The sequence below is a fragment of the Budorcas taxicolor genome, chromosome 6 (assembly GCF_023091745.1).
Source record: "Budorcas taxicolor isolate Tak-1 chromosome 6, Takin1.1, whole genome shotgun sequence".
Lineage (NCBI taxonomy): Eukaryota > Metazoa > Chordata > Mammalia > Artiodactyla > Bovidae > Budorcas > Budorcas taxicolor.
In genome coordinates this window covers 17,733,560-17,805,648 of record NC_068915.1, presented here as the reverse complement: position 1 = coordinate 17,805,648, position 72,089 = coordinate 17,733,560, and the positions used below count along the sequence as shown (strand labels likewise).

Here is a 72,089-nt window from a genome sequence, read left to right as displayed (position 1 = left end):
ATACTAGCTTGTGTGGGTAGGGGTGATATAAGGACAAGAAATTAAATGGTCACAAAAGAAAACAGAAAATGGTTTTTAGAAACTATTATAAGCATTTACTTTCTTCTGAATCTTAAAGCATTTGATATTAAATACTGAGCACAGTCTAAGGAGCCATCATGATTTAAGAGAAGGTTTTAAAGAGATAATAAATGAGTTAATGATATGAAAGTACTCTGGATTCTTTTCAACAGCAACATTAGTATAAAAGCAAGATGTTAAGTTATGTTAAATTTATAGATTGCACATATGATATATACTCTGATGGCCACTATCTGAGAACACACCTAAGATTAGAAGGGTTCAAGAAACTGGGAGGCCAAAGATTTTTGCCCATTATTGCTCATCTTCTTCCTCTCTTTCTCCCTGATAATATTAACTACTAGGAAGTTGTAAAGATGATGACTGATATAGTATATATTACATGTCTGAATACCTTCATACAGAAAGCACAAGGTACAGTTATTACTGCCCCCCCCCCACTTCCTTAAAGAAAAGGCTTGCATAAACAGGCAGACTTTGTACCTTTCTTGTTTCCCTGATAGCTCGGTTTTTAAAGGATCTGCCTGCAATTCAGGAGACTCTAGTTCAGCTCCTGGTTCTCCGCTGGAGAAGGAATAGGCTACCCACTCTAGTATTCTTGGGCTTCCTTTGTGGCCCAGCTGGTAAAGAATCCGCCTGCAATGCGGGAGACCTGGGTACGATCCCTCGGTTGAGAAGATCCCCTGGAGAAGGGAAAGGCTACTCACTCCAGTATTCTGGCCTGGAGAATTCCATGGACTGTATAGGGGTATGGGGTCATGTATAGGGGTATGGCACCCCACTCCAGTACTCTTGCTTGGAAAATCCCGTGGACGGAGGAGCCTGGTAGGCTGCAGTCTATGGGGTCGCGAAGTCGGACACGACTGAGCAACTTCACTTTCACTTTTCACTCTCATGCATTGGAGAAGGAAATGGCAACCCACTCTGGTGTTCTTGCTTGGAGAATCCCAGGAACAGAAGAGCCTGGTAGGCTGCCATCTCTGGGGTCGCACAGAGTCGGACACGACTGAAGTGACTTAGCAGCGTAGGGGTATAGGTCTGTATGGGGTCACAGAGAGTCAGACGTGACTGAGCGACTTTCACTCTCACTTTCATTAAACATTTTAGTTTGAGCTACCAGCTGAAAAGTCAGGGCTGTGTAGAGTCACCATGTCCTTCAGCAATATCATCCTCCTTCACATTTTAAATTGGGGGAAACGTGTGTTTTAATTTGCAATGCAAGTCCCATTCATTTTAATCATTTTCAGTGCCCTAATAAACTCTATGGAGGAAGATGCGTGTGTGTGTGTGTGTGTGTGTGTGTGTGCACATTCTAACTGGGATATAACCAGGGAAACAATTGGAGATCCAGCTAATGAAGAAGTGAGTGTGGCCCAGGAGGCTAGCCAGCCTACAGAGAGTCATTTTCCTGGTATGGGCACCAGTCTGTGTAGTCCAGTCTTTAGTTTGGTAGGCTTGAAATTCAACTTTGCTAGAATAGCAAGGTGACTAGGTTTCTAGAGACAGACTGATAAGAATTATGTAGAGAATGCTCTAACCAGAATATCACTACTAAACTCATTAGTGAATTCCCTTTCTCTTGGTTTGAGTCTAGACCCATGACTGTCAAACAGGGAAGGAGGCTGGGAGTGGAGAGGTCGGGGAAGAATGAGCCTCAATGTCTCCAAGGAATCTGTTTAAGACCACTTAAACTTTCCCTGGGCTTCCCAGGTGGCACTAGCAGCAAAGAACCCACCGCCCAGTGCAGGAGAGTCTCAGAACTGTATCTGTCATTTCTCATGTGGTCCCAACACTTACCCCTTTATTGTGGAATTGAGAGTCAAACAGCAAAAGCAAGGCAGTCTCAAGATTGGCCAGTCAAGAATATACGCAGACCCCAGAGGTTAGACCAGCCCTTCTGGTTAAAGTACTGTGTTTCAACCAACCAGATTCCCCCGATTGATGGCTGTTTGGTACTTTTCTCTTTAGCCCAGTCAATTAACTGCTCCATGCACAGCCGTATACTTTCTTGATTGACTCACGGCTTCTTATCTTGGTCAGCAGAGGCTGCCCGCTCCCGTCCCTGCACCCTTCACCCCGACCGGAACACTTTCTGTCTTCCCCCAAAAGAGTTGTTTAGCACTTTAAACCAATTTTCTCCTGCCTATTCCCCAAATATGGCCATGATTTGTCATTCATTAGCAGATGCATGTGAGAGCAGGTGGTTAGGGGAAAGTTAGTGGTCTGGGGATCCTTAGAGAGGACAAGTGGAGAAGCAGGGATCCTCACAGTAGTCTGGCCTCTGGATGAAACAGCTGCCATAAAATGAAACCATTTGCACTAAGATTAATCTCTTCTCAATGCACCTCCTGAGCTTTATTATGCTAAATAAGTATGTCTCCATTGGAGCCTTGAGTTATATTACTATTTACCCACTTACTATTTACTCTGACTTTGGTAAAGAATCAGGCTATCAGCTCCCAAAAAAGGTAGGGTTAGGTTTAGGGAGAAAATTTCCCCCTTCCTACTGACATACCTATTCCATCTTCATACATTTATTTCCATAATGCTCTGTGATTTTGTTCCCCTGCTCTCCCGGACTCTTCCCATCACTCCCTAAGCTTCTCTTATATCCTCTGAAATCCCTACTTTATGATCACAAACTCTCCTATATGTTCCATCGCATCTCTGACTATTTCCTATATCTTTTGCCTTAACTGAAATCAGAGGACACACTTTGTCTGCAGCCAGTCGAGGATGTCTGATGACCTTCTCTGTGTCCTTGAAATTGAAAGGTAAAGTCTTCATCCCTTTGACTTCTAGAGCTACTTCTGGACCAAGCTTATACCAGGCTTTTGTGAAACTCCCCACTCCTTTGAGGCATTCAGGTGCTCTGTACCACCTTCTTCCTCTCCTCATTCCAACCCATCATTGTTGGTTTGGCGCCTGATTTACCATCTTCTTCCCTACGTCTAGTCTGGTCAGCATTCTGGGTAACTTCAGCATCCATGACAATTATTCCTCCGATGCCCTGAACTCTGAAGTGACTTCATTCTCTTCTCCTCCTTCCCTACATCCTCACTCATCCACTCACAGCCACAGCCTACACCCACACCCTGCCATCGCTGCCAACAGCTCAGATAAATGGCTCATCACTTGATCTCTGCACTTCCAAAGTCTTCCATCTATCAGCCCTAGTTCACCCATTCTGCAGTGTGTCCAAGATCTCTAGGCCATTGACCCAGCAGCTCTTCTCTTTGTCTCCCTGACCGTCTTTTATTCCCTAGGCCATCGTTTCATTGACACTACCCTAGGCATTGCTCTCTCTCCCCTTTGCCTGCCTGTTCCATCACTACCCCTATTCTCTGTGCCCTGCCCAGAAAAAAGTCACTCTTGGTATCACTATGGCCCCAACTTCAACTCCATCTTCAGTGCTGTCTGTCAGATTTACAGTTTTTCTAGTAAGCTCGTGTTCTTGCTCTCCAGCCTGGCCATTTCAAACTGTTCATATCCTTTCTAAAACTTCCCACCTCTTCCACTTCTTATTCTCAGTTAATGATGTCACTTTGTGCTCAGCAGACTGGGTCCCCCGAAGATATCCATGCCCTAATCCCCAGAACTTGTGGACATGTTACATCGCATGGCAAAACTGTCCCCATTTCCTTTTATCCTGTTTCCTTTTCTTTTATTTATTCTCTTTCTTTTTTCTGCTGGGCTTCAGTGATTTCCACAATTCTGTTTTCCAGCTCACTGATACATTCCTCTGCATCATTTAATCTTCTCTTCATTCCTTCTAGTTTATGTTTCATTTCAGGTATTATCGTCTTTATTTGTTGTTCTTCTTTATATTTTAATTAAGACTATGGGCCTACAATAGAGAAAGTATCCTGAATTATCCAGATAGGCCCAATTTAGTCATGTGAGTCCTTCAAAACGGAACTTTCTCCAACTGAGGCAGAGAGATGTGGCAGATAGAGACGTAAGCAAGAGTCCAATTGTGGGAAGGATTGAACAAGTTGTGACTGGCTCTGGGACAGATGCCTCTGCCGCCATAGGCATCAGACCACCCCCCACCCCCACCCCCGCCCCATCGCTCCCAGCTGACAGCCTGCAGGGAAATAGAAACCTTGTTCGGCAACCGGAAAAGAACTCGATTCTGCTAGGGACCTGAAGGAGTTTGGAAGCCTGCCACTGCTGATAAGAGCCCAGAGAGCCACACCTTGATTTCAGCCTCATGAAACTTGGAACAGAGAAACCAGCAGGTCTGTGGAACTGTTAGTTAATACAGGTGTGTTACTTCAGACTAGTGAGTTTGTGCTAATTTGTCACAGCAACAACAGAAGACTAATATACCGCATAACTCACAGACAAATGGAAGCATTGAAGGGGTGATTTCAACTTTCTACAAACAGCCTATAAGCATAACTGTGTTGCTCCCACACGCCTCTTTTTTCTTTCCCGCTTGCATTGGTCTAGCCGTTCTTTCTCATCCCTCAGCCCGTTCCTCCCCTCTGTGTTCTGGACGCCTCTTGACTCCTCCTGAACGTTGACTGTTTATCCTCCCCGTTGTATCCTTCTGCCCCGCCTTTACAGACTCCTTCCTATCAGCCCTCAGTCATATTTTCCTTACCTCAGAAAGAAACTCTATAACTTATAGTCAGTCTTCACTTTTTCACCAACCCAAGTTGTATTTTATAAATTTATTCTGGTAATGCTTTAGCATCCCTTATAGATCAGCCCTCCAGGAAGCCAACTCCCAGACCCGCTGCTGAACTCAGCTCTTTCTCATTCCCATTCAACCAGGATTCCCCTGCACCATAGCATAACCAACCCCTGTGGTTACAGCTAACAAAGACCTCTATGTTACCAAATCCAATGGACTTTTACAGCTTTATTTTACCTGCTCTCTCAGGAGAATTTGATATAGATGGCCATTCTACTTTCCTCAAAAAATCTTTCCATTGTTTACTTGGATACAGACCTGCATGTCTGTTTCCTTTTCCAGGTTAGGGAAGTATTCAGCTATTATGTCTTCAAATATGTTCTCAGTCCTTTTCTCTCTCTCTCCTCTCTCTGGGGCTCTTATAACGCAAATGTTACTAAGTTTGATGTTATCCCATGTCTGCTCAGCTGATTCAGTCATGTCTGACTCTTTGCAACCTCATGGTCCATAGCCTGTCAGGCTGCTCTGTCCACGGGACTTTCCCAGCAAGAATCCTGGAGTGGGTTGTCATGCCCTCCTCCAGGGGATCTTCCCAACCCAGGGATGAACCTGCCTCTCCTGTGTCTCCTGCATTGGCAGGTGGATTCTTTCACCTCTGAGTCATTGGGGAAAGCCTGAGAAGTCTCTTAAAGTGTCTTCATTTCTTCTTATTCAATTTCCTTTTTCTCTTCAGCTTCAGTGATTTCCACAACTCTGTCTTCCAGCTGGCTGATACTTCCTCTGTGTCATTTAATCTACTCTTGATTCCTTCTAATTTTTCATTTCAGTTATTATATTCTTTATCTCTTGTTTTTCATTCTATTTTCTCTTTGTTAAAATCTAATTTCTCATTCTGCTCAATCCATTACTTTGTACTCTTCGCTAGGTAGGTTGACTATCTCCATGTCACTTAATTCTTCTTTGGGGACTTTATCTTGTTCTTTCATTTGGAGCAATTGTCCTCTGTCAGCTCATTTTCCAAGTTGCTGGTATGTGGAGCTGGGTCCTAGGGCCTCTAGCTATAAGGCCCCGGATGCTCCAAAGCTGATTTCAAGTCTGTTGACTCCGTCTGACGGGCTAGGTTGGATCCTGGGGCTGCTGGCTGAAAGGTCCAAGGTGTCCCAGAGCTGAGGGGCATGGCCAGGGCCTGGGAGTTTCTGGGCCTTGTGTCTGGATGCTGGTGTGTTGAGTGGGTCCTGACAAGGCCAGCTGGAGGGGTGCATTGGTCCCAGGGCCAGTGACTGCCTGCTTCTGTGTGGGGTTGGGACCAAGAGACCCGGGGACAGGTCACTCAGCAGTGTGTGGGTCTTGACTATACCATGACTCTCCTCGTCCTGCTCACCTCATTGTGGCTTCTTTTTTTACATCTTTAGTTGTACAAGACCTTTTCTGATCTTTCTCATCAATAGTTGAGCTCTGAATATTTGTAATTTGGTTATGCCCATGAGAGGAGGTGAACTCAGGGTCTTCCTACTCCATCATCTTCACCAAGGGTTCCTATGACTTTCTCATCTACACGCTGACTATTCTCAAATTCATACCTGCCATTCTTGGCTCTTTTCCAAGTTCCAGAGTACTGTCATCAGCTGCCCACCTGACATCTCCAATCATGCACCTCATATCTCAAGGTCATCATGTTTAAATAAAATTCATCCTCCTCCTTTACAAACCTGTTCCCGCCTTGGCATTCTTTGTCTTGGTAAAAGGCATTACCATCCATCCACCAAGTGCTCAAGGAAACAAAAAAGGCAGGTGTCGTCTTTGGCTCTACCCTTATACACAGTTGACTTGCAAGTTTTGTTCACTGTACTTCACAGCTGCTCTTCTTTTTGCATTCCCGTCACTCCTCTCCTAAAGCAGACGACTGCCGTTTCTCACCTGGCCTGCTGCAAACTGCACATTACCGTCCCTACTCCCGCTCCATTTTCCTCCAGTTCACAAACAGCATGAATAGTAACGTTAATAAGATGTGGCAAATAGGACATTTCATTTACTTTTCTGAGTACCCAAACCATTTCCACTAATATAAAACATCTGTATAAATACATATAGTGTAGTATTACTAAGTCTAAAAAAATAGCCTAAGGTGTACAAAAATATTAGAATAAATTGCTCCCTAATCAAGAACTAGACTACCAGATTTCAGAGAGTCCAAGTTCAGTGCACATGCATAATCCACAAGTATATATATATATATGTATATACATATATATAGGCATACTCCCCAGACACTAAAACATTAATCTTGAGGAAAGAGCATATGCTATAGTGCTACATTTAAAAAAAAATCAGAATTAGAATCATTTCTATGATGTTGTTGAAATTATCTTAAGCAATGGAAATCCAAGGGAAGCAGGCTGGACTTGAAAACATTAATAGTGTTTTATTTTTTCTTCATTTTCCAATTGCTCCAAAATATGATACTAAGTAAAGTAAGTAAAATTGCTCAGTCGTGTCCAACTCTTTGTGACCCCATGGGCTGTAGCCTACCAGGCTCCTCTGTCCATGGGATTTTCCAGGCAATAGTACTGGAGTGGATTGCCATTTCCTTCTCCAGGGAAATATGATACTATTACCTCCTATTTTTAAAAATAAAGTTTAAAATACATGTTTTAAAAGCCAAAGTAAGAGCATTGTTATATCAAGACAGGTATATCCATGTGGATGCAATTTATGGAATAGTGGCCAAAAGCATGAACTTTGGGACCAGAAGACCCTGGTTTTATGCCCCAGTGATGCCACTTACTTGAATATGATTTCTGGAAAATGACAATCTCTCTTTTCTTTGGCTACCTCATATGTAGAGGAGGGCACTGTGAGTACCTATCTCAGATTGTTGCTTAAATTATTAAATGAGATATTATAGATAAAACAATTTGCATAGTCCCTGGCATGTAACAAGTATTCAATAAATGGTATGTATAATTGCTCTTTGGATGGACTTGGCACAGAGTAAGTATCTGAAACCCCAAATTCAGAGAGTGATTAGCCTTAATCTCTAGTTGTTCTGGGTGTTATTGTCTCTCCAACTAGACAGTAAGCTTCCTTATGTCTTGGATTTGTATTACTGCCTTCTTGGTTATAATACTGCTTGTGCTATGGTCTTTAATTTCAAAAGTAGTATGGGTGATTGAAAAATAGCCCAGAAATGCTAGTTTCCTCCTCACACCCTTCCCTTCTTTACAGTTGCCCTCGGTATCTGCAGAGCATTTGTTTCAGGACTGTGATGGGTATCAAAATCCATGGACGCTCAAATCCTTTATCCTAAGTGGCAAAGATGTAGCATGCAACCTATGCATACTTTCCCATATACTTTAAATCAGCTCTGCTGCTGCTGCTAAGTCACTTCAGTAGTGTCCGACTCTGTGTGACCCCATAGACGGCAGCCCACCAGGCTCCCCCGTCCCTGGGATTCTCCAGGCAAGAACACTGGAGTGGGTTGCCATTTCCTTCTCCAATGCGTGAAAGTGAAAAGTGAAAGTGAAGTCGCTCAGTCGTGCCCGACTCTTAGCGACCCCATGGACTGCAGCCCACCAGGCTCCTTCATCCGTGGGATTTTCCAGGCAAGAGTACTGGAGTGGGGTGCCATTGCCTTCTCCTTAAATCAGCTCTAGATTACTTATATTAATAGAATCTAATTCAGTGTAAATGTCCTCTAAATAATTGCTAGCACTGCAAATTAAAATTTTGCGTTTTGGAATTTCCTAGAAATTCTTTCTGAATATTTTCAATCCACAGTTGGTTGAGTTGGAGGCTACAGATACAAAGAGCTGACTATCTCATTGCAAGAGGTAATATGTTCTTTGGTTCTGGATATTCTGAGGGTAAGGTATATTTGTTTGATTCATTAGAAATAGCGTGTGTGTGTATGTGAGAGAGAGAGGGTGTATTTCTTATCATTGTATTGTTCTTGTATTTTTCACTTAACAAGGACAGTTTTCTAAGTCAGAGCCTATAAAACTATTTTTTTTTTCTGTTGCCTATACAGTATCTCATAACATGGGATTACTTCACTATTAGTTTGTTCACTAAAGCTTGTTCATTCACTTATTTCACTCATTGAATAATTATATGCCAAGCACTGGATCCTGGGAAAATTATAAACAGTACTGCTATAAACATCCTTATGTAATTAAAAAAAAATATTTACTTAATTATTTGGCTGGGCTGGGTCTTAGTTGTGGCATGTGGGTTCTAGTCTCCCGACCAGGGATTTAACTCCTGCGTTGGGAGCATGGAGTCAGCCCCTAGACCACCAGGGAAGGCCCCACCCTTATGTAATTTTTTTAAAGAACCAGGCTTTCCCATTGCTGAGTCATATATTTAGAAGCTGCACGTGGTGATTTTTAGATAAACAATGCGGGCACAAAGTGAGAACTCAATAAATATTTGTTGCTTGAGTCAATGATTTAGGCACATTCAGAGTAGGAGTTATTATAAAAGCAAATAAGCACTACAGATATGTATGTTTTCCTAACTTAATCAGTATGTCTTATCATACCAAAGAAATATCTGTAAAACTTGATTTATAGTATGTACTGGTTTAGAAAAAAAATTGACAGGAATACAAATGAGAACACTCAGCATTATTGTTTTTGTAAGGTGATTAAATCAAGGACTTAGTAAACTTTGACTTATTATATGAACAAGAAGTTCCAGTTGAAAAAAAGTCGCTATTCTTGTGAGATGGTCAAGTCAATGTTTTTCAAAACACAGAAATTAACATGAATAAATTACTTTCTCATATGCTTTTTAAATTATTTACTTATTTATTATTGTCTCCCTTTATTTATTTATTGGGACTTCCTTGCTTTGCATGGGCTTTCTCTAGTTGCAACAAGCCAAGCCTCCTCTTTCTTGCTGTGCGTCAGCTTCTCTCTGCAGTTACTTCTCTTGTTGCAGAACACCTGCTCTAGGCTCCCAGGCTTCAGTCATTGCGTCACTCAGCCTCAGTAGCTGCGGTGTGAGGGCTCTAGGGCATGGGGTCTTAGCTGCTCTGAGGCATGTGGAATCTTCCCAGACCAGGGATCAAACCCATATCCCCTGCAACGGCAGGTGGATTCTTATTCACTGTGTCACCCTGGAAGCCCTCTCATATGTTGATAATGTTGTTGTTGTCCGGTTGCTAAGTCGTATCCAACTCTTTGCAACCCCATGGACTGTAGCGCACCAGGCCTCCATGGCCCTCACCATCTCCCAGAGTTCACCCAAGTTCATGTCTACTGATCGGTGTTGCTATCCAACCATCTCATCCTCTGCCACCCTCTTCTCCTTTTGCATTCAATCTTTCCCAACATCAGGTCTTTTCCAACGAGTTAACTCTTCACATCAGGTGGCCAAAGTATTGGAGCTTCAGCTTCAGCATTGGTCCTTCCAGTGAGTATTCAGGGCTGATTTCTCTGAGGATTTACTGTTTTTATCTCCTTGCAGTCCAAAGGACTCTCAAGAGTCTTCTCCATCACCACAATTTGAAAGCATCAATTCTTCAGTGTTCAGCCTTCTTTATGGTACAACACTCACATCAGTACATGACTACTGGAAAGACCATAGCTTTGACTATACGGACCTTTATTGGCAAAGTGATGTCTGTTTCTTAATACTCTGTCTATGTCTGTCATAGCCTTCCTTCCAAGAAGAAAGTGGCTTCTAATTTCATGGCTGTAGTCACCATCTGCAGTGATTTTGGAGCCCAAGAAGAGAAAATCTATCACTGCTTCCACTTTTTCCCTTTCTATTTGCCATGAAGTGATGGGACCAAATGCAATGATATTAGTTTTTTGAATGTTGAGTTTGAAGTCAGCTTTTTCACTCTCCTCCTTCACTGTTCATCAAGAGGCTCTTTAGTTCTTCACTTTCTGCCATTAGAGTGGTGTCTGCATATTGGAGGTTGTTGATATTTTTCCCAGCAATCCTGATTATAGCTTGTGATTCATCCAGCCTGGCAGTTTGCATGATGTACTCTGCACATAAGTTAAATAAACAGGGTGACAATATATATCATACAGCCTTGCATGAAATGTTCCTTTGATTTCTCTAATTTTTCTTGAAGAGATCTCTAGTCTTTCCTATTCTATTGTTTTCCTTATTTCTTTGCATCGTTCACTGAAGAAGGCCTTCTTATCTCTTCTTGCTATTCTCTGGAACTCTGCACTCAGTTTGGCATATCTTTCCTTTTCTCCCTTGCTTTTTGTTTCTCTTCTTTTCTCAGCTATTTGTAAAGCTTCCTCAGAGAAGCACTTAGCCTTCTTGCATTTCTTTTCCTTTGGGATGGGTTTGTTCACTGGCTCATGTACAGTGTTACAAACTTCTGTACATAGTTCTTCAGGCACTCTGTCTACCGAATCTCGTCCCCTGAATATATTGGTCACCTCCACTGTATACTCATAAGGGATTTGATTTAGGTCATACCTGGATGGCCTGGTCGTTTTCCCCAATTTCTTTAGTTTAAGCCTAAATTTTATGATAAGGAGCTGATGATCTGAGCCACAGTTGGCTCCAGGTCTTGTGTTTGTTGACTGTATAGAGCTTCTTCATCTTCGCCTGCAAAGAATGTAATCAATCTGATTTTGGTAATGACCATTTAGTGATGTCCATGTGTAGAGTCCTCTCTTGTGTTATTGGAAAAGGGTGTTTGCTATGATCAGTATGTTCTCTTAGCAAAACTCTGTTAGCCTTTGCCCTGCTTCATTTTGTACTCCAAGGACAAACTTGACTGTTACTCCAGGTTATCTCTCAATACCCGGCTTCTGCATTCCAATCTCCTGTGATGAAAAAGACATCTTTTTGGGGGGAGGGGGGAAGGGTATTAGTTCTAGAAGGTCTTGTAGGTCTTCATAGAACTGCTCAACTTCTGCTTCTCCAGCATCAGTGATTGGGGCATAGACTTGGATTACTGTGACGTTGAATGGTTTGCCTTGGAAACGAATTGAGATCATTCTGTCATCCTTGAGATTGCACCCAAGTACTACATTTCAGACTCTTTTGTTGACTATGAGGGCTATCCCATTTATTCTATGGGATTCTTGCCCACAGGAGTAGATATAATGGTCATCTGAAATAAATCAGCCCATTTTGGTCCATTTTAGTTCACTGATTCCTAGAATGTTGATGTTCACTCTTGCCATTTCCTGGGTGACCATGTCCAATTTACCTTGACTTAACATTACAGATTCCTTTGCAGTATTGTTCTTTATAGCATCGGATTTTACCTTCATCACCAGACACATCCACAGCTGAGCGTCATTTCCACTTTGGCCCAGCCACTTCATGCTTTCTGGAGCTATTAGTATTTGCCCTCCACTCTTCCCCAGTAGCACATTGGACACCTTCTGACCTGTGAGGCTCCTCTTCTGTGTCATATCTTTTTGCCTTTTTATGCTGTCCATGGGGTTCTTGTGGCAAGAATACTGGAGGGGTTTGCCATTCCCTCCTCCATTGGACCATGTTTTGTCAGAACTTTCCACTCTGAGCCGTCCGTCCTGGGTGGCCCTGCATGGCATGGCTCCTAGCTTCACCGAGTTGTGCAAACACCTTCACCGCAGCAAGGCAGTGGCCCGTGAAGCCTCCCAGGTTTGACAGTTGCGTCACTTGGTAGTTGTGGTGTGAGGGCTCTAGGGCACGCGGGCTTCAGTAGTTGGGGCATGCGGGCTTCGTTGCTCTGAGGCATGTGCAATCTTCCTGGACCAGGGTGCAAACCCATATCCCTTGCATTGGCAGGTGCATTTTTATCATCTGTACCATCAGGGAAGTCCTCTCATATGTTGATAAAGAGTATAATGGAAAAACTTCATGGAACTCTGTCACAATTATATTATTACTTTTACTAGAGGATATTGACGGAGAAGGCAATGGCACCCCACTCTAGTACTCTTGCCTGGAAAATCCCATGGATGGAGGAGCCTGGTAGGCTGCAGTCCATGGGGTCGCTAAGAGTCGGACACGACTGAGCGACTTCACTTTCACTTTTCACTTTCACGCACTGGAGAAGGAAATGGCAACCCACTCCAGTGTTCTTGCCTGGAGAATCCCAGGGACGGGGGAGCCTGGTGGGCTGCCATCTATGGGCTACACAGAGTCTGACACGAATGAAGTGACTTAGCAGAGGATATTGAAATGGTATAATAAAATCACTTAATTATTTATTTCACAATATTTAAACTGAGACACAATCGTAATTACACATACAAAAGTACCCATTAACCAGTCTCCTATACATTCAGTGATCTTTGTATTACAGAGTTACAGGATTTCCATCTGCAACAAGACACATCGGATGGTAGGCCTTCTTTTGAGCGTCTTTATTTTACCCATGTACACGGACCGCAAAGCCCACAACATTAGTTTTTGAGATCTGTAGAAAATCTTATTTAAACATATTTCTATAATGACTGAACATTTGGGTCATAAAGTAGGGAATAGGTGGACTGCTACTCAAACTTTGCCTGTGGCTACATATTTCAACGGAGAAGGCAATGGCACCCCACTCCAGTCCTCTTGCCTGGAAAATCCCATGGATGGAGGAGCCTGGTAGGCTGCAGTCCATGGGGTCCCTAGGAGTCGGACACGACTGAGCGACTTCACTTTCACTTTTCACTTTCATGCATTGGAGAAGGAAATGGCAACCCACTCCAATGTTCTTGCCTGGAGAATCCCATAGACGGAGGAGCCTGGTGGGTTGCCGTCTATGGGGTCGCACAGAGTCGGACACGACTAAAGCGACTTAGCAGCAGCAGCAGCAGCACACATTTCAATCTAGTCCTGTGTTATCTGTGGACAGGACACCCAAGCCTCTGGTTACATCTGTGATTGTCTGTAAAAACTGTTGGTTTGAATTTCTATTTACTTTGCATCCTAGCAAACGAATCCATTTGCTAGTGCCTTCTGGGCAAAATGCCTGGGTTTTATAAAAAAAACAAACTGCTATTGAAAAGGAAACATAAGCCCAAGGAAAATAAATTTCGATTGTTGGTGTTCTCTTCTGGAGTTCTTACCTTTCTGTACCTTGAAATGTACATTTTCCACAACAGTGATGTTGAACTTCTGATTAATTTCAGGATCATTTTCGTTTCAGGGACACTCCACTAGTGACAACATCATACAGTTGTCTGTTTGGGGACTTTTATGCATGGTTTGTTTGTTTGGTTTTCTGTTTCTGTTCTGTTTAATGATCAGAAACAGATGATTGTTTACCTACACGATTTCTGCACTGGGCACTACGACATGCCTCTGGATTATTTCTGTTGATTATATGGAATCACCCATAAGCCACTGCAAATCCTAAACATAATTACCCTATCCTAAAGTAGAAATTAACATAAAACATAGATGTCAATTAAATTCAATAAAGATTTGGCCAAATTCCCTCTGATTTCATCCTACTTGGAATCTGAGGCAGTGATCATTTACTCTGAAAACTGCCCAGCAGGTGTATGAATAGCAACTCCAAAAAATGCAGAGCCTTGACCATTTTAAAGAAGGCAACACCCCTTCTAAAAACATTACTGCTGAATTCATCAAAGAAACCTCACCCAATGCCTTGTGCTCCAAAAACCTGCGGAAAAGGGTAGTGTTCAGCTGAGCAAAGAAATATTCTTCCACTGTTTATTTTGGTTATTGTTTTTCATCCTTAACGAGAAGCAAATCAATTAACAGGACTTATGACACTGTAGTTAGTCACCTAAGGGAAAGTATTATTAGCCTCATTAACTTGGAGAATCCTTCCAGCTCACATCTAGCGTTAATCATCGTACGGACCCACGACTAACCCTGCCGGGCAGTCCTGTGACGTTAGGAAACCCCACCTCTTTGACCTAGGCCCGGGCAATACCCCGTGAGTAACCGCTGGTGCCCCAAGTCCACTCGCGCGGACAGGAAGCAGTTCCCGAAAAAGGCGAAATGCGGGGGTGGGGGACGTCTTCCCGGCCCCACCCTTGAAAGTTGCAGGGAGTGGCACCCCAAGAAGTTTGGCAGGTCGTTCTGTGTCGCCGCTCAGGGAGGTCGGCTCCAGCTTTCCCTGCCTGAGCCAATCTGCCCTGCCTGCCAAGCCCCTCCTTCCCTGCACCTTTAAGGGCTGGAAGAAGAGAGTGTCGGCTGAGGTTCCCTTCTTAAGAAGTCGCACCGGTTTTTCGAGCTCCGCTCTGAGCCCGGGGAGCCACGGCAGCGGGGAGCGGGCGCCTCCGAGTGAGTCACTGTTTGGAAATGGAGTGGGCGGGCAAGGGTGTGAGAGAATGAATGATGTCAGGAGCGCGCAGGGCGGCGGGCGGGGAGAGCGGGCCGCGGGGCCGCGGTAAACACCGAGCGCCGCGCAGCGGGCCGAGCGGGGAGACCCCGCCCTCGGCGCGCACGGAGCCTTCCTCGGCCGCCCGAGCCCGGCCGGTGCTGCAGCGCCGCCGAGAGCGGCCCGGAGAGCGGCTTGCCTGGTGGGGCCGAGGCAGGAGAGGGCTAGACCCCCGAGCAAACTTTCCAGGGGCTTCAGCCGGGGGCGGCTGCGGCAGCCAGCTCCGGCCCCTAGCGGATCCCGGCCCGGGAGCTAGTGCCTCGGGCTGGGAAGGTCTGGAGCCCCAGCTGAGAGCGGGTAAGGCGCACCCGAGGGGCCGGGGAGGAGGATGGGCTGGAAAAGCGGCGCGGCGCGGGGAAGGGAGGGTGGACTGCGAACGCGGACGTGGCTCTAATTCGGCCCCTAGTCGCCCCGCCCCAGGGCATCCTTCTTTGATTTTTGCCTGGTAGAGGATGGACGTGTCTTCGTCTCTTTGCTCCGAGCGTTCAACTCATTCATTTGCAGTCATTGCGGGTAACTCGCTCCTGCCCGTGAAAGGACCCAGATTGAACCGTAGGTTGTCCAGAGCCACTCTGGAGGTCAGGGCTAAAGTTCCGGAGCCGGAGGAGGGACTGTCTTGAAGCTTTTTTGAGAGGCACTTACCGATGATTTGTGAACAGTAAGAGCCCAGGTCTGGGCTGCCCGCACTGAGACCTTTCAACATTTGGCTTTCCAGAGTTACTCCTTAGGAAAGGGAGGTCTGGTGTTTCAGCGCACAGAGGTAGGAGCGGACCTGCCTACTTTGAGGTACGGATAGTTAATAGCCCGCGGCAACGCCTTAAAACAACTCTAATGTCAGGTTCTGTTTTTGTTTTTTTTTTAATCAATCTTTACCATTCTGTTTCGTCTTGCTTGCTCTAATAAGACCATAACATCGTTTTGACACGTATGTTAAATTTTTGAGGAGATTCGGTTGTTTAGTGTCTCTGGGTAGGCGTGGATTTTGAACTTTTCAAATCCTTGGTTTCACTCCTGGTCTCATCTATTATCGGTGGGTTCTCAGTTACATTAAACACTCGGAACCAGCAAAACGGGACTGTAACTACTTCAGAGGCTAGTAATGAGGATTAAAGCTCAGAAGACCCGTCATGATGTCTGGCGTGAAGCCGACCTCAACAAATTTTAACTGTTTGTGTATAAATAGTGTATTAGTGACCTAGCAGCAGCAGCAGTGTGTTCCAGCTGGCATAGGTAATCATCAATTAATTTCCACAACATTTCCTACTTACAGACCTGGTGGGTTGAGGTTTAGCCTGTGAAATCCTTTGGCAGGTTCGTCAGAGTGTGGTGATGTCTTCAGGAAGTTAAATGCTTCCTTGTGGATACCCATAAAATTTGGTACGTGTGTGTGTTGGTTGCCCAGTTGTGGCCCACTCTTTGCGACCCCATGGACTATAACCCGCCAGGCTCCTCTGTCCATGGAATTCTCCAGGCAAGAATGCTGGAGTGGGTAGCCATTCCTTCCCTGCTCCAAGGGATCTTCCTGACCCAGGAATCGAACCCAAGTCTCCTGCATTGCAGGCGGTTTTCAGGAAGTTAAATGCTTCCTTGTGGATACCAGAAAGATTTGGGATTCCCACGCCATATTAGGGAAACTGCCATTCACTCTTTAAACAGAGTCAGAGCAGTGGCTGAAAGTGGCAAATGGAATTCGGAGTTAGATATGGAGAACTCTCTACCCTTAACTGGTTTTTTTTTGTCTTAAAATATATATATAATCAGTGCAAAAATGTAGTCCTTTCCTTCCTTGCTTTGCTGCTTGTCTCACTTCACCATAGTCTTCTAGTTGAAGTTTTTTTTTTTTTTAACGAGTTAATGTTTAATTTGATTTCTCTAGTTTCATTTTTAAGCAGAGCTGGTTGACTTATGAACATGGAGGGAAACAGACACCTTTGAGTTACCGCCTCTTGTCCTCGGTTTCTCTTTTCACAGAGTTTTATAAAAGCCTCTAGGAAATATTTGCAGGGATAGAAGCATTTGCTCAGGTGTTATATTAAAAACAATTGTTTTTACCATATCTACAACAACTTTTAGGGTCAAAGGTCTCAGGGAATCCTCCGCCCAGCCCCCGGTGTGATGTAAAGATCTGGTCATCAGAACCCAGAAGACCTAAGGCTATCCTGGGTGGTAACTTACTCGCTGTGTTGTTACTTTGAGCAATTTATGTAAACTCTCTGGAATTCTTGTGGGACATTTAAACAAAATACAGGGGAAAAAATAGAAATAATCTTACATCTATGCAAATTGACATTGGAATACAAATGAGAACTTTTTTTTCATGCTTAACCTTTATTCATTTCAAGAAGCTTTAAAAAGTTTGCAATTTATAACAATAGAAAACTATTACAATCGGTATTTTGACATCAGATATAGGAAGCTATGCACTTACTGTTTGTTTTGTTGCTAAGCCATGTCCGGCTTTCTGTGACCCCATGGACTGTAACCTGCCAGGCTGCTCTGTCCATGAGATTTCCCAGGCAAGAATACTGGAGTGGATCGCCATTTTCTTCTCCACAAATGAGAACTTTTTAAAGAAGTGATGCTTTGAAGTGAGATGTTGTTTTCTTTTTTAAAAAGGAAGAATTACTGAGACTTCTAGACAGTTTCAGACTAGAGTAGCCTACTCACTTTTATCCAGTACCCCTATGGGGTATTTGAAGCCTCCATCCTGAACTATAGTTATCAGGTATTTGTTCAGTTGGTGAATGTTTAGTGAGCAGCTACTATATTCCAGCCACTGTGCTGGGTACTAGCAATGCTGAGATGATGGAGGCACTGTAACTGGCTTTCAGTCTGGTAGAAATAGCCCCTAAGTTTTGATTATGGAGAGGAAGAAAGAGACAGGAGTAGGGAATTGGAAGGAAACCAGAAGTGACTAGGCCATGATAGGCTGCCTTCCACTGATAATTTGAGGTCTATTGCTATCTAAAGTATGCTGAATTGGGGCTCATAAGCTATGAGGCTGAACAATGTGAGTATGCTTTGCTTTACCCAGTAAAAATATTATAGACAAATTTTGCCCATAAATAATTTTAAATGCATCAGAGCAGACTTGTTTAAATGAAATCTGAGGGGTAAAATCGGTTCAACCAAGATTTACTTACTGTGAGGAAAGAAAGCACTGTTTTAACTTTTAAGAGAATAATCACTGTGTGTGAGTAGTATTTCAGTTTATTTTTCCTCATAAGTAGTATATAACTAAAAAAAATAAGTAGTATGTCACTTGTAGAGGTTTAAAAGTACAAGGTAATCAAATCAGCCACCACCCAGAAAATTCTTAGTGTTATATTCTTAAATCCTTTATCACCTGTAATACGCTTACTCTGAGCCAGGCAATGTGCCGGTTACTCTATATATTTAGGATCCCCTGTTATGCTCACCCCAACCCTATGAGTTAGGTGTGATTATGGAGGAAAAGGCTGATTTAGAGAAATTAACTTTCCTAAAGTTACACAGGTAGAAAATTATTCTCCATGAAATTGGTTTGTTCTTTACATACTAACTTTTTTTTAAATCCGCATCCAAATGTGGATGGCTCTATATCACTGAAATGTATGCTTAAACGACATCTTTTATAGTGTTCGGTTGAATGACTGCATCTCTAGCAGTCCCCTGTTGTTGGACAGTTAGTTTCCAGTTTTCACTATTTTAAACAGCTCTGCCGTAAATATTCTTCTGGCTGTATCTGTGTGCAATTCATGATTATTTTAGTCATTTTGCGTTTTAAAAAGTGAATTTTGATCTTTAATTTATGTGCCTTTCCCCCCCCCACCATATTCAGGATTAGAAAACTTTCTCCTTTCTCTTTAAACTTTGTTTTAATTTCTATGTTCCTTTAGTGTTTCTTATAAGATTTCAGCAATAGGATCAACATTCTCTGTGGAGCTGCACAATAGGTCCATAGCTCATCACCCAAGGGATTTATCTGCTGAAGATGGAACACTGAGGCTTTTTAAAGCACTATTTGTGTTTGTATTATTGCTATTAGACAGAAAGCTGAACTTCTTTTATGGGGAAATATAGCCGAATGGAGCAGTACTGACTTTGCCAGACAGAAAAGAATTTAAAAAAAGACTTATTGAAGTAGAGTTGGTTAACAGTGTTGTGTTAATTTCTGCTATACAGCAGAGTGACTAAGTTATACATATATATTCTTTTCCATTATGGTTTATCACAGGATATTGAATACAGGTTTCTGTGCTATATAGCAGGACCTGTCTGTCTGTCCTATATGTAATAAATTGCGCTGTTAATCCCAAACTCCCAATCCTTCCTTTCCCTACCTAGCTCCTTCTGTGGCAACCACAAATCTGTAATTTATGTCTTTGAGTCTGTTTTGTAGATATGTTCATTTGCATCTTATTTTAGATTCTACATATAAGTGGTATCATATGGTGTTTGTCTTTCTCTTTCTGACTTTTTTTGCTTAGTATGATCATCTCTAGGTTCATCTCTGTTGCTGCAAATAGTATTATTTCATTCTTTTTATCAGTTCAGTCAGTTCAGTCGCTCAGTCGTGTCCGACTCTTTGCGACCCCATGAATCGCAGCACGCCAGGCCTCCCTGTCCATCACCGTCTCCCAGAGTTCACTCAAACTCACGTCCATCAAGTCAGTGATGCCATCCAGCCATCTCATCCTCTGTCGACCCCTTTTCCTCCTGCCCCCAATCCCTCCCAGCATCAGAGTCTTTTCCAATGAGTCAACTCTTCACATGAGGTGGCCAAAGTACTGGAGTTTCAGCTTTAGCATCATTCCTTCCAGAGAAATCCCAGGACTGATCTCCTTCAGAATGGACTGGTTGGATCTCCTTGCAGTCCAAGGGACTCTCAAGAGTCTTCTCCAACACCACAGTTCAAAAGCATCAATTCTTCGGCGCTCAGCTTTCTTCATAGTCCAACTCTCACATCCATACATGACCACTGGAAAAACCATAGCCTTGACTAGACGGACCTTTGTTGGCAAAGTAATGTCTCTGCTTTTCAACATGCTGTCTAGGCTGGCTATAACTGAGTAATATTCCATTGTAAATACGTGTCACACCTTCTTTAGCCATTCTTCCGTCAATGGACATTTAGGTTGCTTCCATGTCTTGGCTATTGTAAATAGTGCTGCTGTGAGTGTGTATCTCAGAAAAGAAATTCTGTTTCTACAATTTACGTCATTGGTACTTAGCAGGATAGGCAGATTACGTTTTGCAGATATTACATTTAGCAGATTTATCACCCGGTTTAGAATAAGCTCTTTCATTTTTAAATAAGCCATCTTTAAAGAAAATCTTAGAGACTTCCCTGGTGGTCAAGTGGTTAAGACTCCCTGCTTCCAACGCAGAGGGTGCAAGTTTGGTCCCTGTTTGGGGAGTTAAGATCCTACATGCTGTGCGACCAAAAAAAGAAAATCTTAGACATTTGTTCTTTGATCTCTTAAAAAGTGTATCATTGCTAAGACATTTTCCAGTTGATTTAATGAAAGTGCCCAAAAAAAATCCATTAGCTAGCTTTCATTATAGGTATAAAGCATATGTTCATTTAAACATTTCTCAAGTTTTATTATAATATCATACTGTCTTTGCTACTCTGAGTCATACTTTTTTCTTTTGGGTTTATATTTCCATATCCAACACACATTACCTTATCCTCATGATTTTGATAAATGATATTGGAAAATGAGTCGTATTCAATTCAACCTTTTTATATAGAAACTCAGATCAGTTCAATTTATTAATTCCTAACAATAATTATTAACTCAAAGCAGAATTTAAAGAAACAGCTAATAAAATTACAGTATAAATAGGATAATCAGTTATTTGATGATTGGTTTTCCCTGCTGTAAAACCCTCTATGATCATTTGCTTGCAGTTTAAAATTCAGCCTCAGAATTTTGTGTCTTTAGCTTGACAGTGTCGCTTGAAACTTCCAAGCAAACTTGTACATGTTCTTAGTTTCTCTTTTATTTTTAATTTTTTTCTTAGTTTCTTTTTTAAAGCAACATTAGCTGGATTGAGTGTTTGTCTTATGTTTATACGTTTTCTTTCAGTGGATCCCTTGTACTCTTTAAAAAGAATAAAACCACATAATAAAAGTGTTAAAGAGGAGGGCATAAAAGGAGATGAAAGATAATTTTGAAGCCAAAGTGTCAGGAAAGACAGCTAGTTACTCAAAGTCAAATGAAGTAAACAACTGGAAAGGCCCTCCAGGTCGGTGCCATTTCTCCACCTGGTAGTGCCTGTGCTGAGCTTCGTTTTGTTGTTGTTGTTCAGCCACTAAGTAGTGTCGAATTCTTTGCGAATGAAGAATGAAGCACGCCAAGTTCCTCTGTCCTCCTCTGCCTCCCAGAGTTTGTTCAGATTCATGTCCACTGAGCTGGTGACGCTCTCTAACCATCTCATCCTCTGCCACCCCCTTCTTTTTTTTGCCTTTAATCTTTCTCAGCATCAGAGTCTTTTCCAATGAGCCAGCTTTTTGCATCAGGTGGCCGAAGTATTGAAGCTTCAGCTTCAGCAACAGTCCTTCCAGAGCTTCATTTAGGGCAGAAAGAGAGATACCCAAATGTCAGGGCTTGGCCTCAGGCAAAATTGTGAAATTGAGCTGAAATACTCACTGTAGGGTATCCTTAACTAAATTTACCTGACAGGACTTGCTCACACAAGAAAGTGCTTGATAAATACCTGTATAAGGGGAAATGCAAATTGAAACTGTGGAGCTGGAGGCGTCATATTTATGAAAAACTAGGACTAATTCAAAATTGGGAGGAGAGTATACGTCAAGGCTATATATTGTCACCCTGCTTATTTACTTTAAATGCAGAGTACATCATGTGAAATGCCAGGCTGGATGAAGCACATGCTGGAATCAAGATTTCTGGGAGAAATAATCAACAACCTCAGATATGCAGATGATAACATTCTAATGGGAGAAAGGGAAGAGGAACTAAAGAGACTCTTGATGAGGGTGAAGGAGGAGACTGAAAGCTGGCTTCAAACTCAACAATCAGAAAACTAACACCATGGCATCTGGTCCCATCAATTCATGGCAAATAGATGGAAAAACAAGTGGAAACTGACAGACTTTATTTTCTTAGGCTCTAAAATCACTGTGGATGGTGACTGAAGCCATGAAATTAAAAGACATCTGCTCCTTGGAAGAAAAGCTATGACAAACATAGACAGTGTATTAAAAAGCAGAGACATTACTTTGCCAACAAAAGTTTGCATAGTCAGAGCTATGGTTTTTCCAGTAGTCATGTACGAATATGAAAGTTGGACCATGAAGAAAGCTGAGCACTGACTAATTGATGCTTTTGAATTGTGCTGGAGAAACTCTTTGAGAATCCCTTGGACACAAAGGAGATCAAACCAATCAATCCCAATGGAAATCAACCCTGAATATTCATTGGAAGTACTGATGCTGAAGCTCCAATACTTTGGCCACCTGATATGAAGAGCCGACTCATTGGAAAAGACTCTGATGCTGGGAAAGAATGAGGGTAGGAGGAGAAGGGGGTGACAGAGGATGAGATGGTTGGATGGCATCACTGACTCAATGGACGTGAGTTTGAGCAAACTCCAGGAGATAGTGAAGGACAGGGAAGCCTGGCATACTGCAGTCCAAGGGGTTGCAAAAAGTTGGACGTGGCTTAGTGACTGAGCAACAACAGGAGCTGAGTATCAACTCTAGAATTTAATCACCTCGTTTTTGGTTTTGTTTGTTTATTTATGACTGCACTGGGTCTTTGTTGCTACGTGCAGGCTTTCTCTGGTTGCTGTAAGCGGGGACTACTCCCTAGTTACGGTGCCTGGGCCTTTCTTTGTGGTGGTTTCTCTTGTTGTGGAGTACAGGCTCTAGGCAAGTGCGCTTCAGTAGTTGCAGCTCACATGCTCTTCGAGCTCAGGCTTAGCAGTTGTGGCTCACGGACTTAGCTGCTCCTCCGCGGGTGGGACCTTCCTGGACCAGGGATTGAGCCCTTGTCCCCTGCATTGGAAGGTGGATTCTTAACCACTGGACCACTGGGGAAGTCCCTTTAAATAAGCTCTTTTCGATTAAGATGATTAGAAATGCAAAATACTCTATGAGTCAAACTTTGTGAAAAAAGCTTTTCCATAAATTGGAGGGACTCGAGGGAGGAGTTGCCCTGGAGATGGGAAAACAGATATGGAAAGAAGGATGCAGATGTGCCAAAGGCAGATTCTGTGTCCCTTGGGAAGACATACCTAATCCCAAGGCTTGCTGGGATTCAGCTCCTGCTGTTGAAACTGGGATCACATGTGATCTGGCCTCCCAGGAGTGAAAATGCACATTACGGGCCTCTCCGACCTGCTCGGCTGATGAGAACCATGCTGGGAAATACCTCTTAACATGAACCCCTCCCAGATGGGCTAAGGATGCTTTTCCTTACCTGGGAGTACTTTAAGTAGGTAGTCTGATCTGACTAGAGAAAGTGTGAAGGAATGAGTTTTCCTTTAGGGGTAGGAAAAAGTGTTAATGAATAAGTGGTTCTAGATCAGGCATGACTTAGCTAACTGGGTTGCGCACCTCCAGTGAGAAGCGAAGACCTTTCAGGAAAAGACTGGCAGCAGTAGCTGAAAATGAAGCTGAACCTTTAAGACAGAGAGATGCCCAATGCTGACCTAGACAGCATATTAAAAAGCAGAGATATTACTTTGCCAACAAAGGTCATCTAGTCAAGGCTGTGGTTTTTCCAGTAGTCATGTATGAATGTGAGAGTTGGACTATGAAGAAAGCTGAGTGCCAAAGAATTGATGCTTTTGAACTGTGGTGTTGGAGAAGACTCTTGAGAGTCCCTTGGACTGCAAGGAGATCCAACCAGTCCATCCTAAAGGAGACCAGTCCTGGGTGTTCATTGGAAGGACTGATGCTGAAGCTGAAACTCCAATACTTTGGCCACCTGATGCGAAGAGCTGACTCATTTGAAAAGACCCTGATGCTGGGAAAGATTGAAGGCGGGAGAAGAAGGGGATGACAGAGAATGAGATGGTTGGATGGCATCACCGACTCAATGGACATGAATTTAGGTAAACTCCAGGAGTTGGTGATGGACAGGGAGGCCTGGCTTGCCATGGTCCTTGGGGTCGCAAAGAGTCAGACACGACTGAGCGACTGAACTGAACTGAACAAGTTGGTTCTCCAAGTTTCACCAGACACAGAAGCCAGAGATAGTGCAGTGAAATAGTGATGGTTAAACAATGTTGAGTACTCTTGAGTTAGGTTCTAGAGAAGATTATATCACATTCTCTATCTTCAGGCAGCCCTGCACAATAGAAATTATATTCTCTCCACTGTGGAAGTAGGGAAACAATTTAGAAAGGTCAATGTGCTCGAGGCTGTGAAGCTGGAAGTACGAGGAGCAGGCCCCTGATTCTCATGCCCACGCTCTGCCCAGTAATCCCCCGAGGTGTTTTGTAATCTCTGCTAGCTTTGGAGATACAGCAGGTTTGAGGTTTGAGGGGATGTATTTTGATACGTGGTTGTCTACCACCCCATCTCCTGGAATGTTTCTCTGGTCTGTGCTGCCTTCAGGCCATGAAGTAATGCCAGAGAGACGAAGGCCCCAAAGGCTTACTCAGGCCAGCTTGGATTTATGACCCAGAAACAACCCTTTACCATTAGGTGACTATGAGCAACTTCCTGCGATGAATCTCCATTTCCTGGCTGTGAAATGGGACTAAGATAGTATTTACTTCCTGGGGTAACTATGATTCATACTACTTTATATAAAACACTGAGGCTGATGCTCGGTTCATTGTTAATATTTGGTGGCTCTGCCATCACTTTTTTGCACATAGACTCTATTTTTCACTTTTAAAACAAAGGATTCATTCCTGCTGTCTCAAGGATCAAATTGTTTCTCATTATTTCTCATGAAGTTAACATGTTTTTAGGTAATGGAATGACCATTTGTCACACCTCGCCTCTGTTGTAGGCTCTGGGTCCTATCTCTTACCCTCTACTCTTCCTTTCTTTCGGGGTTAAAATAAGATTTTTTTAAATTGATCATCCATTGCCATTCAATTCAACAAATTTCATAAGAAGTATATAACATCAGCTGTGAACGCTGACAAGCCTTCCAGGCTGCCATCACGATATGCCAGGCCTCTCTGCAGATGCTGGTGGCAGTGGCGAGCACAACACCACGGTCCCTCAGAGCCCAGCCTTCTGAGGAGGATTGTACCATGAGCTCCCTGTCCCAGAAAGTGCCAAGGCCATTAAGGGTCACAGACCCTACTGTCTTCCCTGGACAGTGTGCTGGGTATCTTTCTTTAGGAGGCCCTGAGACGGTTTATCTAACACAGCTGCTACTGTTTTCTGAGATTTGCATTGGATCTGTAAGTTCTTTAACCATCCAGTTATTACTGCCCCATAGTTGCTTCCAAACTTTAGTATCAGCAAAGGGCATTTTTTTTTTCTGTTAAATTAACATCTGTGTGTGTGTGTGTGTGTGTGTGTGTGTGTGTGTGTGTGTGTGTAAGTTTATAAGCAGCAAGCAGGAACATTTACAATTTTATTTTCCAAACACTTAAAGTGCCCACTATGTGCCAGGGTTTGCTCTGAACAGAACTCTTCTTCATCTGTTCCTCCTTCAACACTCTGAGACAGATGTTATTACTCCCATTTTAAGAATCCTCTTTTGAGACACAGTGGGCAAATTTTTTGTAGGCAAGTTGTTACTTGCCTACAGTCACACAGGTGATATGAGGCAAATCTGGGTCTTGAAAGCGGACAGTTTGGCTGTGGTGTCTGAGCACTGCACTGTTTGTAGAAACTTAGTGTGTATTTCTCCAATACTCTTGCCTGGAAAATCCCATGGATGGAGGAGCCTGGTGGGCTGCAGTCCGTGAGGTCACGAAGAGTCGGACACGACTGAGTGACTTCACTTTCACTTTTCACTTTTCACTTTCCTGCATTGGGGAAGGAAATGGCAACCCACTCCAGTGTTCTTGCCTGGAGAATCCCAGGGACGGGGGAGCCTGGTGGGCTGCTGTCTATGGGGTCGCACAGAGTCAGACACGACTGAAGTGACTTAGCAGCAGCAGCAGCAGCAGCGTGTATCTCACACTTCAGGCCTAATTTTGTCCTTGCACATGAAGTTTTAGCAAAGGAACATCACACCTGTCCATACATGCTATCAACTCCTTATGATTTATCATGTAGAGGACTACAGCTAGGTCATACATTTGTGTCACTATTGAAATATGTTGATGATATGGTATCATTTTTCTGTGTAAGCTTGTGAGAGCTCAGTCAGGCTGGGTGTTTTGTCTGAAAAAGGAGCAGTGAGTTCTTTCTCCCAGCCCCCTGATCAGTACACTCAACTGAACCTATTCCTGCTACTTTAATACTACTTATTTTTTAAGTTTTAGGCTTTCACTTATTATAAATTAAAATATTAAAAAATCCTCATTGTAAGAGAATAGCTTGAACATGTGAGAGGTTTCTTTAAATGTTTGCTAATTACTCTTGGACAAGGTGGCAGGCAGAATAATGGTACCGCAAAGATGTTCACATCCAAACCCCCAGAAATGATGAATCTGTTATGTTACTTGACTAGGAGGGATTAAGGTTGCTAATCAGCAGACTAAGGATACAGAGACTATCCTGGGTTATCTGGGTAGATCCAATGTAATCACAAGGGTCCGTATAAGTGGAAAAGGGAAGGAGAAGAGTCAAAGAGTTGGCACCATTAGAAAAACCCAAACAGCCTTTGCCAACTTCGAAGATGGAAGGAGGCCCTGGACCAAGGGATGCACGTGATCTCGAAGAAGCTGCGAAAGGCTGGGAAATGGATTCGGGGCCTCCAGAAAGGGGCACAGTCCTGCTGGCATTTCAGTGTTAACCCACCGAATCTCCTTTTGGATTTCTTATTTCTCAAACTGTAACAGAAGAAATTTGAGTTATTTTAAGCCAGTGAATTTATAGTAACTTACACAGCAGCAATAGGAAATGGATAATACAGACAGTTACTGGCACAATCAGTGCTTTGATTTTTTTTTTTTTTTCCCTTTATCCCAGCCCTGTGAGAGAGCTGCTTAATCTCATGACTTATTATATGGACAGGTCAGGTATAGCAGTGTTTACACTTTGGAGGTTGTTTTAGTTTGCATGTAAACTGAACCACCTTAGGGCAGAGGGACTTAGCTTTTGATAATTTTATACATTTGTATATTTGTATACAAGTAAATGGGCTTCTCAGGTGCCTCAGTGGGTAAAGAACCTGCCTGAAATGCAGGAGATGCCCGAGCTAGGGGTTTGATTCCTGGATTGGGAAGATCCCCAGGAGGAGGGCAGGGCAACCCACTCCAGTATTCTTGCATAGAGAATCCCATGGACAGCGGAGCCCGGCAGGCTACAGTCCATAGGTCTCAAAGAGTCAGACACGACTGGAGCCAACTGAGCACAGCACAGCACACAAATATATACTGCGCATTTTAAATGACTGTATCAAGGTTTTAGCAAAAAAAGAAAAGTCTTGTTGATTCCAGAGCAGATCGAGCCTCTTAGCCTTTCATCAGATTTGCCCAACAGAAATGTGGCTCTGCACCCCACGTGGCAGCCCTTATAGCCTTGCATTTGTTTGGGGTAAGATGATGGTCTGCATATGATGCTGGTGATGGCTGTGGGCATTATTGCTTGAGTTTTGACTCCAGATTCTTTTTATTTTAGTTTAGTTTTTTTATTGAGGTATGGTATATTACTTTCAGGTATACAATGTAGTGATTCAGGTTTTTTATGGATTATACTCCACTTATAGTAATTATAAGGTATTGACTGTATCCCCTGTGCTATACAACGTACCCTTGCATGTGTGAATGCTCAGTCGCTTCAGTCGTGTCTGACTCTTGGTGACCCCTGGACCTTAGCCTGCAAGGCTCCTCTGTCCATGGGATTCTCCAGGCGAGAATACTGGAGTGGATTGCCATGCCCTCCTCCAGGGGATTTCCTGAAACACGGATCAAACCCGTGTCTCCTGCAATGCAGGTAGATTCTTTACTGCTGAGCCACTGGGGAAGCCACAACATATCCTTACAGCTTATTTATTTTATACGCGGTAGTTTCTGTTTCTTAGTCCCCTATCCCTATCTTGCTCCTTCTCTCTCCCCACTGGAAACCATTAGTTTATTCTCTATATCTGTGAGTCCATTTCTTTTTGTTTTATTTGCTAGTTCGTTTTTTTAGATTGCACATATAAGTAATAACATAAAAGATTGGTCTTTTTCTGTCCAACCTGTTTCACTAAAGCATGATATATCCTCCAGGTCCATCTGTGTTGTTGTATGTAGAAAGTTTCCTTCTTTTTTATGGCTGAGTAATATTCCGTTATATGTACATTATCTCACATCTTTATCCATTTGTCTGTTCTCCTTGGAAGGACAGTTATGACCAACCTAGACAGCATATTAAAAAGCAGAGATATTACTTTGCCAACAAAGGTGCATTTAGTCAAGACTGTGGTTTTTCCAGTGGTCATACATGAATGTGAGAGGTGGACTATAAAGAAAGCTGAGCGCAGAAGAATTGATGCTTTTGAACTGTGGGGTTGGAGAAGACTCTTGCGAGTCCTTTGGACTGCAAGGTGATCCAACCAGTCCATTCCAAAGGAGATCAGTCCTGGGTGTTCATTGGAAGGACTGATGTTGAAGCTGAAACTCCAGTACTTTGGCCACATGATGCGAAGAGCTGACTTATTTGAAAAGACCCTGATGCTGGGAAAGATTGAAGGCGGGAGAAGAACGGGACGACAGAGGATGAGATGGTTGGATGGCATCACCGACTCTATGGACATGGGTTTGGGTGGACTCCAGGAGTTGGTGATGGATAGGGAGGCCTGGCGTGCTGTGGTTCATGGGGTTGCAAAAAGTCGGACACAACAGAGCGACTGAACTGAACTGAACTGAGGCAGTTAAGTTGCCTCCATATCTTGCCCATTGTAAATAATGCTGCTATGAACATTGGGCTGCCTGTATCCTTTCACATTAGTGTTTTCATTTTCAAATATATAGCCAGGACCGGGATGGCTGGATTGTATTGTAGCTTCACTTTTTTTTTTTTGAGGAACTTCCGTATTGTTTTCCACAGTGGCTGCACCAATTTACCTTCCCACCAGCAGTGTGCAAGTGATCCTTTTTCTTCGTATCCTCACCAACAGTTGTGGTCTTTTTGATAACAGTCATTCTGACAGATGTGAGGTCAGAGTCCTTTTACTTCTTTTCTTTTTAAAAAATTTTTGGCCATGCTGCTCGGCTTGCTGGATCTTAGTTCCCCAACCAGGCATCAAATTCACACTGCCTGCCATGAGAGCATAGAGTCTTGACCACTGGACCACCAGGGAAGTCCCTCGCTTTATATTTTTAAAATCTGTTTCTTGCTCTGCTTGCCTAGCAATGTTATTATGAATTCTTTGAGAGCAGGAGCACTTCTATACAAGGGCTTTTCAAACTTATTGTAATGAATTAAAACAAATAAAAAGTAGCATCATACATTGGGTCATCTGTAGCAAGTACCTAGAGGGTTGTAGACCCTCGAGTAGACAGTATCTTGGGATCAGCATGTCAATTATGGAAATTTAAAGTAGCGAGAATTATCATAATGAATGGGATTAGTTTGGGGGCTTTTTTTTTTTAAGGAATCCTCCAATAACAATCTTACATTGTGATTTGGAGACAGCTTCATCAGTTAAGGATTGCCCTTTTGTGCAAAGCAGAAATAGCACCAGCGTAAGAACTAAAATCTTGGGAATTTTCCTGCTTAAGAAATGATATAAGGGATAAAAAGGATTTTTGGTAATTTTGAAGAAATATGGGTGACCACTAGCTGGATGATGTTATCTATATCTATAGCATTTTCTTTGTGACCCCATGGACTGTAGCCTGCCAGGCTTCTCTGTCCATAGAATTCTTCAGGCAAGATACTGGAATCGATAACCATTCCCTTCTCCAGAGGATCTTTCTGACCCAGGAATCGAACCCAGATCTCCTCCATTGCAGGCAGATTCTTTACCATCTGAGCTACCAGGGAAGCCCCTTTCACACAGGGAATAGACTGTCTCGTGTAGAAGTAGAAAAAAAATTGGAAACTCTTAAAACCATGGTGAGGGGATATTTGGAGTCACTTTGCTAAAAACACATTTTATTTAACCAATATATTAAACTGTTATCATATTTAATATTAATATTAATGTAAACATTCTTGACATTTTAACTTTTTTCCTAAATCTCCCAAAAATCCAGTGTGTATTCTCCACTGACTGCACATCTAAGCTTAAGATTGGCCATACTTCAAGTGCTCAGGAGTCACGTGGGCTTAGTGGCTGCTTTGCCAGGCATTGCAGCTCTGACCAGCCTTATTCTTAAGGAACAGTACCCTGCATGAATCTGAGGTTATCCTTAGAATATCCCTGAATAGTTGTCATCCATGACTTCGGTGTGTTGTATTTTATAAACTGAATTATCTCCTGGCATTACTAGAGAAAACTGGTTCTGATTCCTTTTGCTAGAATGAATGAACAGGCTGAACGGTACAGTGAAATCTCTCTCTAAGGTTATCTGTAATATAAATTTGTGAATATCAGTGCCAGGCGGTGTGCCTGGGCCTATAAATGAAATATTTAGATTATTAGATTCATGTGTATAGAAAGGATGGCTGCTCATCTACCTTTGTGAGCTGTGGTACGTGGGATGTGGTGGTACCTGCCCTGGTCTTCACGCTTTTCTTGCCCTGTTTATATGCATGATGTTGCTTACTAATTTGTGTTCTTGTTCAGTTGCTTATTGTGACAATTTAGGAAGCAAGGCCACTGTAAAGCCTAGATCAGAGAAATCATTACTTGGTATCAAATATCAGTGTGCCAGGAATAGATAAGATTAGACTGTAAGAAGACTCAGGTCCAGTATGAGAAGGAGAGAAGGAGAGAGAGAGGGATAAGCGAGAGGGTGATGCGGGGAGAGAAGCAGGGAGAGACGGAGGAAGGAAGGAAGGAGAGAGGGCAATTCTGTGCAGGAAAATCACCTAAATGCAAAGGAAGGAAATCACGATGGATGATTTTGTGGCAAAAAATTCCCCCAGCCACTGGACAAGCTGATGTTCTCACTGAGGTCTCCAGATAGGTTGGTTTGGATTTCATAAATATATTGACTTTATCAAATACCTATACTAAACAGGTAGCTGAGATTAGACCCAAGCCCTCCTCGGTTTCTTCTGAAATTGATTAATGCATCCAACACTATTTTTGAATAATTTCTGTGTGCTAGACTTTATTCTTGATTCTAGATTTCAGTGGACAATAGACAATCAAAGTTTCTACCCTTAATGGAGATTGTATGAGTTTAATGTGTTGAGACAGGAAAAAGTGCTGAAAAGGGAGGTTGAACAGATGATAAGCAAGTAAGATTAATAAACAAGATCAGTTCAGATTTGGACCAGTTCTTTAAAGGAAATATGCTGAGAGTGACTGGGGAATCCTACCCAAGCATGGTCAGGAAAGTTTTGTCAAAGAGGTTGAACTTGCACTGAGATGTGAAGGGTGAGAAGGATCCAGCAGAGGGGACAGGCTAAGTGCTTAGTTATGCAAGGGAAGGCAGGGAGGCGAGTCTGGCCACAGTGTCTGAGCAGGGAGGCGGGAGAAAGATGGTGCCCAGGCACGCAGGACCCAGTGAGGAGGGGCGTGTGTGCTGAGTCGCTCCAGTCTGTGTCCAACTCTTTGTGACCCCAGGGACCATAGCCCGCCAGATTCCTCTGTCCACGGGATTCTCCAGGCATGAATACTGGAACAGGTTGCATCCCCTCCTCCAGGGGATCTTCCCGACCCAGGGATCGAACCTGTGTCTCTTACGTCCTGCTTTGAGAGGCGAGTTCTTTGCCACTGATGCCACCTGGGAAGCCCAATTTTGTTAGTTCTGTAAATTTTACTCCAAATGCAATGAGAAAGCATTGTGCAGTGATCTGAGAAGGAGAAGCAGGGAGTTCTCTGGTGGTCAAGTGGCCAGTACCCCGAGCTCCCAATGCAGGGGGGCCCAGGTTCCATCCCTTGTTAGGGAACTCGATCCCGTATGCTGCCACTAAGAGTCCACATGCCTCAACTGAAGACCCGCGTGGTATGCTGTGATGAGGACCAAAGTCCTGTGTGCTGCAGCTAAGACTTGGCACAGCCAAATCCATAATTTTTTTTTTTTTAAGAAGGAGGAACACATGACCTGATGTGGGCTGGAGCTGTGTGGTGGTATCAGAGATGGAGAGCAGTGGATGGATTTGAGAGGTTTGGAGACAGGATTGACAAGACTTAAGGGATAGGCCTGGATGGGTGAAATGACAGAGTAGGAGAAATCAAGCACAAATCCTGTTGTTGTTTTTTTTTTTTTGCTGGATGGAGGGATTGTAGCGAATAGGGTTCTGTTTTGGCCAGCTCGTTGCCTAGTTGACATCCTAATGGAGAGAGTTGTCAAACGACCAGCAATGATTCTGAAAACTGCGTTCAGGGACAAGATCATGGCCAGTGGTGTCAGCACAGAAGTGCTATATAAAGTGATGGGAAGTCTAGAGTCGCCTGGGGAGATTTTGGAGGCCCAGAAGAGAGGCAGAGATTAGGCCCTGCAGACTAACAGAATTGATAAATAGATCAAGTGGGGGGAGACCCAGCAGTAACCAGCGAGGTAGGAGGAGGACCAAAAAGGCAGCCTTCCAGATGCCAACAAAATTGAGTGTGTAAAGCAGGATGGAGTAATCAGTTCTGTTCTGAGTTCTCGAGCTGAGTAAGATGAGAACACAGTGTTCACTGGGTTTACAATGTGGAGGGGTCCTTTACGTGGTGATCTTGTTGAGCATTTTAGAGGAATGATTTCAAGCACAAATGCCTTGACCGCCAGCCTCCCCCTCATTCTTTCCTCACTCTTTCCCTTCTCCCCATCACCCCCATGGGCTAGGTGTCCCCTCTTTGTTCCAGAATAGTTGGGCCTTTCTCTGTCACTGGACAACCATACTGTAATATGATTTTCTGCTGAAACTATGTTTCTTCCAGACTGAGCTCCTTGGGAGCAAAAATTTTTTTTTCTTTTTTTTTAAATTTCCTAGCATGATGTAGGCACTCAACACATGGTTTCTAAATTAATGAGCATTCTCGAATACTGCTTTTTTGCCTGCATTATTTACCCCTGTGTGGTGTCAGGCAGAAGCCGGCAAAGAGCCCAGGTTTCCTGATTCTCAACCTGCTGCCCTCAGCCTTCCGCAGCCACTGTCTGGCCTGGGCTCAGGGCGTATTTTGCTCAGGATGGCCCCGCTTCCCCTCCCTGTTCTCCCCAGTGGCCAGTGATTGGTCTGGGAGGCTAGCTTAGCCTCTAATGCCCTCCTGGGCATCTTCCCTGTACTTGGTCCCCTGTACCTTCTTGGGAGCCACATGTGAAAACCTGAGGAAATCACTTCTTGTCTATTTCAGGAACCTCACCTCTTCCCTACCTCAGAGTTCTTTTGTGTGATCTGCCCTTGCTCCGTACAATTCATCATTCTGAAAGCTTTTATTTGCCTCCTTGCATACTTTAGTATCTTAAAGGCATAGTCGCGACCGACTGAAGCAGCCCCCAAGTGGTTCTTTCTAGCAAGTTTCCTTTCTTTCTTCTTGGTAGTTACTTTCCCGCCAAGGCTGTGTGGAAGTGTTTTTTCCTTCCGTACTACTTCTATCATTTGTTTTCCACTTCATTATCCTCCTGCCATAAACTCCAATTATACCAGTTGCTGTGGAGATATTAAGTACATTGCTAATCATGGAGGATTATTCCTTTAGGTGGAAGAATAGAAACAAGAGAAGGATATAAATCTTGTTTTTGTGCAAATGTCTCCCGGTAACGGCAATGACTAAGTGGTACTGGAGACTGTGGTGTGGAAATGTCTGTATGGGGTTGGTTTATGTTTTTAGAAAGGATTAGGTTTCTTAAATAAAGAAAATATTACTTTAAGCTTCTGGTCCTGTTAGAGGTTAATTCCTTATGTTAATACTTTACTCTTCATTCTTTAATTTGTATCTTTTGTTAGCTCAGGCTCACTAGTTTGTTTAATAGGATGTTGCTTCATGTGGACAAAATCTTCTGTGGACTTTAGTTTGTTACAATTCATTTCTTCTTTTTTTTTTTTACAATTCAATTCTAAAACCTTTTTTTTCTTTTAAAAACTTTACTAAAGGAGACACATTTTAATATTGTTCATCTGATCTGTGTTTCATGACATCTTGTCGTGTTCCATGGACTCTGTTATAATTAAGGTGATTATGTATCCTGATGGGGCTTCCCAGGTGGTGTTAGTGATAAAGAACCTGCCTGCCAATGCAGGAAACATAAGTAGATGTGGGATCCATCCCTGGGTCAGGAAGACCTCCTGGGGAAGGGAATGGCAGCCCACTCCCGTATTCTTGCCTGGAGAATCCCATGGACAGAGGAGCCTGGCGGGCTGCAGCCCATGGGGTTGCAAAGAGTCAGACACGACTGAAGTGACTTAGCATGCGTACATACAGTGTGTCCTGATTGCCTGGGACAGTTCCTGTGTATACATATTGTCCTGGTGTGGTTACTGTTTTTTAAATTATTTGCTCATTTGTTTGTTTTTAGCTGTGCTGGGTCTTCGTTGCCACACGGGCTTTGCTCCAGCTGCAGCAAGTGGAGGCTACTCTCTAGTTGCGGTGCAGACGTCTCGTTGCAGTGGCCTCTCTCGTTGCGGAGCACGGGCTTTAGAGCACCCAGGCTTCAGGAGCTGCAGCTTGCGGGCTCGGTAGTTTTGGCTCCCAGGCTCTAGAGCACAGGCTTACTAGCTGTGGCACATGGGCTTAGTTATTCGGCTGCATGTGGGGTCTTCCTGGACCAGGGATTGAACCCATGTCTCCTGCCTTGGCAGGCAGATTCTTTCCCACTGAGCCACCAGGGAAGCCCCCTGGTGTAATTATTAGTAAATCTCTCTTTTACTCAGAACTGGCCTGGTTAGGATGTTAAGTTAAATGGCCACCCTAATTAAAGGCCATACTTAATAGGAAACTGAGGTAATGAAGTGTTTTATATTTTTTGTTTTAATCCATGTAATTTATGGATAGATATATATGAATATATATGTAGATTATATACATACATATAAAGGTATGTGTGTTTTTTTCTTTCAGTTTTTCCATTTAACCCAAGTCACACCTTGCTGTACCTCCAAATCATGGGCTTTTTGCTTTAATTAACAACGTCAAAGTGCCAGCGTCTTTTCATCCTGCACTTCTCAACTTTAACGCTCCTTCCTCAAGGGGGTCCTTCCTTGTCCTCTATCTAAAGTTAGTTTCTCCTCTTATTTTCTCTCAGCACTGCTGATCCACTTTCACAGTTTGTAATTAGGTACTTGTTGCCTTCTTTTGACAGGATGTCTCCCACCCTGGGTAGTGGGCTCCATGGGGAGATGGACCATGTCTGTTTGTTGCCAGGAGTTTACCCAGCCTGGCACAAACCAGACACTTGCTGCTGCTGCTAAGTTGCTTCAGTCGTGTCCAACCCTGTGCGACCCCATAGACGGCAGCCCACCAGGCTCCCCCGTCCCTGGGATTCTCCAGGCAAGAACACTGCAGTAGGTTGCCATTTCCTTCTCCAATGCATAAAAGTGAACAGTGAAGTCGCTCAGTCGTGTTCGACTCTTAGCGACCCCATGGACTACAGCCCACCAGGCTCCTCCGTCCATGGGATTTTCCAGGCAAGAGTACTGGAGTGGGGTGCCACTGCTAGTTCTTGTTAAACCCTTCCCTGTGACCAACTTTTATTCCTCTGACAGACAGCAGGGTGTGTCAGGACCCTTTTCCAGAGATTGGCTGCAAGAGATGGTCTCCAATACTCCTAATTCACTTTTTGTTGGTGTTGTTCAGTTGCTAAAGTGTGTCTGACTCTTTGTGACCCCGTGGACTGCAGCACACCAGGCTTCCCTGTCCTCCATTGCTTCCCGGAGTTTGCTCAAATTCATGTCCGTTGAATTGGTAATACTATCTAACCATCTCATCGTCTGCTGCCTCCTCCTTCTTCTGCCCTCAATCTTTCTCAGCATCAGGGTGTTTTCCAGTGAGTTGGCTGTTCACATGAGGTGGCCAAAGTATTGGAGCCTCAGCATCAGTCCTTCCAGTGAATATTCAGGGTTGATTTCCTTTAGGATTGACTGGTTGGATCTCCTTGCAGTCCAAGGGCCTCTCACTAGAGTCTTCTCCAGGACCACAGTTCAAAAGCATCATTTCTTTGGCTCTTCGCCTTCTTTATGGTCCAACTCTCACTTCCGTACTTTTCTTTTAAAATCACTTTGGGGTCTTCTTGACCCCAGAGATAACCTGCCAGAAATTTTTCCAAGGATCTTAGATCAATTATAAAAGCTTTAGTATGATTCTCAGAGTTGTTATAATAATAACCTGATATTAAGGGAAATGGACGGGGGAAGGAATGTGATTATTTTTTAAATGCAAGATTGAATATCTAGATAGCACTTTTTATTCTTTAAGGTGTCCAAGATTTTAAAGGACCTTTCCTTTCTTTTTCTAGCAACCATTGTTCTACTTTACGGTGTGTCAGTAATGAAGCTGCTAAAAGAGAGATGAGGCAATGGAACAGTTTGGGACATACACCCATTCCACAGGCGGGGTGGGGGGCGAGGATAGTCTAATGTGAACTAGAGGTGACGTGTATTTGGCAGAGGGAAACAAAACTTGACATACAGGAAGTCGTTTCAAATCAGGACAGCTGAGATGATATCACCCCCCTGCCCACCTAGGAGGAGTCGGGTTATGTGTTATCACAGTTGAGTTTATCTTAGTGAAAATATGGCATGAGGAAATCAGGAAGATGAACAGGTCTTTTGGTTTGCTTATAACAACAACAAATATATATCTTTCTATAGTATTGAGATATTTGGCAAGTTCTAAACTCTAAGTTTAATTGGAAAAAGTCAAAGAAAAAACATATATTGCTTATGTGTGTGTATATATGCATATACGTATATAACCCATGTATATATCCATCGATATCTATTACTAAAGGTAATATATGATGTTAGACCCTAAGTTTCATTTCTGTTCTTTTTGTCCCCTTTGCCGAACACTTGAGCCCCTTCCCTATTCTGCCATCATCATAAAAGAAAATGAGGCTGGATTCTTATTTTAAATGATGTGCTTGAACCTAGATTCCAAAATACTGTTTGGAAAAATAATCTTAAGGTTGGATACATACTCCCTTTTTCATGTAAGTGATTAGCTATTTTCGAATTCTAAGAATCCTTTGATCCTTTACAACATGAAACTTGAAAAGAAGAAAATATTAACAGAAGGCATTTATTTATGTGTTTCCGCTGTACTGGGCTTTCGTTGTAACACTCAGGCTTTCTCTCGTTGCGGCCGGTGGGGACGCCTCTTGGTCCTGGTGCACACGCTTCTCATGGAGCTGGCTTCTCTTGTTGCAGAGCAGGGGCCCGAAAGCACATGGCCTTCAGTAGTTGTGGCTCACTGGCTTAGTTGCTCCGCGGCATGTGGGATCTCCCCAGACCAGGGATCGAACCCACCCCCCCTGCATTGGTGGGTGGATTCTTTCCCACTGGACCACCAAGGAAGGTCCTGACAGAGTTATTTTTTAAAAAATAACTTGTCTTCAAATACATTTTTATTCATTTATATGAGATTTGATCATATCCTAATGAGAATTTAGACTGTTTCTTTTAGTGTAACTGATTTAACAAATATAGTGGTCTGGTGCGCCAGCTTTATTATTATTATCATTTTCATCAACCACAAGTGTTACCGGTAGTTTCTGAATCCTGTGCCGGGAAAGGGAAGTAGTGGAAGTGGTGTGTGTCAGCTGTGAGCTGCCGCAGTCAGGGCTGTCCAGGAGCAGCAGAGTGGGCACAGGGTGTGAGTCCAGGAGGAAACTGGAGGTGGAGCTCTGAGGTCCAGAGTCCTGAGGTTTGCCTCCATCCCAAGGATGGCTTCGCAGGAAAAGGTGCAGAGATCCCACACCCTCTGAGGCAGGACTGAGAGGAGGGTCACCATGCAGGCTGTGCTGCTCCGCCACAGGGGCTCAGGGTGCCCGCCTGAGTCGACATGCCCGGGGCCCCACGTGTAGTTTTCAGCTGTAGCTCACAGAAGCCTTGAGAAGGCTGTTTGAAGCTCAAATGTTTTACTTTAAAATCACAGTATGAAAACTCACCTGGAATTTTGCAAATGGCTGAAGAGATATCTTTTGGGACCTGGCTGTTATTTCTGTGGTCAAATTTCTGTCTTATTGGCACATGTGCTTGTGTTAGCTGTGTCTTCTTAGCTGATAGCAAAGCTCTTGACAGCAAGGCTCCTTGAGGCAAGCAGTTCGGGAACTCTTCACTAGGGAGCTCTATTAAAGTGCATCTTTGGCTGTGAGAGCATTCTTAAGGGTTGTCCCCCAAATGTCATTTCGGAAGGAAAACAAGTCTTAGTTGTAATTTCAACAGGGTACATGTGTGCATATGACACGTTAGAGATTTGTGCTAATCCCCCTCCTTATTTGTGCTTGTGCGCCACCCTGAATGGAACCTTTAATCTCAGCAGGATAACGCGTGCCCTGCCCTTTGGTACACAAAACGTCATCTTCATGTCTGTTGGAATGAATATGTACCTAGAGTATGAAAACCTGCAGGGGCGGAGTGACAAAATGGAATGCTGCCCTAACCACAAATGTTGTTTCATCAACATTAAGCGGCATTCAGAAAGTTCTCTATATTTAAAAGACTTAAGTGCTTTTGAATTATAGGGCAGTTTTAGATCAGTGGTTGTGCTTGAGCAAATTGTCATTGTCCTTAAAGGACATAACTGGAGGCTATTTTGACATTAATTTTTGAGTGTTGCTTTGCAGGTTAAATCACAGTATTTGGAGGGGTTCTTTTGTTTTGTTTTTATTTTTGAAAAAAACTTTTGCTCTCTTAAAATATCTTTAAAATGAGTGAGTTTATAGATAATTATGAGAAGTACGTTTTTGTAAATTAGTAGGCTTTATTTTTTGGAGTGGTTTTCAGTTCAGTTCAGTCGCTCAGTCCTGTCGGACTCTCTGCAACCCCATGGACAGAAAAATTGATCAGAAAGTAACAGCGTTCTCATAGGCTATGCCCCCACGTCCCCCAGTTTCCCCTATCATTAACATCTTGCACTAATGGGGTATATTTGTTACAGTTGATGAGCCAGTGTTGACACATTATTGTTAAAGTCCATAGTTTTCATTAGGGCTCACTCTTGTACATTCTATAGATTTTGACAAATGTATGACATAGCCATCATTTACAGTATCATATAGAATAGTTTCTTCAACCCCAAAACCCACTGTGTGTCATCTATTCACTCCTCTCTCCACCAACCCCTGACAACCACTGATCTTTCTCCTAGCTCCACGGTTTTGCCTTTTCCAAAATGTCATATAGTTGAAATCATATACAGTATGTACCCGTTTCAGATTGGCTCTTTTACTTAGCAATTTGCCCTTAAAGCTCTTCCATGTTTCTTTTCTTTTGTAGCTTGAAATAGGTTATTACTTTTTATCACTGAATAATATACTATTATTATTAATAAATAATAATCTGATATAGCACAGTTTATCCACTCATCCATTGAAGGACATCTTGTTTGCTTCCAATTTTTGGCAGTTCTGAATAACCTTGCTATAAACTTTTATGTACATGTTTCAATGTGGACATAGATTTTAGCTTCTCTGGGTATATACCAAGGAGCACGATTGCTAGATCATATGGTAAAAGTGTATTTAGCTTGGTTGAAGCCGCTAGACTGTCTTCCAAAGTGGTTGTGCCATTTTGCATTCTGACCGTTCGTTAGCGAGTCTTCTTGTCGCTCTGCATGCTCACCATTGTTTCGTTTTGTCAGTGCTCCAGATTTGGGGCATTCTGATAGTTGTAGTAGTATCTCATTGTTGTTTTAATTTGTATTTCCCTGTGATATATGATGTGAAGCATCTTTTCATACACTTATTTTCTATCTCTGTATCTTCTCTGATGAGTTCTGTTCAAGTCTTTGACCCACTTATTAATTGGTTTTTTTTTTCTTATTGTTGAATTTTAAGAGCCTTTGGTATATTTTGGAGAATAGTCCTTTATCAGATATTCTTTTGCAAATTTTTGTCCCAGTCCATTGCTTGTCTTCTCATTCTCTTGGCATTGCCTTTCAGAGTCCAAGGTTTTAATTTTAGTGAAGTCCAACTTATCAATTATTTCTTTCAAGGATGGTGCTTTTGCTGTTGTATTGAAAAAATAATCTCCATACCCAAGGTCAATTGGTTTTCTCCTATGTTATCTTTTAGGAGTTAGTTTAGTTTTTAACATTTAGGCCCGTGATCCATTTTGAGTTAACTTTTGTGAAGGGTATAAGATCTGTGTCTAGGTTAATTTTTTGCATGTGAATGACCACTTGATCTAGTACCATTTATTGAAAAGACTGTCTTTGCTGCAAGATATTGTCATTACTCCTTTGTCAGAGATCAGTTGACTTTATTATGTGGCCTCTTAGAATGAATTAGGAAATATTCCCTCTGCTCCTATCTTCTGAAAGACACTGGTATAATTTCTTTTTTAAATACTTGGTAGAATTCACCAGTGAAACCATCTGGGCCTGGTGCTTTCTATTTTTTAAGGTTATTAATTTTTGTTTTGTTTTGACTGTGCCATGTAGCTTGCAGGGTAATCTCAGTTCCCCAACCAGGGATCTAACCCAGGGACCTGGCAACGAGAGCACCAAGTCCTAACCACCAAGGAAATTCTCAGTTATTAATTACTGATTCAATTCATTTAATACATATAGGCTTATGCAGATGGTTTCTTTCTTTGAGTTTTGGCAGATTGTGTTTGAATATTTGTGAGATGTGCAATGATGTCCTCCTTTTTATTCCTTTTAAATTAGCCAACTTATCAATTTAGTTTTGGTTGCTCTGGGTCTTTGTTGCTGCGCGTGGGCATTCCCTAGTGGTGAGTGGAGGCCACACTTCACTGTGGCGGCTTCTCATTGCAGAGCAGAGGCTGCAGGTGCATGGGCTTCAGCGGTTGCAAGTGGGCTCAATAGCTGTGGCGCATGGGCTTACTGGCTCCACGGCACATGGGATCTTCCCAAACCATGGATGAATCCATGTCCCCTGCATTGATAGGTGGATTCTTATCCACTGATACCATCAGGGAAGTCTGTTTTAATTTCTGATATTAGTAGTTTGTGTTCTCTCTCTTTTTTCTTGATTAACCTGCCTGGAGACCTGTTGATTTTATTGATCTTTTCAAATAATGAGCTTTTGGTTTCATTAAATTCTCTTGATTTCCTGTGTTTAATTTCATTGATTTATGCTCTAATTTTGTGTTATTCCTCTTTTTCTATTTACTTTGGGTTTAATTTGTTTGCTTTCTAGTATCGTAAGGTATAAATTTAGATGATTGATACTAGATCTTCTTTTCTGAATTGCGCGTTCACTGCTATAAATTTCCCTCTGTTTTTGATGCATCCATAAATTTTGATAAGTTGTATTTTCATTTTTATTCAAAACATTTAAAAAATTTCCCTTGGGATTTCTTTGTTGGCTCATTGTGTTAATTAAGTGTGTTATTTAATCTCCAACTATTTGGGGATTTTCCAGCTATCTTTCATTATTGATTCCTAGCTTAATTCCATTTTGATATAAAAGGGGACAGTAAAAGAACAGAATAGACTTTCTGTTCTTTTAAATTTATTAAGGTGTGTTTTATGGTGCAGGATATGGTCTCTCCTGGTGCATGTTCAGGTGAGCTTGAGACGAATGTGTATTCTGCTGTTACTAGATGAAGCTGGCTAGAGATGTCAATTAGATCCAATGGATTGGTTGTGTTGTTGAGTTCAACTATAAGTTTGCTGGTTTTCTGCATGTTGAATCTGTTAAAGTGACTGTTAAAGTCACTTAGGACTATACTGATATTCTGATATACTTAGAATATTCTGATATACTTAGGAACAGTAGAATCCAGATTCAAATCAGGTCTTCTGCTTGTAATAAAGTATTCTTTGTGCATGCTCTGCCCCTCAGGAAGCCTCTTTACTTTCTTGTTTTCATCATATTTCCCACTGCTCTCAATTAAAGAGTGACTCACCACCTAATACATTATTACAGTTTGAAGTACCATGAAACAGTGAAAAATGAATGTGTGTATTCTCACTGGAGAGAATACACATGCTTGCATTTCCTAGACATATTTTAGTAAGTTTGTTTAGAAATGTGATGTAACCTTTCCATCTGTAAACCTTCCTGTAAGAGTGAATAGGAGTTTTTCACTTTTCTTTATGGCAAGCTTTAGACACTGTAGGGAGGTTGAGGGGGGGCGGGCTCAAAGTTTCTTTCTCGATGCTCTAAACCCCATCCTTCTCTTGAAGGTGCTATATTCTGAAATCAAGGTGATGTCTGAAGTATTCAAAGCCCATGGATTGTATCTCAATAGCAAGAGAGAATCTAGGATGGTCATTAATAATGACATTCATAAAGCTTACTCAGACTTTTCCTTCGTGTACTCTGAGGTGTAGCCTCTGACCATGCATGATTTAGAAGCTCAACGTAAAAGCTCATGGCTGATTTATGCATTTGGTCAGCATCACCATGCATTTTTGTGCCAGCCCATTAGAGCCTGGGTACTACCAGCAGGCTGGTATCTGATTCACGTCTTGATTCTCACTTCTGGCCCTTACCCTTAAAATGTGCTCATCATCCTTGGGCTCTGGGTGCTTTGGTTCATTTCCCCCCATCTTTTTTTTTTTTTTTTTTTGCTCAAGATTCAATTGCAAAAACTTCTACTAGCATGCCCCTTGTTTCACTTTTTTCTTCTTTCCCCTTTCCAGTTATTCCTGGCATTTTATTTGTTCTTTCATTTGGACACCAGATAAATTTTTCTGGTCCCAAGAGTTTACTTTCTTTCTATTTCTTTATTTATTTGGCTGTACAGGTCTTAGCTGCAGCAAGTAAAGAGCTCTGATCTTTGTTGAGGCATGCAGGATCTTTAGTTACAGCATGAAAATTCTTAGTTGCAGCTTGTGGGATTTAGTTCCCTGTTGAAGTTGTGGTTCTTCAGTCACTAAGTGGTGTCTGACTGTCTGCAACCCCATGGACTGCAGCATGCCAGGCTCCTCTGTCCTCCGCTATCTCCCAGAGTTTGCTCAAATTCATGTCCATTGAGTTGGTGATGCTATCTAACGATTTGTACTCTGTCGCCCCCTTCTCCTCCTGCCTTCAGTCTTTCCCAGCATCCAGGTCTTTCCCAATAAGTTGGCTCTTTGCATCAGGTGGCCAGAGTATAAGAGCTTCAGATTCTGCGCCAGTCCTTCCCATGAATATTCAGAATTGATTTCCTTTAGGATTGACTGGTTGGATCTCCTTGCAGTCCAAGGGACTCTCAAGAGTCTTCTCCAGCACCACAGTTTGAAAGCATCAGTTCTTTGGTGCTCAGCCTTCTTTCACTTTGGGCTTCCCTGATGGCTCAGACGGTAAAGAATATGTCTGCAATGTGGGAGACCAGGTTCGATCCCTGGGTCAGGAAGATCACCTGGAGAAGGGCATGGCAACCCACTCCAGTATTCTTGCCTGGAAAATCCCATGGACATAGGAGCCTGGCGGACTAAAGTCCATGGGGTTGCAAAGAGTTGAACATAGCTGAGCGACTAATACTTTCACTTTCAGCCTTCTTTATGGTCCAACTCTCACATCCGTACATGACTGCTGGAAAAACTGTGGCTTTGAGTATACAGACCATTGTTCAAACCTGGGTTCTCTGTATTGGGAGCCAGTCCTAGCCACTGGACCACCAGAGAAGTCTCTGAGAGTTTACTTTCTTGACTCATATTTTGTCCTCTGAACATCATCCGAGACTTAAAAGAAGACTTTGATACACATCACTTTGTGAAACAGCAGATTATGTAAATATGCTAATGTGTAATTTGCTTTGACGTTCTTTAGAAGGAAACCTAAGAGCGATGATGTCTGAGATGGGTCATGAGATACAGGTAGACCAGGTAACTCTCTTCTTCCCAACCCAGGGATCAAACCCACGTCTCTTGCATTTCCTGCATTGGCAGGTGGATTCTTTACCACTAGTGCCACGTGGGAGTTAGTTCAGTCGCTCAGTTGTTGTGTCCGACTCTTTGCAACCCCATGAACTGCAGCACACCAGGCCTCCCTGTCCATCACCAACTCCCAGAGTTTATCCAAACTCATCTCCACTGGGTCGGTGATGCCATCCAACCATCTCATCCTCTGTCGTCCCCTTCTCCTCCCGCCTTCGATCTTTCCCAGCATCAGGGTCTTTTCAAATGAGTCAGCTCTTCGCATCAGGTAGCCGAAGTATTGGAGTTTCAGCTTCAGCATCAGTCCTTCCAATGAACACCCAGGACTGATCTCCTTTAGAATGGACTGGTTGGATCTCCTTGCAGTCCAAGGGACTCTCAAGAGTCTTCTCCAACATCACAGTTCAAAAGGATCAATTCTTCGGTGCTCAGCTTTCTTCACAGTCCAACTCTCACATCCATACATGACTACTGGAAAAGCCATAGCCTTGACTGTATGGACCTTTGTTGGCAAATAATGTCTTTGCTTTTTAATATGCTATCTAGGTTGGTCATAACTTTCCTTCCAAGGAGTAAGTGTCTTTTAATTTCATGGCTGCAATCACCATCTGCAGTGATTTTGGAGCCCAAAAAATAAAGGCATCCACTGTTTCCACTGTTTCTCCATCTAACTGCCATGAAGTGATAGGACCGGATGCCATGATCTTCGTTTTCTGAATGTTGAGCTGTAAGCCAACTTTTTCACTCTCCTCTTTCACTTTCATCAAGAGGCTCTTTAGTTCTTCTTCACTTTCTGCCATAAGGGTGGTGTGATCTGCATATCTGAGGTTATTGATATTTCTCCTGGCAATCTTGATTCCAGCTTGTGTTTCTTCCAGTCCAACGTTTCTCATGATGTACTCTGCATAGAAGTTAAATAAGCAGGGTGACAATATACAGCCTTGACGTGCTCCTTTTCCTATTTGGAACCAGTCTGTTGTTCCATGTCCAGTTCTAATTGTTGCTTCCTGACCTGTATACAGATTTCTCAAGAGGCAGGTCAGGTGGTCAGGTATTCCCATCTCTTTCAGAATTTTCCGCAGTTTATTGTGATCCAGCACAATAAATTTCCCACCTGGGAAGCCCCTTATAAGAGGTAAAGTAAGTACAAATTATTCATTTTCTAAACAGAAGAAGCAAACTGCTGATAACTAGCGAGGAGGCTGCAGTAAACAACCTCTTGGAAATCTTAATAGTAAGGACAAGTTTACAGGAGAGCAAAACAAGAACTAAAGGAAACAGATTACAGGAAGGAGAGATTCAGGATTCTAAAGAAACCTTTCCAAACAAGGGCTCATGAACTCGCACAAGTTCACTCATCCCTTAATTACTCAGGTGTAGCTAGTCTGCTCATTCTGTTAACCTACTCAGGTACCTGTACTGCAGAATCCTTACACTTTTGATTATAGTATTTCCAGATCCTCAGGAGTCACTCTGTCTCCCCCACAAATGTCCTTTCTCCCTGACCAGAGGTGACCTCTCTCTGTCTGGCAGCCTCTTTCTAATAATATCTCCCCCCACCCCAATTTGTTTCTGTCTTCATTCATATTTATCCACTTCATTTTTCTGGTTTGTCAGGTTTCATTTTTACTTCTAGTTTCACTTTTATTTTCAAAGACAGGATTATACTTAAGCAAGAGTAATCATCACAATAAATATGTACATTTTACTTTAATTTTATGAACTATATAATTATGCTATATTTAACTAGAGAGGCTACCTGGTGGTACATCCCCACAGATGGCATCTTGGTAAAAAGAAAACATTTTAAGTTTCCAGGACAGAGTATTTTTATGTGCCTACTCCACACAGTAACCAAGATGAAAAAGAGGTTTGTTATTTTTATCCTTAGTACATGGTATTTAAAAAGACTATGTGCTTATCATAATAAACTCTTTAAAGAGACTGTTAATATGATAGCTAATATTTGGAAATTTATGTTGGGAGTTTAGGACTCACCTTTTCTCTTTAACTTTTAAATTATAAAATTAATAACAGCTCATGTTTATTTTAGAAAATTTCGAACCTGGATAATCAAAGGGAAAACTTAAGCCATCTATAAATTTATTGCTTGTTAAAATTTTGCGTGATCTTTCCAGTGATGATGTCTATGCTTGCAACTTTTAAAAGCAACTTTTAAATAGGGTCATCCGCATGTCACTGTTTTGCACTGATGGATGCATCATGATGGATGCATCCTCTTGTCACTCCCCACATGAAGGGTCGGGAAGTATTTCAGTGTCCTGTTGCATTCATCCAGCACAGTTTATTTAAGCAGCGCCCCCGGGTTGGCCAGCTAGTATTGTCCAGTGTTTTACTCTTAATGATGATGTCACAGGCTATGTGATGTCACATTGATAGGTTGTTTGTAAAATACAAGAAATGTATTTTATGGTAGTCCTGGAGGGTGGCTTGATATTTTTGTGGGTATTTTTAAAATCCAATTTAATATGTGAAACACGCTATCTCACTTTTTTGATTTGTGTTTCTTTGCTCACCAATGAATGTAAAACACCGTCTCACTTCCAGTGTTAAAGTATGACGGTTGTTTTCTTTGGTTGTAAAAGGTCCAAAAGCATTCCTTAAAATCAGGTAATTATTGAAGTTTCACTGTTAGGATACTATGTGATACTATTTCTTGTGACTTTTACTGTAAGGGGTTGAGAAATTGAGATGTAACAGTAACTTTGTGTCCTGAAGGAGAGAACTAGATTGTTGATTGTTTCTTCATGGAAGACCTAACGGAGGAACTGTAGAGTTGGGGGAGACACAGGGCTTTTTAATCTGTTAGCTCAACCTTTCTCTCTGGGCTTTTTCTTAAAAAGGACTTCTATTTCTGGGATGCTTGAATGCTGCCTACTGTATTAGGCAGAAAGAAGTACAGAGTGACCTTTCAAGATATTTCAAATTTAAGAGTCTATAATTAGAAAACACTGTTTGCGTTCTCATCATACAATTTTACTCGTATAGCACCCATCTGAATTAGTGGGCCATCCTGCCCCCGTCTCGCTCCCTCCCTCGCTCATACCTGCCTTGTATTCAAGGACTTCGCTTCTGACACTCTTCAAGGCATCAGACTTGTGGGTTGTGTGATATTAAAATGCTTTCCTCCCTTCCTGCCCACTGTGTAAGATTACTTCAATGACTTCCCGGTTTTACTGGCAAGGGGCTCACATGAGACTTTTTAGGAACACAGCTGCTGCTGCCGCTAAGTCGCTTCAGTCGTGTCCGACTCTGTGTGACCCCATAGACGGCAGCCCGCCAGGCTCCCCCGTCCCTGGGACTCTCCAGGCAAGAACACTGGAGTGGGTTGCCATTTCCTTCTCCAGTGCATGAAAGTGAAAAGTCAAAGTGAAGTCGCTCAGTCGCATCCGACTCTTTGCGACCCCATGGACTGCAGCCTACCAGGCTCCTCCATCCATGGGATTTTCCAGGCAAGAGTACTGGAGTGGGGTGCCACTGCCTTCTCTGGTAGGAACACAGCTGACTGTCTTATAAAGTGGGGGTTAGTCAGTGAACAAATAACATCAACTGTGTGCCGGAAAAACAGCAGACAACCTGACGCATGAGGTCCCTTCCCTCATGGGGTGTACAGTCTGACAGGAAAGAGCCAGTAACTCTGTACCAGTAACTGAGTGAAAAAGTCAAAGTGTTAGTCACTCAGTTGTGTCCAGCTCTTCAGGAGTCCATGGACTGTATCCCTCCAGGCTCCTCTATCCATGGGGAGTCTCCAGGTGAGAATACTGGAGTGGGTTGCCGTGTCCTTCTCCAGGGGATTTTCCCAAACCTGGGAGATCGATCCCAGGTCTCCTGCATTGCAGTCGGATTCTTTACTGCTGAGCCACAAGGGAACCCTCAGCTTTGGTAGTACCCACCTAAGAATTAAAATGAAAATACATTGCTAGAGTTGATTAACAGCTTTAGGAGGAACACTATTTTAATGTGAAGAAACATTCTTAGATTATCAATCTTAAGAACAGCAACACACTTTGCCTGTTGGAATAAAGCTGACAAATCACTGGAATATCGGTGTACTCACAGGACTTTTGGAGTAACCGTGGAAGATACCATGTCTTCCATGTACAGCTCGGGGATATCTGAAGGAACAAAGGTCCTTTTCTTGCTAAGGTTTGCTCTCTTATAACTAGTCTTTGGGGGTTCCCAGGTGGTGCTAGTGGTAAAGAATCCGTCTGCCAGTGTAGAAGGCCCAGGTTCAATCCCTGGGTCAGGAAGATCCCCTGGAGAAGGAAATGGCAACCGACTCCAGTATTCTTGCCTAGAGAATCCCATGGACAGAGGAACCTGGTGGGCTATAGTTCATAAGGTCACAAAGAGTTGGACATGACTGGAGTGACTTAACACTCATGGAACTAGTCTTTAAAATAAAATTTCATCTCTTTTCCAGCTTACAATAAAATGCTCCTTAAACACAAGGGCTTCTGTGCTTGTATTTGGAAATACTCCACATTTAACTGTTGGGTAGAGCCTGAGATGACTATGACAGAGAGGAATATTCTTTTGAGTTGTTTAATCCCCTGAGATGGTCATAGCTCTTCTTAGGCCAGATGACGACTCTCCAGTCCATTAGGCCTAAAAACAAATGCATCCGTGGAAAGTCACTTTCTGTGCATCAGGTTACTCAGTGTTTTTATATGGCTGCATCTTGGCTGTCTCCTGATATAGAGAATTTGTTCCACAAATCTGGAACTGCCTTCTCTTGCGCTCTAGTCAGATGCATGGCTGGCGGATGTTGAAGTAAAGGATGGATTTCTGGTGCAGCTGTGTCCCTGAAATGATCCAGACCATTAGAGCTGCTTATTTGTATTGTGTTGCCTGGGTTTCCTGCCCCCCAAAACAACAACAACAACAAAACAAAACTCTGGAGAGTTATGCTTCAGAATTTATTGAGGGGCGTCCCTGGTGGCTCAGACGGTAAAGAGTCCTTGTGCAATGCAGAAGACCCGGGTTCGATCCCTGGGTTGGGAAGATACCCTGGAGAAGGACGTGGCAACGCACTCCAGTATTCCTGCCTGGAGAATTCCAGTGGACAGAGGAGCCAGGTGGGCTACAGTCCATGGGATCGCAAAGAGTCGGACACAACTGAGCAACTAACATACGCGTGATGAAAATCTGTGCTGTGACATCATCCGGTGGTCTGCCTGGTCGGTGCTGTTGCTCACCGCCCCTGTGTACAGACCCACAGTGAGCACGTTAGGGCTAAGTGTCAAGAAAAGCTTTTCTTCCACCGGGAAACCGATCCCATGCTCCCCTCCCTCCCCTCCCAGTACATGCAGATACGGAGACACCACAGTCTGCCTCTGAGCCTCGAAATTTCCATTTCTTCTCTCTTTTACTCTAGCTGCCAAGGAACTGAGAACTGAATATGTAGCCCAGTTTTTGTCATGCTTTAAGACTTACCTAGTATGCTCTGTCACCTCTTTTCTTCTCATTTCTATTTTAGTCAGCTAACAAATACGGCTCATGTGTGCTCTGTGCCAGGTGCCGTTTCTAAGCTCTTTATAAATATTAATCCCCTCACCCCTCCTAAGGACCCCATAAAGTTAGTGCTGTGATCCCTATTTATAGGCAAGGAAACTGAGGCACCGGAGGGTTATGCATCCTGTCAGGATCTCCAGAGGTGCTGAGTGTGGCACCCCCCTCCTGGGAGCCGGTGAGATGTATTCAGTCACGGGAAACACATCCCTGCCCCTCCCACTGCTTCCTGTGATCAAGAACCCTGTCTCTACTTGGCTTTGGGTTCTGCATTTCTCCTCTTGTAGGAGTATTTTACTTTGTAGGTTGTATCGTTTATCTTATTCCTTTATGAAGTGATGCATGGTACATATACTTCAGATTAAGATAAATGAGCTTTTCCATAACACTCTTTTAAATGGGTCTTTTCAGCTACTTTGGGATGTGTACAGAGTGTTTGGGGTGGTCAGCATGAATTTACAGTCTAGCACCCTCTCCGTTTACCTCTCCTTTTCAATAAGAGCACACATTTTAGGTTAGACTAGATGAAAAAGACTATAAACTGATGATTTTATCAGCATCATTAATAGGCGTGCTGTGCTAACTCCCTTCAGGCATGTCCGACTCCCTGTGACTCTTTGGACTGTAACCTGCCAGGCTCCTTTGTCCATGGGATTCCCAGGCAAGAATACTAGAGTGGTTTGCCATGCCCTCCTTCAAGGGATCTTCCTGACCCAGGGATCAAACCCTCATCTCCTGCATCCCTGAATTGGCAGGCGGGTTCTTTGCTACCAGCACCACCTGGGAAGACCATCGTGTTATAAACGATTATAATTGTCCACAGATGATACAGGCCAGGAGGCACTGTCTCCTCTTCTTTTATTTGATTTACCTTTTGCTACCTAAGAAACAAAATGTTGGCCCTGTTTTATGAGCCACTTTAAGTTTCAGCTTCTCCCATCTTGACACTCTGGGCTTGTTTTTATATATAGCTGTGTGTAGGTACCTGAAAAATATTGGACCTTCCAGTGTGTCTTCCTGAAAAATCTCTTCATTAGCCCAGTTCTTGCTTAATCAGGTATTTATCTAAGCTAACTTAACTCTTGACCTTATAAACAGGTAATTAAATTGATCCTTTTGATAGAGTAGCTTAAGTTGGCAGATGCAGAGATTAGCCCACGAGATTACTGGCAGGTGTTAGCACTGCAGTCAGTATCCCTGAAGGCAGAGACAGGCATAGTTTGGGGATACTCTGAGGTTGCATTTGTAGGCACCTTTGATGTTAAGGGGCTTCTCTAGTGGCTCAGATGGTAAACAATCTGTCTGCAATGCAGGAGACCTGTGTTCAGTCCCTGGGTCGGGAAGATCCCCTGGAGAAGGGAAACCCACTCCAGTATTCTTGCCTGGGAAATCCCATGGACAGAGGAGGCTGGTGGGCTACAGTCCATAGGGTTGCAAAGAGACAGACACAACTGATCAACTATCCCTTAACTCTTAATTTTGGTATTAAGAGGCACATGACCCTTTTGATCCATGTACTACCTAATTGCATATGAATATAATTAATTTCTTCTAATAAGTACCTCAGTGTTCCAGAAATGGCTTCAATAGGGGGAACCTCTGAAGGGTTTAAAATGAGAGAGTAAATTTTTAGAAAGGTCAGTGTGGAAAATTGGGACAGGAAGGGATTAATGCAGTCCAGGGGAAACACGATGGTGACTACAAGTATGGCTATTAGCGGAGCTGTTGGACAGACAGAGTCAGGTTAGTGGAGTTGGTGGGGAGGGTAGAGAGAGGCAGTAGCTAGAGTGAGGTCCCAAATGAGAAAAACATCCTCTGATGGTAGAGTGATCTTTTCAAAGGATTAAACATGTCCCACTGAGAGTATTGTATGGTATCTGAAATGAGCACAGAGTTGCTTACCTCCTATTACGGGCCTTACTGGAACGTAGCAGTTTTGACCAGTTGAAGTTTATTAATGCTTAACATCTGAAATATTCCCAGCATTTCAGATATACCTTTGTTCTTTAATTTTTATAACAACTTTATTGGGATGCAATTCATAACCACGAAATTCACCCTTTTAAAGAGTACAATTCTTTTAGTGTATTCACAGAGGTGTGCAACCATCACCTCTACCTAATTTTAGAACATTTACATCATCCCCCAAAGAAAGCCCCTACCCACTGATATTCACTACCCAATCTCCTCTGCCTCCAGCCACTGGCACACTCGTCTATGTTCTGTCTCTGTGGATTTTCCACTTCTGCACATTTCATAGAAATGGAATCATGAAGTAGGTGATCTTTTGTAACTGGCTTCTTTTACTTAGTGTGTATAATGTTAAGGCTCATCTGTGTTTTAGCATGTATCACCACTTCATTATTCTTTATTGCCAAGTAATATTATATGGGTACAGAGCATTGTGTTCATCCATTCATCAGCTGGACGTTTGGGTTGTTTCTGCTTTTTGGATGCTATGAGGAATGCAGAATGAATATTTGCCTACAAGGTTTTGTGTGAACTAGGGTTTTCATTTTTCTTGGATATATAACTAGGAGTGACACATTCATTCTTGAGTCTTTTCCAACAGTTGAGTATTTTGGGTGAAAGTGGGATCTCAGTTGAAAATCAGTTTCTGGTTGTGGATGCATATACGTGCTATAATTGTTAAACATAGATTTTAATGATATTGGTTGGGCATTTAAAAGATATACATACTTCAAATACCAAATCTGGTGTGTGTGTGTGTGTGTTGTGCTATACTCTTAGGATATAAGGTAGTTCCAGAAAAGACTCTGATGCTGGGAGGGATTGGGGGCAGGAGGAGAAGGGGACGACAGAGGATGAGATGGCTGGATGGCATCACTGACTCAATGGATGTGAGTCTGAGTGAACTCCGGGAGTTGGTGATGGACAGGGAGGCCTGGCGTGCTGTGATTCATGGGGTCACAAAGAGTCGGACACGACTGTGAGACTGAACTGAACTGAACTGATGAATTGGAAACCTCTGGAAAATGGTGTACATTTTACTTCTATCTACAAGTCAAATTTTAGTTAAAGTAAGTAGTTAGAGCACAGAGGAGTTTTAGGGCAGCAAAACTACTCTGATAGTTTAATGGTAGATACGTGTCATTATACACATTTCCAGGCACACAGAATGTACACTAGCAAGTGTGAAACTTAACTGTGAACTGTGGACTGTGGGTGAATCTAAAACTACTCTAACAAATGAAGTCTGTGAAAAATCCATTAAAATATCATAGCAGTTGTATGTATTGCAAGGGAATCCTTCACCGTTTTGCTGGAATGTGATGCAAAAAATCCCATGGACGGAGGAGCCTGGTGGGCTGCAGTCCATGGGGTCGCTAAGAGTTGGGCATGACTGAGCGACTTCACTTTCACTTTTCACTTTCCTGCATTGGAGAAGGAAATGGCAACCCACTCCAGTGTTCTTGCCTGGAGAATCCCAGGGACAGAGGAGCCCGTTGGGCTGCCGTCTATGGGGTCACACAGAGTCAGACACGACTGACATGACTTAGCAGCAGCAGCAACGCAAATATTGAGTTGGCCAAAAAGTTCATTTGGGTTTTTCCATTACATCACCAGCCCAGTACTATCAGCTCATTTCCTAACCACTAATCCCTAAATCGGCTTCCCTGGTGGCTCAGAGGATAAAATGTCTGCCTGCAATGCAGGAGACCGGGGTTCGATCCCTGGGTTGGGAACATCCCCTGGAGAAGGAAATGGCAACCCACTCCAGTATTCTTGCCTGGAGAATCCCACGGACCGAGGAGCCTGGCGGGCCACAGTCCACGGGGTCGCAAAGAGTCGGACACGACTGAGCGACTTCACACTCAATCCCTAAATCAGCCACGCCGGCCTCACTCTGATTCTAACTTCTCTCAGTGGCGTTTCTCACAGTCTTCTTGTTTATCTGCCGTTGAGCATCATGAGGGCTGGGACTCTGCCTACCTCCCTTGCTCCACCTCTGAACAGTTCTGTCAGGTATTGTTAATGGTGGTGGAAAGCACAAGTTGCTTTTCTCCTCCTGAAATGCTGGTACCTGTTAGACCCAGTGTCCCCCCGAGGACTCTTCCAGGGGGTGGGACGGCAGTATCATAGAACTCATCATTTCACTCTCACTCCAAGAAAACCAGCAAAACTTAACAAAGCATGATTCCGACTTAAGCTCTCACTTTCTCTTTTAGAGCTCCCATCCTCTGCCCTTCCCACTCTTCACAGAAAGGATCTCTGACAAGTCTTAACAGTGTTGACTGCTGCGAGGATCACGGACCATGGTGGGATTTATTGTTGTTGTTGTTGTTGTTCAGTTGCTAAGTTGTGTCTGACTCTTGTGCAACCCCGTGGACTGTAGCCCACTAGGCTCCTCTGTCCATGGGGCTCTCCAGGCAAAAATACTGGAGTGGATTGCCATTTCCTTTTCCAGGGGATCCTCGTGATCCAGGGTTCAAACCCATGTCTCCTTCATTGGCAAGCAGATTCTTTACCACTGACCCACCAGGGAAGCCTGCACACAGTAGGTTGGGTGCTTCCTGGTGCCAGATCATAAGTATGATTCGCTCAGTGTTGAATGCCTACCAGTTGTCCTGCAACTTCTCTGCTATCTTCTCTTTCCTAAAGACATTTCAAAAAATGCCTTAAGCAAAAAATGCCTTAACTTTGAGAATTTCTGTTTTATCTTTGGGAGAGTCTTAGATTTCAAGCTGTTTCACGTGTGTGGATGTTTCCTCATGTGTTGAATTGTTGTCTAAAATGACAGCAAGAGAAATAGAGGCGATACCCAAACTTCCTAACCTCTTTGCATGACTGCCCACAGACAGGGCACTCAGTCACTGCCTCAACTGTGCTTTGAGAAAGATTAGTGGTACTAAAAGCCTTCAAAGAAACATCAGTCAGCTGTGCAACTGTTTAACAACGTTACTGAAATGATTACTAGCAAAGTTACTTTGTTTCTGTAGTATTTAAACTAAGGTCAAACAGATGTGGTAATTATACACATTCTTCCCTGGTGGCTCAGCGGGTTAAGAATCCTCCCACATTTGTAATGCGGGTGACCTTGGTTTGATCCTTCGGTTGGGAAGATCCCCTGGAGGCAGGCATGGCAACCCACTCCAGTATTCTTGGGCTTCCCTGGTGGCTCAGAGGTTCAAGTGTCTGCCTTCAATGCCGGAGACATGGGTTCAATCCCTGGGAGATCCCTGGAGAAGGAAATGGCAACCCACTCCAGTTTTCTTGCCTGGAGAATCCCATGGACAGAGAAGCCTGGTAGGCTACAGGCCATGGGGTCGCAAAGAGTTGGACACAACTTAGTGACTTCGCTTTCACTTTTTGCCCACTGAGAAGGAAGGAAGCTTTCACGCTCATGGTTGACATTGTACAACTCAATCCACTGTCTGCAGTATTGGTAATTTGAATTTAATTCCTAGGATAGTTTTATTCTTGCAAATGAAAATAGCAGTTGCATCTTTAATACAGAAGGGTTTCTCTTTCTTCTCTACAGCAATGGGCACATTACTACTGGGGCTCAGTTTATTCTGACGTAGCCATTCTTTTTCATCATTACTTGTTAGCGTCATGTTTGCCTAAAAAGTCTTCAGCGAAAGGTGGACTTCAGGGCCATATAATCCCAGTTTAATTAAAAGTACATTTTTATGAGCATTTAAGTTGTTCAGCACAGCACTCTATAGGCTTACTTGTTTGTCTTATGTAAAATTCAAAATAGTTCTAAGAATGTTGCTAGGATTAGAATGCCTATAATGGGCCAATGCTAGGAATGACAACTGTTTCTGAATATTTGACCACAGTAATATCTCTGCCTTTGTTTGCTAGTGTCTGTCCTGTTGAAGCTGGGTAAAGAAAAGAATTCATTTGTTCAATAAATACTTACTGAACGGTTTCTGTGTGCCAGGCGCTCATTTCAGTGTCGTGAATGCAGTGAACAAAGTAAAACCCCTGTTTTCATGGAGCTTTTAAAAGCCCCGAACATCCTCAGCAAACAAGTGGCATTAAAGGAGGCGCAGGGGACTGACTCCCTCTCAAATGTCCCTGGGGAACGCTCCTTTAAAATGGCAGAGAGACACAGTATGCAAAGGATAGAGCTGGAACCTGATTTGGAAAATAGGATAAAGCCATCGTGTAATGCTTTAGTTTTAACCACTGCAAAATAGAGAAGCTTATTAAAACAATAAACCAAGAAACCAGGTGCCAGGGTGATCTGACCTAGGCTTGGGAAAGAAGGATTACTTTTCAAATATACCATTTTAAGTCATTTTGGTTTACAGATTCTGCCCCAGTTCTGCCTTCACTGCCCCCTCCCAGCCTTGGTCAAATGCAGCTTTCCAGAGTATCTCTGTGCACAGTATGAGTTTATATTTGCCCCATTCGTAAAGTAGAAGATAGCAAACTATACTTCTGAGCAATGTATTTTTTTCTCCTTATATATGTAGGAGGGTTTAGCAAATCAGTACAAAGAGAGCATCCTCCTCCTTTTTTTTTCTCCCCCTCGTCACAGAGTAGTCCATTGTATGGATGTACCACAATTTAAATAGTGACCTATTGATGGAGGTTTGGGTTGTAGCCAGTCCTTGCTCTTAAACAATGCCGCAATAAATAACTTTGTGTGTAGGTTATTCTGCATGTACACAATTATATGTGTATAAATTTGCCAAGTGGAATTGCAGGTCATAAAGGATGTGTGTAATTTTGATAGCTGTCTTGTCAAATTGCCTCCCAGAGAAGGTTTATCTTATTCTCACCCCCTGCTAGAAATTTGTGAGGCTAGCTGTTATTTGGGTCTGGATTTTTTTTTTTTTTTTTTTTTTGCTGGTCTGATAAGTTAAATGGTTTCTCACAGTTTCCGTTTAGGAATACTATTCATTCAGAAATTTCAGTGGTATATTTTTTAAAGGAAAGTGCTCAGAAATGTAAACAAGGCTAGAATTTAGCTCTTTTTATTGTACAAAAAAGAAGCTAAAGGCCATCTTACATCTTCTATTATGTAAGGTAAGTTTGTCCATGTTGAAAATGAAGGAGGAAACAGACAGAACAGGCTCCATCTTGAAAGCAGGACAGCATCTTGGGCCTGACTGGACTTTGAGCTATATGCCCAGTATCTATGGAAACGACATACCAACTGGAAAACCAGGCCCCCCAGATGGAAGAGCCCCAGGGCCCATACCTAGATTCTCCATTGCCTAAAAGGATACCCTAATTATCTGTGTAACCGAAGAGAATCATAAATTCTATTATGCTTAGTGGGGTATGACCACAGGCCTATTGATAATTGTCCACTGTTAACTACCTAGGCTTAAGGCATATGAATCAGAGTTAACTTTGATTGTATCTTTCTCTTCCTTTGTTGAGTTAACTTTGATTGTATCTTTCTCTTCCTTTGTTCAGACTAGTTTCAGGGAATTTGGGGAGGTGGATTTGAGCACGTACACTTAGGGTATATAAGGTTTTCACAAAAACTGGTCGGGGTCCTTGGCTAAGAGGAGACTCTGCCTTGGGCCCGCCGGTGTAATAAATAAACTGCACTCCACTATCTGCCTTGTCCTTCTGAGTGAGTTTGTTTCCTGGAACGCGTGGCTACAACAAAAATGCTACATTTTAAATACTGAAAATAATACAAGGTGCGAGTGCTTCTAGGCTCATGATATACCTAGGTGATCGGCTACGAGTAAGACCTTTCTTACATAGTTTGGTCCTGTGTGATAGTTAATTGAACTAGGACAAAGATGAGTTAGCACAGCAGGCTGAGACTGCTCTTCTAGGAAACAGTGCTTGCAAGTTAGCCCTTGACTGGTGGCACATGGTAACTTAGATTAGAGGAGGGTTCCCACCATTTCCTGGTACGGATGGCTCACTGTGCCTGACCTGTTTGTGCAAACAGTATTGGTTTCTACTGAATACCTGCTTGCATTCCAGGAGTATAGAATTTAGGTACGTGCCTAGCAGAAGTTTCCTATGTAGCCAGTCCCAATAAAAACCCCAGACACTGTGTCACTAATGAGCTTCTCTGGTAGACGGTATTTCACAGGTGTTGTCACAACTCCTTGGGGGAAATTAAACACCACCTGTGTGATTCTACTGGGAAAAAGCCCTTGGAAGCTTGCTCCTGGTCTCCTCTAGACTTTACGCCACATACCTTTATCCTTAGCTGATTCTGCTTTGTATCCCTTTGCTATAACAAATAGCCATGAGTACAACTGTATACTGGGTCCTGTGAGTCCTCCTAGTGAACCATCACACTGGGAGTCTTGGGGACCCTGCCCCAAACAGTTTGGAAAGACTAACATTCTCTGTCTGTATTGGTATTAGTGGTGAGTGACACAGATATTTTTAGCATGCAATTAATTGACTTTGGTATTGTGTCTTGACTTACAGTCTGTGTTCTATTGTAAAGTGTGTAATGCTTTAGATTTCTGTGATTAACCTTTATATCTACCAAATGGAGGCAACAAGAAGGGTGCTGGGGGATGGAGAGTTTTATGTTTAGTGATGAGTGCACAACTGGTTATTTGGTCTTCCCAGTGCCTATCAGTTCAGTTCAGTTCAGTTGCTCAGTCGTGTCCGACTCTTTGCGACCCCATGAATCGCAGCACGCCAGGCCTCCCTGTCCATCACCAACTCCCAGAGTTCACTCAGACTCACATCCATCGAGTCAGTGATGCCATCCAGCCATCTCGTCCTCTGTCGTCCACTTCTCCTCCTGCCCCCAATCCCTCCCAGCATCAGAGTCTTTTCCAATGAGTCAGCTCTTCCGCATGAGGTGGCCAAAGTACTGGAGTTTCAGCTTTAGCGTCATTCCTTCCAAAGAACTTTGGCTTAAAAACTTACTGCTTTAACTTTCTATACTTTGGTTATTAGGTAAATGGATTTACTCAAATTTCTTTGGCTTCATAGCCACAGAGTTTTAGCCAGACAGTCTCATTCCTAAATATACTCTGATTCTGAATCTTAACTGCAAACCAGTAGTCCTGGAAGCATCACTTAGGACAGCAGATCTTTGCCCAAATAGGACATAAGGCCCAAAGATGGAAATAAAGCTTATTTTTACTTTATTCTATTATATTAGCATGCTGTTTTTGTATTAACATCCTGTTTAAAATTTTTCAAATGGAAAACTGATAAAAAGTGCTAAACATAAAGATTTATGTCTTTAAGCTGCTTTAAAAAAGAAAAGAAATTAGATGGCTTCTGAAGGCTGAAAAGGACGAAACAAAAGGCAACACAGTATCTGGTATGTGTGGATGTGTGTGGCTTTTTCAGAACCACTTTCCCCCTTTGAATATTTCATGCATAACAGTGACTAGGAAGAAAGGTGGCTCCATAAAGTATTAGTTCAGTTCAGTTCAGTCGCGTCCGACTCTTTGCGACCCCATGAATCGCAGCACACCAGGCCTCCCTGTCCATCACCAACTCCCGGAGTTCACTCAGATTCACATCCATTGAGTTGGTGATGCCATCCAGCCATCTCATCCTCTGTAGTCCCCTTGTTCTCCTGCCCCCAATCCCTGCTGGCATCAAAGTCTTTTCTAATGAGTCAACTCTTCGCATGAGGTGGCCAAAGTACTGGAGTTTCAGCTTCAGCATCATTCCTTCCAAAGAAATCCCAGGGTTGATCTCCTTCAGAATGGTTGGATCCCCTTGCAGTCCAAGGGACTCTCCAGAGTCTTCTCCAACACCACAGTTCAAAAGCATCAATTCTTCAGCGCTCTGCCTTCTTCACAGTCCAACTCTCGCATCCATGCATGACCACAGGAAAAACCATAGCCTCGACTAGACAGACCTTAGTCGGCAAAGTAATGTCTGCTTTTGAATATGCTGTCTAGGTTGGTCATAACTTTTCTTCGAAGGAGTAAGCGTCTTTTAATTTCACGGCTGCAGTCACCATCTGCAGTGATTTTGGAGCCCCCCCAAAATAAAGTCTGACACTGTTTCCCCTGTTTCCCCATCTATTTCCCATGAAGTGATGGGACCAGATGCCATGATCTTCGTTTTCTGAATGTTGAGCTTTACAAGGAGCTAGTAATATCTAGTGGAGAAATGTCATGAAATGCAAACCTAGAGTGTTTTATTCTAGAGTTTTGGTTTCTACAGTGATCTAGGCATGGGTGCTAATTTATGTTTAAAGACAAAGCTCAGAGAGGTGACCTTAGGCGGCCAGTGACATTTATTTATATTCCTGGTGGTGTTTGAGGATGAACCTCTTCAATTCTAAAGCTACTTGTATTGTGGTATCAATTCTTTCAGGTTAAAAAGACAGGTATATGTATAAGTGTAATCGTTTTTCTGACCTGGAATGGGGCCTACCAAAGGAGTCAACCCTCTGGTTGCCTGAAAAAAATTCCTTCTTGACTCTGAGGTCAGAATTAGTGACTCAGGGCTGTTTAGGAACGTGTTATATCAACTATGAATTCATGAGAGAATTTTTATGGGGATGGCAGGCAAGTTCCATGACAGCCAGTAATTCCAGTTCACTTGTATGTGTTAGAATGCTGTAATTGCTTTCTCTGTTAAAGCTTTCCTTCAGAACTCAGTAGAAGAAATAAAGCAGACTGTATTTTAGCTGTGAGGGATCTGTTAAATCTGTGCACAGACTTGAAAAGAATTGAAAGTGCGTCTCCCTCCTCCCCGTGACATGAGAAAGAGCAGTCTCAAGGTTAAACATGAAATGAACAGTCTAGTGCTGGGAGCAGTTTGCCCTGAATAAATATCTGTCCTGCGTCTGACTGTACCTGTGCCCGAGTCGCCATCCTCCTGCCAAATACAAACAGGTTACCAGGCAACAGGAGTGATTCAGACCCTCTAAACACTTCACCCCAGTGAAATGTCCATCAGCCAGATTTCCAGGAAGTGTCCCTCTTGTAAGTCACTGGGGAGCTGGACAGACATTCACACAGGCGCTGAAGGTACCAGATGACCCGGAGCTGGGAGCTGTGTTAGACGGTGGGGCCAGCTAATATCTGGAACGACGCACCTCCCAGGGCAAACACCAACTGTTATCTGTTAATACACGGTAACTGTGGGAAGAAAATGTGGAGGAAGAAAAGGTGAAATCTCCCTAGGACTCATGGGGAAGCAAATCCACCGCTCTTAGGGGGAAAAAAAAAAAAAAAGCCAGCACATTCCAGATTGTAAAAACAGATCAAGATCTCAGAAAATCTAGCAGCGTGGCTAAGATCTAGCAGCGTAGCTAAGATCTCACCACTTGCTGGATTTCTGGGTTTCACTTCCTCTTGCCTCACATGGAGGTGATAATGATACCTACTCTGTAAGTGGTTGTGCATATTAACCAGCTAATATTGGGAAAGCTCCAATCACATCCTCCAGCCCCCAGGCAACTCCCTAAGTAAGCGGTGGGGGGTGGGGAGGTCAGTGGGGGCGGGTGAGGGTGGGGAAAGGTAGAACTGTGTAGGAATGAAGGAACACCCAACGATAGGTGAGAACTTTTTAGGGATTTATCTATTCTTTTATCGTGTTGAGAACTGCACTTATAGACACTGTAGCCTGTTTAAGAAACCTCTCCAAGGGTTTTCAGAATTTCTTACTTAGAAAATTATTTATATATCAAAAAACTACTGCTGGACTAGGCAGGTGCAGGAGGATATAATCATGGAGATTGGTTGGGGGTTTCCAGGGTATCTGAAGCTATATGCATTTTTTGCTTTACTATTTTTCTATAACCTTATGTTTTATCCTCCTCTTTATGTAAGACACATTATAATTAAAAATGCAGGGAACTTCCCTGACATTCCAGTGGTTAAGACTCTGCCCTTCCAATGCAGGGGGCGTGTGTTCGATCCCTGGTTGGGAAGCTAAGATCTCACATGGCCTTGCAGAGCAGCCAAAACAATTAAATAAAAATAAAAATGTAGTCACACAGGGACTTCCCTGGTGGTTCAGTGGCTCCACGCTCCACGCTCCCAAGGCAGGGGCCCGGGTTCAATCTCTGTTCAGAGGATTAGAGCCCACAGGCCACAACTGAGATTTTGCATGCAACAGCTAAAGATCCCGCAAGCCGTAACTAAACTACCGCACATGCTGCAGCAAAAATTCAAGAGCCTGTATGCCGCAACTAAGACCAGGAACAGCCAAATAAACAAATTTTTTTTTAAAGATGCAGTCACACAAAGCATTCTAAGTTGGGTGAAATTTTGGAGTCTTGTATCCCATATGGAAATTATAATTATACAGACACGTTGTTGAGTCCATTAGAAAAAGAAAGGTGCCTATGGTACTGTGGAGAAGGGTGCAACAGGGCTGGAGTCTCTCAGTGTGTGAGATGACACATTCCCTCACAGCCATTCTAGTGCCTCTGAACGCCAGGCACCTGGCTGGTGGCCAGCGACATTGACACACAGCAGACGTGAACTCTCCTTGCACCTTCTAAGCCAGCAGAGGGGATCCCCTGTGTAGGCTGCAAACTACAAACCCATAGGCTGGATGAAAGAAACGGGAGGAGCATTGGTAAAGCGAGAAAGTCCTGACATTAAATCCCAGTCTGATCTTTTAAGCGTTCTTGAATTTATTTTTTGAAAGGAAAGCAGGATGTTAGCAGATTGGATTGTGTTGCTGTACATTGGGCTACTGGCCCAGCAGTGGTTGGGTGATGGGAGAGAGTTGTGAAATTAGGAGTCATTCTTCTTCCTGAGTTTGCAGTCTGGTTCTGTCAGGTGGAGGAGTTTCCCAGGGAAGGATCCGCTGTAAAGTCAAGAGGAGGAACGAGATTACAGGAGTGGCTCTCAGGGCTGGCTCAAGAGCTCATCCTCATAGTCCATGGTAGGACATTAGTGTTTGTAAAGTCAAAGTGTTAGTCACTCAGTCGTGTCTGACTCCATGTGACCCCATGGACCGTAGCTTGCCAGGCTCCTCTGTCCATGGGATTCTCCAGACAAGAATACCGGAGTGGGTTGCCATGCCCTTCTCCAGGGGATCTTCCCAACCCAGGGATTGAACCCTTGTTCCCTGCATTGCAAGCAGATTCTTTACCATCTGAACCACCAGGGAAGCAACCAAGGTTAACTTTGGAATCTCTGTAAAAAGTAAGAGAAAAACCCATTTAACTCTATAAAGTTCCTCACTTTCCCTTAAGCCGCACTATACAGTGCTTCATTCGCTGACTTGTTTGTTGGAGGTAGCTTTATTTCATATGCAGTCTTATACTTTGAATAATTTTCTGAGTGTAGAATATTGACTTGGGGCAAATGCTTTTAAGTTTGACTTGTTTTAAAAAGAACCGAAGTAATTAATGATTGAAGGATAGTTGATATACAATAATATTACATAAGTTACAAGTATACAGTATAGTGATTCACAGTTTTTAAAGGTTATACTCCATTTATAGTTATTATAAAATATTGACTTTATTTTCTCTGTTATACAGTATATCCTGGTAGCTTATTTTATAACTGATATTTTGTGGTGGTTGTTCAGTTGCTAAGTCATGTCCAACTGTTTGCAACCCCATGGACTGCAGCATACCAGGTTCCTCTGTCCTCCACTATCTCCCAGAGTGTACTCAAATTCACGTCCATTGAGTCGGTGATCCTATCTAACCATCTCATTCTCTGCTGCCCCCTTCTCCTTTTGCCTTCAATCTTTATCAACATCAGGGTCTTTTCCAATGAGTTGGTTCAAGTGGCCAAACTTCTGGCCCTTCAGCTTCCACGACAGTCAGTCTAATGAATATTCAGTGTTAATTCCCATTAATTTAGATTCTCAGTCTTTCATCAGGAATCTTTATGTTATTTGATGGAAAACTGTATTAACTGTTATTCATAAAAGCTTACTAAACATATATAACTTCTTTTCAAAAACAGAGGAAGCCATAAATGTCTCAGATAATTCAAATAAATTTTGGAGTTCACTTATTTTGTATATTTGTTGCAAAAAATGTTTGCTCTAGAAATTTGTGATCTTGATTACTAAAGTTCTAACCAAATAAATTACCTCAGTTTATTGAGGGTGCAGATTTGAACTTAGTAATTTTGACCTTAGCGAACACATTTCCTTGCCTTTCCTAATGCTCCAGTGATTTATTTAATCAAAAGTTAAGGAAACACTGTTTACCTCTTTATTTCAAAGAAGCACACTAGCCTTTAGAGGCCTCTGTTTGCATTCTTGCAGTGCACTGATCAACTGGTGCAGCTCGGATAAAGTCACACCTGAAATGCTGGAACTCTCCGTATGCTGACGACATGCTTCCTTTTTCCTAAAAAGTCCTTCCCCCTAGCCCAGTAAATTCAAGGACCGGCTCAAATACTGGTCCAGCTTCCTTTAACACCACGTCCCCTGTAGAAAAGTTAATCATTCCTTCCTCTGTGCTTCTCTGTACTCCTACAACACTTGGTGTTTCCAGGGTAATTAGAGAAAGGAAATTTTTTTTTCTTCCTCTTTACTTTTTTTGAATTTTATTTTTTTGCTGTAAAGTTTTTATTTTGAATTGGTATATAGCTGATTAGCAATGTTGTGATATTTACAGGTGAACAAGGAAGGGACCCAGCCATACATATACATGTATCCATTCTCCCCCAAGCCTCCATCCCAGCAAGACTGGCACATACCATTGAGTAGAGTTCCATGTGCTATACAATAGGTCCTTGTAGATGAAGCAAGTATTTCTTCAAAGCTTACTATATGCCGTCCATCAGAGGCTTTCATTTTTTTTTTTTTTCGCATCAATGAGTTAATATCACGGGGGTCAGAACAGGCTGCCCTAAAATATGGCATGTATGTTCAGTCGTGTCTGACTCTTTGTGACCCCATGGACTGTAGCCCTCCAGGCTCCTCTGTCCATGGGATTCCCCAGGCAGGAATACTGGAGTGGGCTGCCATTCCCTTCTCCAGGAGACCTTCTCTCCTCAGGTGGGTTCTTTACTGCTGAGCCACCAGTTAAGCCCTGGGGTCTTCTTTTGCCACTAGCTGTTTTGTCCCCGTCACTTCCACAGCTAGATATTTGCCAAATATCTAATTCTCATTTGAAAGCTTCATGATTATGAAGTATAATGTTTAAGTAATTCTGTGGATTTTCTTGCTACTGAAATCTTTGCACTAAAGTCTTCTTTGACCTCCAGAACACCATGTATAAGAGTTTTAATAATTATACAGGAATATACAGTCAAAAGGCAAAGTAAAAAATGGTGAAATTATCACACAAAAAGCACCCCAGAGGTAAAGATTGGTTTCTGTCTTAACAGGCTGTAGTTATAAATTGGCATCTGTGTTTCAGTGGGAACTTGACAAAAGGGTAAGGGAGGTTACACTAGTTACACTAGGTTTTGTAACCTCCCGGGATTGTGAGTGCAGTGTTTGACTATGCATTTCTGGGTCCAGGAATTGTAGCAGGAAAAATTTCTTGGCGTGTATGTAAGCATGAAGTGGGAGTGAAAGGAGGTTTGGGCTGCTGAAAAATTATATGGAAAGCAGGTATTGCATGTGAAGGGAACATTAAGCATTAAACATTAACAGAAATTCAGCAACTCTGTCTGGAAACAGGGTTTCAGTTCAGTTCAGTCGCCCAGTCGTGTCCGACTCTTTGCGACCCCATGAATCACAGCATGCCAGGCCTCCCTGTCCATCACCAACTCCCGCAGTTCACTCAAACTCACGCCCATCGAGTGAGTGATGCCATCCAGCCATCTCATCCTCTGTTGTCCTCTTCTCCTCCTGCCCCCAATCCCTCCCAGCATCAGAGTCTTTTCCAATGAGTCAACTCTTCGCATGAGGTGGCCAAAGTACTGGAGTTACAGCTTCAGCATCATTCCCTCCAAACAGTGTTTAGGGAAAGGTAAAAAAGTGAGTCTCGCCTCTTTCCTGGCTGGAACCATGGAGGGTGCAGAAGAGAAGAAAAAGAAGGTTCCTGCTGTGCCAGAAACCCTTAAGAAAAAGCGGAAGAATTTCGCAGAGCTTAAGATCAAGCGACTGAGAAAGAAGTTTGCCCAAAAGATGCTTCGAAAGGCAAGGAGGAAGCTTATCTATGAAAAAGCTAAGCATTACCACAAGGAATACAGGCAGATGTACAGAACTGAAATTCGAATGGCTAGGATGGCATGAAAAGCCGGCAACTTCTGTGTACCTGCGGAACCCAAATTGGCATGTGTCATCAGGATCAGAGGTATCAACGGTGTAAGCCCAAAGATTCGAAAGGTGCTGCAGCTCCTTCGCCTCCGGCAGATCTTCAACGGCACCTTTGTGAAGCTCAACAAGGCATCAATTAATATGCTGAGAACTGTGGAGCCATACATTGCATGGGGGTACCCAAACCTGAAGTCTGTAAATGAATTGATCTACAAGCATGGTTATGGCAAAATCAACAAAAAGCGAATTGCCCTGACAGACAACGCATTGATTGCTTGATCTCTTGGGAAATATGGAATCATCTGCATGGGGGATCTGATTCATGAGATCTATACCGTTGGAAAACGTTTCAAAGAAGCAAACAACTTCCTGTGGCCCTTTAAATTGTCTTCTCCACGAGGTGGAATGAAGAAAAAGACCACCCATTTTGTAGAAGGTGGAGATGCTGGCAACAGGGAAGACCAGATCAACAGGCTTATTAGAAGGATGAACTAAGGTATCTACCAGGATTATTTTTGTGTTCTGGTTAATAAACAGTTGAAACAAATTGAAATGTACTGTCTTGGTTGACTTTTATCTTTCCTTTGCAAATCTTGGTGCGACAAGATTAAGTCAAATCTACAGCCTGGCCTCTTGGATGCAAAACTTAGGGTCCAGCCTGTGTCTTGTGAAAAACATTCCTTGGGTTTATTGAAGATTTTCCTGTACAAAAAACAATCCTGATTTTCCATTTTCAGTTGGCCAAACTGGGTCTAATCTAAGAAAGCCTATTTCATAGGCCTTTGTGTATGATGAAAAGTTCAGTTTACAGATTAAAAATGTTGCAGAAATTAAAAAAAAAAAAAAAAAGTGAGTCTCAAAGTGGGCCTGAAAAGGAAGGCAGAACCCAGATTATGAAGGTCCTTTTAAGCAGTGTTACCTGATAGAAGTACACACCAGCATCTAAGAAGCAGTCCAGAGAAAAAAGATAATTAGGGAAAGGTGATCTGACCAGATATTTGTTATTAAGGAAATAAAATTTATTTTCTTTACCTATAATGGCATTGGATTTTTTTTTTTTTTAAGACAGCCTCAAAGAGGCGTACTGAAATATTTACAAGTGAAATGATGTTTGGGCTTGTTTCAAAAAAAAAAAAAACTCAGGGTAGAGGATAGTTGAAATAGATTTCCCATGATGATCATGGTAACTGATGAGGTTTGCTATACTGTTCTCTCTGCTTTTAATACAAAATTGGAAAAATTTCTATTATAAGGTGTTTTTGTTTTTAAGCAAAAATAAGCAATGGGCTTTTGGCCAATAGAAGCCATTCAAGGGCTTTACAGGAGCCTGTAAAGCAGGAAATGGACTGGGAACAAAACCAGAGAGGGAGGGCGTGCTGCCTTAAGTACCTGTTCACTCCTTTCCCAGTGACTGCCTGCGGGCTCCTCCTTTCCCTTGTGTGAGATTATTCATGTCTTCTTAGTAGCCTGTTCCTGATTGTCCACTTCCTCTCAATAGCAATATTTTCACTTTGTATCCAGCAGTCCAAAGTACTAGCAGTGCTCCATATACCTAGTACCCAACTCGGCTTTCTCTTTATTCTTTACTTTTATTTTATTTTTTGACTGTGCCACACAGCATGTGGAATCTCATTTCCCCAACTTGGGATAGCACCTGTGCCCGTTGCAGTGGAAGTGTGGAGTCTTAACCACTGAACCACCAGAGAAGTCCCAGCTTTTTTTTTTTTTTTTTTTTTTGTTATTAAAAACAGTTTTTTAAATGTATCTTTCTGGTAGATAAATTGAATCCATTAGAAATTTGTTGTGGCTGCTGATATGTTTGGACTCATTCATGCTTTCTATAAGGAAAGGTGTTTGTGAGCTGAACTGAGCTAAAGAGATAAGAGTTAGGTAAGATAGATTCAGGATTAAAGTGGGTGGGATGTGGGCTGACTGTCTGGGGAGCAGAAGAAGAAATTTGAAGCTGAGAGGATTGCTAAGGTTTTATTTACCCTGTAAAACTGCATGCGTGCTCAGTCGTGTCTGACTCTTTGTGAACCCATGGACTGTAGCTCACCAGGCTCCTCCATCCATGAGAATTCCCAGGCAGGAATACTGGAGTGGATTGCCATTTCCTTTTCCAGGGGAATCTTCCCAACCCAGAGATCAAACCCAGGGATTAGACCCACATCCCCTGCATTGCAGGCGGATTATTTACCTCTAAGCCACAGGGAAGGCCCTCCCACCCACAAATGAAATTCACTCATGTCCTTTAAAGATACTCCTCATCAGCCCATCAGCCCCTTTGACATTCTTAAGATGTGCCTTACTATAGAGTATAGAAACATATTAACTGGAATGTCATTTTTATTCTTATTCAGTATAAGCCTTGGAAATGGGCTCCCAGTCTTCTAATATCTTTATTACTGCATATTATGCTATAGGAGATGTTAGAAGAAAAAAAGACAAAAAAACCTTCAAAATCAGAATATGAAAAACTTCTAGACTGTTACTTTGTTTCAATCAAAAAAAATATTTTAGGGCTTCCCTGATAGCTCAGTTGGTAAAGAATCTGCCTACAATGTGGGAGATCCCAGTTTGGTTCCTGGGTTGGGAAGATCTGTTGGAGAAGGGATAGGCTACCCACTCCAGTATTCTTGGGCTTCCGTGGTAAAGAATCAGCTGGTTCAGCTGGTAAAGAATCCGCCTGCAATGGGGGAGACCTGGGTTCAATCCCTGGGTTGAGAAGATCCCCTGGAGAAGAGAAAGGCTACCTACTCCAGTATTCTGGCCTGGAGAATTCCATGGACTGTATAGTCCATGGGGTCACAAAAACTTGGACATGACTGAGCGACTTTCACTTTCACTTTGATAGCATGTTTTTAAAAGACAATTTCAAATGAGTAATCTTTATATAGAATCATCAATGAAAACTGCATTTAATGGAAATAAGATTAAATATGGAATTATATCTTTTAGTTTCTGGATGCTAATTGAGCATTGAGTTTATAGCGTTTCCTGACTACTTTTTAGCATGAGGTTCGGGTTCAGAGAATGCTTTTAATCATCCCGTGTTTTTTCTAAACCTGCTTCACTCTGTAGAAAACAGTCTGACCATAGGATAGACCAGTGCTAAACTGAATAGAATGATTTTTTATTCGTTACTGATCTGTGGAGCTTGGCATTTAAATAAGAAGACTTCTACATTAAAAAATTGTTTTCAGTTTTCATCTGTGTACCCTAGACATTTAAAGTTTCTAAGATATATATATGTCTTCCCTCATCTCCCATTTTATGTTCATTATTTGAATTTTCTTTTCACTTTTACTTCTATCTGATACACTTTACTAAAGTTTTACTAAACTTCAAATGTATTTCAGGCTCTTCTCTAATTTATAAAATTTGTTTTTATTGCTCATTCATCTTTTTAAGTGGCTTCTGGGTAGAATGGGGGGGAAGGTAGGAGTTACTTAATCAAAAATCTCTTGAGGACAGGAGCCAGCCTTCTGCTACCTTCCTGAGCACTTACAGCCAAATTCCACACATAACAGAAAGCCAGAAATAATTCTCTGTTCTGATTGGCCAACCATTCATCTGCCTCATCTAAGCTTTCAGCAGTGCAGACAACATTTACTATATATCTAACCCTCAAGTATTGCTTATCTTGAGATTGGTCACCATTTCATTAAATAGCTTTATAAGTTTTTTGATATCTGTAGTTTCTCTCCTCCTTATTTAAGATAAAATATAATTTCTGCATCAAAACTCAAACTGAGTTCTGAATCCTTATTAGGTATGTGACATTCAACTTTTCTGTTCTCACATAATATTTTTGTTTTTAATCTTCCTGTGTTTACAATATTGCATCTTTAACTCTTTCTTCTTAAAAGCCTCATGTGGGTTAAACCTTTCTTTAAAGAGTGTACTGGGGTGATCAGGTTTTTAAAAGTCCATTATGACCAAGAGAACTAGAATACTTTACACATATATACATTATTTTAATCTATTAGAAATGGAAAAGAACTCAAAGACAAAAATCTACAATCGAGTTTGTAGGGGAGCATCTTCAGTGGAATTCCTTTTTAGTTTCAAGAAGTTTTATTTGTACAGGTTTCTAGAAGCTGTTTACTGTGACCGAGTTTCAGCAAGTTGGAACATAGGTGTTCTTGATATTCATTTGACTTGATGGGGTACTGATTTTTTTTCCACATAATGAGTGTTCATTTAACAATTTTAAAGTGAATATTGCTTCATAAGCTTGGTGATCTTACTTTAAACATCCCTCTTATTTTATTTTTTTCATAGCACTTGAAATGTGTTTATTGTTGTTGTAGTACATTAGCAGAATTTAAACTCCGTGAAGGAAGTGACTTTTGAAAAACTGTTGTGTCCCTACAACAGCCCCTAATACAGAGTATGTACTCACTAAATATTGTTAATCAACGATTATCTTTGCTCTTAGGCAGTAAAATAAAAATATGCTGCTTACTTATTTTTTCAACACAAAAAGGTAAAAAGTGAAGTAAATATTCCGTATAATATCACCTTTCTAGTAACTAGTTTATTTATGCATAGCACAATTTTCCCCCACAGTAAAAAATTGTGCAATATATACCATTTTGTAACTTTCTTCACCTAACATTGTATTAGTATCATGGTATTTTATTGTGTAGGCTTCCCTGGTGGGTCAGTGGTAAAGAACCCACCTACCAATGCAGGAGATGTGGTTCAATCCCTGGTTTGGGAAGATCCCCTGGAGGAGGAAGTGACCCATACTCCGGTATTCTTGCCTGGAAGATCCCAAGGACAGAGGAGCCTCGTGGGCTACAGTCCATGGGGTTGCAAAGAATCAGATGTCACTTAGCGACTGAACAGCAACAATTTTATTGTACAAGTAATATTTATAATATAACTAGTTCCATCTTGATAGATAATGTGATTTGAGTTGTATAGGTTCAGAATCACTGATCTGCAATTTCAAAATCTAAACTTCTTCCTTCCTTCCCCCCTCCTCTTGATAACCCAAGTCAGTGTCAATATATCGCTATGTCTCATTCAGATATATTACTGTTTGAATATCTGGTGTTTTCCAGATCCAGCAAGGTGATCGTGGTGAGCCATGTGACCTAATATGTGCGGTATATATGTGCTAAGTCGCTCAGTCGTGTCCGACTCTCTGCAGCCCCATGGACTGTAGCCCACCAGGCTCCTCTGTCCATGGGATTCTCCAGGCAAGAATACTGGAGTGGGTTGCCGTTCCCTTCTTCAGTGGATCTTCCTGATTCAGGGATCGAACCCGGGTCTCTTGCATTGCAGGTAGATTCTTTATGTCTGAGTCACCGGAGCAGCTCCATAACAAAGCCAAACTCCACCAAGTAACAGGAAAAAGATTTTCAAAAGTGCTTAAATACACAGGCTTCCTAAAACATTTGTGGTGCACAAAAATTACCAATATTCACCCAGAGGGCTTGGAGATTTGCTAAATGACTGGCTGGTTTTCTTTTGTGAGAGAATGAATGACATCCATTATATGGAAATTTATAAAGCAATCTTCACCCTTCTTGGGAATAAACCCTGCAGAAGATATCACACTTTAGTACAGTGAAGTCTGTTTTTGAAAGTTGAACACTAAGTAAAGACTAATTTAATTGTGTGTTTACTTCAAGTTAGGATTGTAACATCCAAAAATAGTTACTGGTTTACCAGGCTTTCTCTACAGCAGCAATACTGCAGACTTGTCCAAAGTGCAAAATTCTAAACATATACTGAAAAAACAATTTTATTTGGCCGTACCAGGTTTTAGTTGCGGCATTTAAACTTTTAGTTGCAACATGTGGGATCTAGTTCCCTGACCAGGAATCGAACCCAGATGCCCTGCACTGGGAGCACCGAGTCTTAGCCACTCGACCACCAGGGAAGTCCCTAAACATATGCTTTTTATTGCAGTTAATTGAGGCTGAGTGAAGACATGAAATAAAGATTTCAGTGGATAAATATTTCTGTGAAAATAACAGCAACAGTTAGACATGGTTTCCAGTACTTTTAGCTATTGGTATAAAATGACACACTGGTAATGAAAATATTTCTAAATGTGGACTATACACAGATGTAGGAAGGAGAAAAATCTCATACTCCTACCACTTGAACAACCATTCTTAATATTTTAGTGTACTTGTGCTCTGACTTTTCTGTAGATGCATTTTTTACATACTTGAAATTATACAAAACAAAATACCTTTTTTAAGAACAGAAGCACATTTTCCCTGTTAACTCTGTCAATACTCTTATCGTTGAAATAACCATTAGCATTTTCCTGATTATTTGTTGTTGTTGTTCAGTTGCTAAG

At 42.5% G+C, this 72,089-nt stretch overlaps 1 pseudogene; it reads left to right on the top strand.

The window, feature by feature from the left end:
* Nucleotides 1-65,512: 65,512 nt before the first annotated feature.
* LOC128049768 (60S ribosomal protein L7-like) lies at nt 65,513-66,307 on the top strand (annotated as a pseudogene).
* Nucleotides 66,308-72,089: the final 5,782 nt, after the last annotated feature.